This window comes from Arachis ipaensis, chromosome B8, assembly GCF_059453495.1.
Source record: "Arachis ipaensis isolate K30076 ecotype BB chromosome B8, ASM5945349v1, whole genome shotgun sequence".
NCBI classification, from domain to species: Eukaryota; Viridiplantae; Streptophyta; class Magnoliopsida; order Fabales; family Fabaceae; genus Arachis; species Arachis ipaensis.
In genome coordinates, this window is record NC_142443.1 from 44,940,706 (window position 1) to 45,012,794 (window position 72,089).

The 72,089-nt window shown below is 34.4% G+C and overlaps 3 protein-coding genes and 1 pseudogene across 6 annotated transcripts; all 4 read right to left on the reverse strand.

The window, feature by feature from the left end:
* Positions 1 to 13,271: 13,271 nt before the first annotated feature.
* GLY3 (glyoxalase II 3) lies at positions 13,272 to 17,406 on the reverse strand. 2 transcript variants are annotated; one of them, XM_088497376.1, is made up of 9 exons: positions 16,808 to 17,406; positions 16,431 to 16,559; positions 16,246 to 16,353; positions 15,237 to 15,371; positions 15,003 to 15,044; positions 14,807 to 14,866; positions 14,681 to 14,734; positions 13,875 to 13,899; positions 13,272 to 13,657 (listed from the first exon to the last, which is right to left on the reverse strand). In XM_088497376.1, exons 1-9 carry the CDS (start codon positions 17,060 to 17,062, stop codon positions 13,578 to 13,580), a joined length of 888 nt encoding a protein of 295 aa, XP_088353502.1. In that variant the 5' UTR covers positions 17,063 to 17,406; the 3' UTR covers positions 13,272 to 13,577. The 2 variants fall into 2 exon arrangements, 1 of the variants encoding a protein (XP_088353502.1); XR_015896766.1 differs by lacking the exons at positions 13,272 to 13,657; positions 13,875 to 13,899 and adding an exon at positions 14,300 to 14,402 and having other exon boundaries at positions 14,522 to 14,734; positions 16,808 to 17,337.
* Positions 17,407 to 25,004: 7,598 nt separating this feature from the next.
* LOC107613377 (uncharacterized) lies at positions 25,005 to 31,707 on the reverse strand. Of its 2 annotated transcripts, XR_001614018.3 has the most exons (3): positions 31,223 to 31,707; positions 26,273 to 28,718; positions 25,005 to 25,263 (listed from the first exon to the last, which is right to left on the reverse strand). XR_001614018.3 is itself a non-coding variant. In XM_016315345.3 (2 exons), exon 2 carries the CDS (start codon positions 28,387 to 28,389, stop codon positions 27,010 to 27,012), a length of 1,380 nt encoding a protein of 459 aa, XP_016170831.1. In that variant the 5' UTR covers positions 28,390 to 28,718; positions 31,223 to 31,707; the 3' UTR covers positions 25,683 to 27,009. The 2 variants fall into 2 exon arrangements, 1 of the variants encoding a protein (XP_016170831.1); XM_016315345.3 differs by lacking the exon at positions 25,005 to 25,263 and having other exon boundaries at positions 25,683 to 28,718.
* Positions 31,708 to 36,564: 4,857 nt separating this feature from the next.
* GSL04 (glucan synthase-like 4) lies at positions 36,565 to 52,925 on the reverse strand. 2 transcript variants are annotated; one of them, XM_088496734.1, is made up of 41 exons: positions 52,543 to 52,925; positions 50,953 to 51,053; positions 50,552 to 50,673; positions 50,355 to 50,442; positions 50,114 to 50,212; positions 49,881 to 50,000; positions 49,638 to 49,730; positions 49,443 to 49,534; positions 49,169 to 49,295; positions 48,876 to 49,013; positions 48,716 to 48,792; positions 48,492 to 48,636; positions 47,819 to 47,959; positions 47,616 to 47,733; positions 47,010 to 47,338; positions 46,711 to 46,763; positions 46,547 to 46,607; positions 46,373 to 46,454; positions 46,246 to 46,295; positions 45,949 to 46,035; positions 45,732 to 45,863; positions 45,556 to 45,647; positions 45,385 to 45,469; positions 45,130 to 45,290; positions 44,843 to 44,966; positions 44,651 to 44,742; positions 44,394 to 44,565; positions 44,107 to 44,258; positions 43,871 to 43,977; positions 43,684 to 43,791; positions 43,533 to 43,601; positions 43,243 to 43,411; positions 43,044 to 43,155; positions 42,844 to 42,963; positions 42,624 to 42,739; positions 42,226 to 42,309; positions 40,284 to 40,396; positions 39,967 to 40,196; positions 38,841 to 39,689; positions 37,751 to 37,936; positions 36,565 to 37,154 (listed from the first exon to the last, which is right to left on the reverse strand). In XM_088496734.1, exons 1-41 carry the CDS (start codon positions 52,814 to 52,816, stop codon positions 36,918 to 36,920), a joined length of 5,907 nt encoding a protein of 1,968 aa, XP_088352860.1. In that variant the 5' UTR covers positions 52,817 to 52,925; the 3' UTR covers positions 36,565 to 36,917. The 2 variants fall into 2 exon arrangements, with proteins under 2 accessions (XP_088352860.1, XP_088352861.1); XM_088496735.1 differs by having other exon boundaries at positions 49,443 to 49,530; positions 52,543 to 52,846.
* A 16,239-nt stretch (positions 52,926 to 69,164) lies between these two features.
* LOC148547887 (uncharacterized) overlaps positions 69,165 to 72,089 on the reverse strand; it is a 7,317-nt pseudogene continuing 4,392 nt past the window's right edge.

Sequence of the window (72,089 nt, forward strand, 5' to 3'; positions counted from 1 at the left end):
TCCCGAGAGTGTGAGGGAAGAACTACACCTGCAACCATCCAGAGAGGACCCTCATTCATACACTCGGAGGGTCAACACTGACTAGAGACTGGACCAGGTCCTTGTAGATATTTGCCTCCCCGGAGCACAGTAGAGGAGGGGTGCCAGAGGTCAGCCATACCAGTTGGGTAGGCATGACCTGAAGCTGGTTGCTAGAGGATGGTTGGAGTTTATTCAGCCCTCCATCATCCCCATAAGCAACCGGTCCAAGGTTACAGTGGAGCGAGCAGTGATGATCTATTGTATCCTGCTCGGCAATGAGGTAGAGGTACATCAGGTGATTCTTCAAGAGCTCTACCGTATAGTGGCAAAGGCCTCCACCTCTACTAGATTGGCCTTCCCTCACCTCATTTTTTGCATGTGTGAGGCAGCCCGAGTTCGTATTGATGGAGATACCCCTTTTGAGGTCGATAGACTGATCACTAAGAGAGGTATGGAGCACGCTAGGGAGCATGGGCATGCACCACTACAGGAGCCAGTTCTACCGCCTCAGCAAGAGCTTCCAAAAATGCCTCAGGGAGTTTACTTCCCTCTCCATGACTACTGGGACCAGTTGACCACATCCATAGTGGAGCTAACATCATTTGTTGATCAGCTGAGGATTGAGCATCAGGACCACTCAACCCTCCTCCTCCAGCTAGTAGAGGAGCAGAGGAGGCAAGGGCGCGAGATAGAGGAGTTGAAGCACCATAGAGGATTCTTAGGAGGGAGTAGCAGCTACCATGACTGAGGTGGTTGAGTTTCTTTATCGTGCTCTTTCCTTAGTTTCTATTTTTCAGTACTTTTATGTTGTTTCTTGTCATTTACTTGCTCAAGTCTTTGCATGATCCTTAGAGTCATTTATTTCTTCCTAGTTTAGTTGATTTTTTAGCTATTTTATGTTTATTTTAAGAGATGTGTCATGCATTACATACCCAGCTTGAAAAAAAATCAAAAAGAAAAAGAAAAGAAATAGTAAAATGCATGAGGTTTGAGTTCTATATTATAAGATTATTCTGATTACTTTGATGTGGTAGCATTATCTATGATTCTGAATGTATGAACTGAACAGTGCATAATTAATCTTCGAGTTAAGAATTTTGGTTCTTGAAATACAGGAAGTTAGAGAAGTATTATGGACACTCTAAAGTAAATGAGAAAATGGTCCTTGAAGCAAAATAAATAGCAAAAAGAAAAGGTCCAAGGCTCTGTGCATCAATGGTTAGGAGGGTCAAAATTGATCTAAAGCTCAAAAGAGTGGTTTTTCCTAACCATATTCTTGTGGTGGAATGTGTCAAGTAACCCTTGAGACAGGACACAAAGAGTTGTGACCAATTGCAAATACAGAATATGCCAAAGGCTCTGAGCACCACTGATTGAGAGAAATTAAAAGAAAAATTAGAACTTAAGGAGTTCCTCAGTTAAGTGCTTATGGTGTTCTTGTATCAAGTTAAGCTTGAAGACAAAACACTTAGAGTCACGGCTAGGCTCATGGTGCAAAGCACCAAAATAAAAAGATGAGAAAAGTTGTGCTCAAGGATCAATCAGAGCTTCAAGAGAAAGAGAGCCCATAATATCATCCGGGTTCTAGTTTTGAGAGACATCAATATTTCTGAGCTTCAAAAGATAGTAAGATGCCGAATCTATTCAGAATTATAGTAAAATTAGCCCCACTCAGTGATTGGACATGAGCTTAAATGAACACTCAAGTCTTAGGCATTTTCTCTTCTCAGTCCTATATTGTTTTAATGGCTTGAGAACAAGCAATAATTTAAATTTGGTGTTGTGATGCGTGAGCATCTTGTACCTTTTTTTCCTTAGTTTTCTAATTGTTTTTAGTTAGAATTTATTAAGTTTTATTATATTTTAGTGCAAAAATCCCTTTGGATACTACTTTGAGTTGTTTTAGTATTTTTATGATTTCAGGTGAAATTCGGAGCAATTTGACAGAGTTTGGAGCAAAAAGGAAAAGAGATGAAGCTGCCCCCTGGGTTCTTCATTTAGCGGCAGCAAGCTTCACAACCATGCATGTTCTATCCCCTTTTGGGCGCTAAACGCCCACCTGGCATTTAGTGCCAGTTAGCCCGAGTTGAAGCCCACACTATGGAGCCTCCCAAGTTGGATTTGGCCTTTATTAGTTATCTTATCTTTTATTTTTGTAATTTTTATTTACAAACAATAACTTTTAGTTTTAGGATTTATTATTTTATTTTATTTTATTTCCGGATCAAATTAGGTTAGATATAAAAAGGTAAAGATTCACCCTTTAGAAAAAAAAAACAGACATTCAGGCCTTTTCTCTTCTGCACTTTTTTTAGAACCCTAGTTTTTTCTGTAAGTTATGAGCTACTAAACCTTTTTTGTTAAGGTTAGGAGCTCTGTTTAACTCTATGGACTGAAATTATTACTCTTCTATTTTAATTAATGCATTGATTCAATTTCAAGGATTACTTTCATTCTTAATTTTATGAATCTGGGTGGAACGAGAGTATGACCCTTATTCTATATGTGTTTATGTGATCCTTGAGAGAGGTTTCTCACATGAACAATAACTAGAAAGTAAATTCCTCCTGAATTGCTAATTACTTGAGATAATCTGGATACATGACATATAACCCGTTTAGCTTTGGGTAATTAGGATTTTGTAGCCATAAACTAGATTTGCACTTAACCCTCTAATCAGAATCAAGTGACCAAGAGATTGGCGGTTGATGAAGGTTAAAGGAGGCTAAATCACTAAGGAATTAGGGTTTAGTCAATTACAGTTTGCCATGAAATGAATCTTGCATTATTAAAATAGTTGGTAAGAAACCTTAATCTGGAAAAGTAAGCATCTTTGATACCTTAACTGTTCTCTCTCACGGTTTTCACACCAAACTCAGTATTTGCTTTCTTTACTCTCATTCTATTATTTAATGCTTTTGAAAAACCCACACAATTACTTTTCTGTTCGCCTGACTAAGCCAACCAGTTGACCATTGTTGCTCAGTTCAGTTGTAGATATTTTGAAATTCTGCACCACGTACGCGTGACACATGGCATGTGACTAACTTAAAGAAAAGGAGGCTGGCGATTTCTGAGCTCATCCAAGCCCAAATCTAACTCATTCTAAAGTATTTGAGGCCAAATTCAAGAAGGAACAAGAAGAGAGCAATTAGGTTTAAAATAGAAGCATGTTGTAGGTTATATTCTAGAGAGAGAAGCTCTCTCTTTTCTCTAGAATTAGGGTAGATTAGATTAAACTCCTCTTAGGTTTAGATTTTAATTCTTCTCTTGATTTAGTTTTCTTTGCAATTTCTTGTTACTACATCCTTGCTTTGTTAGTTTCACTTGTTATTTCTTGGATTTGGTTACTTTTATGTTATTGAACTCTTGTTGAATTTTATTTCCTTTAATGCAATTGATGCCTTTTTATATTTCTTATTATTTAATTGTGTTGTATTGTTACTTTCTTGCATTTGGTACACTTAGATTTTATTATTATTGCAATTTTACCATGCTTTTCTTTTATGCCTTCCAAGTGTTTAATAAAATACTTGGTTGGATTTTAGAGTAGATTTTTATATTCTTGGCTTGAGATTGAGGACTTAGGTGCCTTGATGTCATTGATGTCCAGTGTGATTGGTAATTTAGGGTTGTTAGTTAGTTTTATGATCAGTTACGTCCACTTGACTTAACCCTCTTAGAGGAAAACTAAGTGGAATTTACTCTTTGTAATTACCATGTTGTGGTCAATGATACAAGATGGAAATCCTTGACTCTTGATCCTTGTCATGAGTAGACTTTTAGCATTTATATTTTCTAAGTTGTAGTTTTTCTTTCTTGTCATTTTACTTTCTTGCCTCTTTATCCACAAACCACCCCTATATACTCAAAACCAATAATATGCACACTTTCCTGCAATTCCTTGAGAGAAAACCCAAGGTTTAAATACTCTTGGTTTTTATTGGTTTGCATTGTGAAAAACAAAATTAAACTTTGATTGAGGGTTGATTGTTAGTTTGGATCTATACTTCGACGAGATTATTTTTGTGAAAATTCCTAACTGACGATTTTCCTACTCACTAAGCTTTCTGAATCCTAGCCTTGAAATTGCTAGAGATGTGCAACTAGTTCAAAAACACACCTCTAGTCATCTCTCTAACACCCAACTTAAGATCTGCAAACTTACTCAACAGCTCTTCTTCCTTAATCATCATCCAAGCAACGCTTAGAAATATTCTGCTCAAGGAATCTGCCACTACATTCGCTTTCCCTGGGTGATAATTCAGTTCAAACTCATAGCCCTTCAACAACTCCATCAATCTCTTGTGATCAAAGAGATACTTCAGACTTTTGTGATTGAAAAAGACTTAGAATTTCACCTCGTAAAAATAATACCTCCATACTTTCAGTGCAAACACAACTGCAGAAAGTTCCAGGTCGTTAGTGGAATAATTTACTTCATGCAGCCTCAACTGTCGTGAAGTATAGGCCACCATGTTTCGATGTTGCATCAGCATACACCCTACGCTCTTTAACGAAGCATCACGGTACACTTCAAACGATTTATGGAGTTCAGGCAATACGAGTACTAGCACTATAGTTAGCCTCTCCTTCAGAGTCTGAAAACTCTCCTCACATTCAAACGTCCATACAAATGGTGTATCTTTACGCATCAAGTTGGTCATCGGTAGGGCGATCTCCGAAAATCCCTTAATAAATCTTCGATAATACCCAGCCAAGCCGAAGAAACTTCTCACCTCCATCACAGTCGTTAGCTGACCCCACTCAGTCATCGCTTCCACTTTAGCCGGATCCACTGCTATGCCTTCTCGGCTTACCACATGCCCTAAGAACTCCACTTCTTCCTTCCAAAACTTGCACTTAGAAAGTTTTGCATAGAGCTTCCTCTCCCTTAGAATTTACAAAACTATTTGAAAGTTCTTTTCATGCTCCTCCGCAGTCTTAGAGTATATCAGAATGTCATCGATGAACACCACAACGAACTTGTCAAGGAAAGGTCGAAATACCCTATTCATATAATCCATGAACACAGAAAGTGAATTCGTCAGCCTAAAGGACATCACGGTGTATTCATAATGACCATAACGAATCTTGAAAAGTTGTCTTAGGAATATCGTCCTCTCTTATCTTTATCTGATGATAACCTAACCTCAAGTCAATCTTGGAGAAAACATCAGATCCTTGCAACTGATCTATCAAGTCATCGATTCTCGGCAAAGGATATTTATTCTTCACCATCACCTTATTCAACTGCCTATAATATACATAGAGTCGCATACTGCCATCTTTCTATTTCATTAACAAAAAAGGTGCTCTCCACGGAAAAATACTTGGTCAGATAAATCTCTTATCCATCAGTTCCTCCAACTGAACCTTAAGTTTTGCAAGCTCCAACGGTGACATTCTATATGGTGCAATTGAGATTGGTTCTGCTCCCGACACTAGTTCTATCGCGAATTCTACCTCTCAAAGAGGAAAAAATTCAAGTATATCCTTGGAAAATACCTTGAAAAATTCATTCATTATCAGAATCTGATCTAAGTGCTATTCATCTCCTAACGAGCTAGCGGCAAATAGCACATACCCCTAACACTCATTCCCACTACAAATCACCATTACCGAGTTCAAATAATAACCTCAGGCCCCCATATAACCCTTCAGAGAAAAACTAAATGGAACGCTCAAAATAATCTAGCAACACATAATGCTTTGACAACCAATCCAAACCCAAAATCAAATCAAGTCCAGTCAAAAGCAAACATATCAAGTCATGAACAAATTGTCTATTTTCTATCCGAAAAGGCACTTCTTAACAACATAACTTAGTTATCACAACCTTAGAGGCTAGTGTATGCACGTACAAATCATAAACTAATTTTGAAAATTTCAACTCTAATTCCTAAACTTTGTCAAACGAGATGAATGAATGTGATGCTCTAGTATCATACAAAGTAATTAAGGTTCAGTTACCAATTTCACAGTTACCTCAGATCAGAGTATCAGACCTAGCAGCATCATTTTCCATCATAGTGAAGACTCGGCCTTATTATTGAGCTCAACCGGCATCCTGAGTCTCCCTACATGGACAATTCTTGGAGATATGCTCCGGCAATCTACATCTATAACATTGACCTAACTCAGCCCTGCATGACTTATCTGGATGGTATCTCCCACATCTCTGGCACTTTAGGTCATCTGACTGAGTCCTCACCTGCTTCCCTTTACCATTACCCTGGCGGTGGTCATTCCTTCGGAAATCATTTCGGCCTTGTGTATATTGTGGCGCATAGCCACCTCTCTTGAAGCCTTGTCCCCTCAGCGTAAAACTCTTAACTTGATCTTTCTTATAAAACTCCCGGCAGTCCCCTTCGCCATAGCAGTCTTTCTTGAGAATTCTTCCACTATTCTACTCTTGTTCTCCAGCTCAAAAAAGATTCGGATCTCCATAGGCACCACGGCACTCATGATATTGTTCTGAAGACCACCCTTATACTTAATGCATTTTCACTCTTCATAGCCCCCCGGTGCTCCCTAACAGACCTCAAAAAATCAGCATAACTCCTCAAATTTATTTATATACTCAGCCACTATCATAGAACCTTGTTTTAGCTGCATCAGTTCCAACTCCTTCACCGCCCTTACCGAGTTCGAGAAGAACTTCCTGTAAAGCTCAGTCTTGAAAGCATCCCAGGTAATAATAGCATCACCATGCTGTAGCAAACACCGAGCTCCTTACCACCAGAACTGAGCCTCTCCTTCCTGCTGATAAGTGGCAAACTCCACATACTAACCCTCCGGCATGTGCTGAGCTTGTAGAGCTTTATCCATGGCATGGAACCAATTATCCGCCTCGGTAGGGTTGGTCGTACCTTTGAAGGCAGTAGAATTCACCTTCAAGAATGCGGCGAAGGTCATCGGCCCTTTATTTCCCCCATTCAGCCCATTGGCTCCTCCTCCATTCCCATTATCAGCCTGCTGTCCCAACATCTCAGTAGTAGCCTGCATGGTAGCAGCCATGTTCTCTAAAGTAGCCATAAAATCGGTTCGATTATTTGCTAGATCGATTCCCTCATTACCTCGTCTACGTATACGAGACGCCATTCAGGTCCTGTTCACACCAAACAATTGATATCAAGGTGATCAGTCTTAGTATCTCAAGTCTAGTGCTTTAACGTCCCATAAGCATGCCCATGAATAATTCTGCTATATTTATCAAGTGGATATCCTAAATAGTACATAAACAAAACTCAGAGCATGCTCAGAGGTATAATTAGTCCATTCCTTAGGCTCTACAGGAACGAACTACTCTGATACTATAATGTAACACCCTACCACATAAAGCTTTACGCTTAAGTTGTAAATCAATGGTGGCGAGGCATTACGAGACCTAAAAGAAAGATACATACATAATATTTGAAGAATAATATAACTAGGAGCCTGTGAAGGAAAGATAAACAAAATCGAGTGCCGACATTCATACACGAAATAATATATAGGAGCAATATATATATATATATATATATATATATATATATACACATAAGTTCCGGAATAAGATACATAATAATTACTAGTCTCGACCTGCAAAGTCAAGGCCGTCTAGAATATTACAAAACCAGAAGGTGAGAAATATAAGATCCTGTTTCTCCAAAATAAAAACCTCTAAGAGAAATATACAATAATATTTTTAAAAGTGGAGAAACGTTAAATCCAAAATAAGTATCAACAAAAGTCTTCTTCGCTTCGCCAAAGGAATCCTGTGCACTCAGTGAGGTGCATCACGTCCGATCTGAAAATAGAAAATCCACGACGAGTGAGAACTTGAAAGTTCTAGTAGGGTAATAGTGCTAGATAAAGACTATATAAAAAAACATGAACCCATTAGAGAATCCTTATCTCCAACTTAACCGAAGTTCAAGCCTAAGGCTCAACTAATCCATCCAGGGTTAGTTTACTAAAATCTCAGGTCTATAATTATCTTTGGTCTCAGTCGTTTCCAATGTCACAATTTCTCAGTTCAGTATTCAGTGCAACAGTATCAATCACAATTAATAATTAATGCAAGACAAACACAATCAAAAAGCAAGTACAACAAATATTACAATTAGTAGTTAAATAGAAGTATTCAGATAGGCAAGCTAAACTAATATGTACACTAAAACAATAGCAATTAGATGCATATGATGCATGTCTAGTCCTAAATAGACCATTAGCTCACGTGTTGGTTGGTTGCCCGTACTCGATAACATTCTTGAGATAGGCGTTACGTATCGCCGTCCCTATCTCAGAAAACATCCCTTCCATGAGCATTACGTATCACCGTCCTCATGGGGGATCATCCTTCCAGTCTCAAGTGAGCGTTATACATCGCCGTCCTCACTGATCTATACTCATAGTCTCAAATGGGCGTTACGTATCGCCACTGAGCTTTATGCACCATATCTCAAGTGAACGTTACATATCGTCATCCTCACGAGATTGGGCTCAATATCGCATCAGAATTCATAACCATCTTTAGTTATAATCACAACATAATCAATTCCATAAGTCCTCATATACAGTAACCCCATTAGTTTATCAGTTATTCAGTCTCATTATCTTGTGAGTGGGATTAACTATCGTCCTCACCATGACGGGACGAACTTTCATCCCTACGACATTCTCATCCGGTTAACCAAGGATTTATCTGGGAATAATTCAACTTAATCCATTACATTCTTTCCTAGTATATTCAAAGCTTCACAATTACATTTGACTCAATACGGAGGTTAAAAGAGGTTATAAAAAGGCTGGAAAGGCTAAACAGTTGAAAATTAGCATTTCGTAAAATTCTGCACAGTGTTGCGTACACACGCCTCATGCATACGCGCGGAACCTAACTCGGTTTGCACAAGACATCACATTCGTGCGCACACAATCCTCGTGCATAAGCACGAATCCAGGGTCATGCATATGCACCATGCGTGCGTACGCGCGGGACCTGCATCTGCCAAAAATACTGCAAATTCTGGATAATTCAATTTTCAACACCGATTTTCAAACATGTATGACTTTTGCTACAAAATTTATTTTTCTTCTGTTCTTCAACAGTTTTAAAGTTCTCTTCACCGGCTTTAATTCAATATATGTTTCACTCGATTTCAAGTTTCAAGTGCCAAGTTATGGCCCATCAAAGTTGGCCAAAAATAACTTTTTATACAAAATTCTGCATAACTTGATTTCATCATATCCTCAAATTTGCTTCTTTTAAAACCAACATAAACCAATTCCTAGGCATTCTCTACACTCAAACATCAATTCTAAATCACATCCTAACCATTCAAAACCTAAAACAGCCAATTCTCCTCAATTAACCATTTTTTATTTATATCAAATCTTTTCAAAAAACCATAATTCATTCACAATAACAACCACAATACAATTTAACATTTTTAATACCTCAATTGAGGCTTATAAATTACCAATAGACAATCAAACCATAATTTATATCCAAATTCAATTTTATATATATATATATAAAATTGAAAGCGGTTAAAATAACGTTACATAATATTTACCCGAAACTAAAATTTATACCTTCGTTGAAAGCGGTTTCCAAATCCTTTAAATCTTATCTCTGATCACACCAAAGCTTTAATCAACGAAATCAAGCCCCACTCGTTCCTCCTCCAATCAAGTAACGCACCCAAATCCGCACCAAGTCAATTCAAGCATTTAAGCTACTCCATTTAATCTAATTACATCAAATTTTGAATTGTTCACACTAGGTTTTCGCATATAATTAGAAAAATCAAAGAAAAAGAGTTCTCTTACTTTGTATCACATAACTTTGGGTTAGAACCCCACTAAAAGTTGAAATTAAGCTTCTCCTAAGGTATCAAAATCACAAACTTCAACACTCATAACCCAAAAATATGAAATTAACATGAAATGGAGAAATAGTATAGGATTCTTGGGATTGCTCACCGTAAAAGTTAGATAGAATCGAAGAGGATAATGAGGTGATCGCGTGGCCACAAATGCGTCATCAATTGGAGCTCCGTTTTGAGAAAAAATTGGATTTGTATGGTAAAGTGAATAGTAACTAGAGCTTGGTTCTCTTTCTCCCTTCTCTCTTCATGGTTCTCTCCTCCCTTTGGTGAATAAAAGTGATTTTTGGTGAAATGGGCGGTGAATCACATCCTTATCCCTTCAGTGAGGGGCAAATTTGTAATTTTTATTCTTTGACCCCACCTAGGGCCAAAAATCTTTAAGATAGGTTTTTCGGTTTTTATTTTAAATATTTTTATGGTTACTTTTACAGTTTTATTTTTCTCATACGCAGTACTAGGCAGACTTAAGTACGTATAGTTAATTATAACGTCGACATGCATTTTTTCGCAATTAATTATACTTTCACTCTCAAATTTATTTTCTAAGTTAAATTTTCACCGATAATTTTTCAAATTATAAATTTTAAATCTTTTAACCCCTTTTTGCTTACTTTTAATTTATTAATTAATTATTGGGTAAAGTACTAAATTGGTACCCTACATTTGAGATTTATCCAAGATTACGCTCAAATGTAGGGGTCTAATTTAGTACTTTATCCTTAATTATTTGTATTATTATTTATCCAGGTTTTACATTTCTCGTGATGTCTTCATTCGATTTTGCTCCAAACTAAGACAGGTTACTCATCGACCCTTAATTTGAAGTGGGATGTTGGGTGTAGTAGAAGAAGATAGGAGAGGAACTATGTTTGATATGGTTATTCAACCACCCTTAGTTTTATGTTAATTGTACGTTAATTAACTATGCATATTATCCAAAATATTTTTTTAATATAAAGATGAAGATGCTATTTTGATTGAATATTGATACTTGAAATGTATTATAGTATTGTGAAAGTGTAAAAAAGGTGTCTAACATGCATCCTGCGTGTTGCCAAAATGATGACACGTGTCCAATACGTATCCTATGGCTGTGTTTGGTTATTGTCTCAAAAAAATAGAGACATAGGCACAAAGACACAAAGAAACATGAACACAGATACACACAAATTTTTTAACATGTTTAGTGATAATAATCACAATACACAAGACACATCTAACTAATTCAAAAGTTAAATTTATCCTTAAATCAGAACAACCTCAACACCACCACTACTATCACCACCACTATCATCACCAATTTCTACCACCACCATTATCACTACTGATTTTTCAATCTTATTTTAAATAAATAAAATTAACAACTCTAATTCAAAAATCACTTAAATAATTCAAATTAAAAAAAAAGGCTAAAGCAGATCTAAGATGAGGGAGGGTGAGGGTTTGTTAACGCATTGGAGGAGAGAAAAATGATGGGGAAAATAACGGTAATGGCGAAGGGCGATGCAGAGGCAAACGACAGTGTTGGACGACCTTCTTCATGATCGCGGTTACTGCACATTTGCAAAGGCAACCTTCTTCTTGTTTGCGGTGGTGCCAAAAAGGAGAGAATGAGAAAAAGAGATCCAGAAAAAGAGAGAGGGATGCCAATCTTAGAGAGGATAAACACAAAGTGCTTTGGAAGAGTTGAGATGCAGTAGCAATGGAGGTTAAAAGAGGAGAAGAGAAAAAAGAACGTTAACTGAGTTGGGTAATTTTAGAATTTTGATCTGTGTCTCAAGCCAAATTTCTGTTCTCTTCATTTTGGCCAAACATAAAATATATGTTCTCTGTGGGTAGTTATGTGTAACCGTATCTCTTTTAAATTTGTCTTACAAAACAAACAGTACGCATGTATGCAATGTGTGTTGCCAAGATAATGATACGTGTCTAATACACATTCTACGTATTGCAACACACACCGTGCATATTGACTCTTTACATACAAAATCTACTCATATGTAATTACACTAAATAATTTTATTTTTAATAAAAATATTAATATTTTTTCATATAAAAAAATATATAATCACTTCAAACTTCAAAATACTAAATTAAAGATATTTATGAGATTCATTCAGGAATACAGCTAGCAGAGATAGGCTTTGTCTTGCACAATTCACACGATCCTGTTTGCTCTAAAATCGCAATTCCACGTGCTTGCAAGTTGCAGTTCTCGGTGTCATTTCACGAATTCATGATTACCTACAAATTGCTGTCTTATTTAAATTTATATAGCCCCGAGTGGCACATCATGATAACGACCCTTTTATCCTTCTTTGGATATGATATGATTAGGTAGGCAGCAAACACAGGATAGAAATTTCGATCAGCAAACATGTGCGTAAATTTTATCCCATTATAAAGTTCTTAAGTTTATTTGTCTCAATATGTAAAATTTAGCTCTACATCATATGCAATGGATAGACAAATCCTTAGTGTAAGAAATATTAGATGCATTATAATATTAACTGGAATTTGTAGGTAAATATATGGGTTAATTGTCAAAATGATTATAAAAAATTATGTGTACATTAATTTTTTTAAAAATACATTCTTTAAATTAATCTATGTAAAATACAATAGTAAATCAAATTTGTCATTCCATTAATTAAAAGATGACTATCACAAAATAATTTATATCATATGTCATTGTTAGCTAATAGAAATTTTCAGAAACCAATTTAAAACTTAAATTGACATGGTGTGATTTTTTAAGGATTATTTTTACTATTAATTCATAAAAACATTTTATATAAATATCTGATTATATGTTATTATATTTAACAAACGAAATTCTCACCTAGAGGCGTTGGAGAAGAATAGATATATGTCATCTTGACTTTGGAAATGGAGTATACTTTCAAGCTTCAAATAACTATCATAGTCATTGATATTTATATTTTCTATTTATATTATATAAAAATTTAAGTTATATGCATTATATTAGACATATAAGATATCTCTCCTTTTCTGTTTTGTTTTGTTTTGTTTTTGAAAAACAGGTAAATATAAAAGACATCTCTACTTTTGGAGAGTCAGATAGCACCTTGTTCTCAAAGTTGTTCATTCGATAGTGAATATTTAACAAAGCGTCCATTAAAAATTTATAATGTTGTTTCTATCTAGGTTTGTCCTAAGATCAGATAAACCCTGAATTTCCAAATAAATTATATGTTTCTTCACCCTAATCCAATTGGTTAGTTACTTAATTATGAAAATTCAGTACCAACAACCAAAAGAAAAAGAAAAAAGAAAAAAGCGAAGAGCTCTGTAGCTTAGTCTTCAACGTGTAACGTGCCTTAACATAGAAGATAATCAAATAGAAGAGAACAATAAGCATAATCACTGAAGTATATATTTATATTAGATTGAGTCCCACAATCATTATTTTACTATTAGTTTACATTCTTCATTTTCTGTTCAACTCAAATTCCAATTAACACTTCTTTTTCGTGGTAAATTACATTACTAACTGGTTGCTGGAGTGTGTTATTTGTACTCATTCTTGCTTCTTGCTCACACAGACACCCTCTACTATTGGATGAGACATAATATGGGACTCATTTGACATAATCATTTACTTAGCTTGATAAACGAGTCAAAATGAGTACACAAAAATATTTCTTACTTAAAAGAAGTTCACACCTTGGATTGAACTCCACAAACCAAATTAGCTGGGACAGCAACATCGATCATTTTTGGATATGAAAGGTTAAGATCTGTTGCACACAATCAAATATAACCATGTAAAAGTTAACTTTGATGTTTTATTTATAATAAGTAGAACCTTATAGTTTGAGGTGACCTAATTTTCAATTATATTTCTATCGTTTAAAAAATTTTTAATCATATGCTTATTTTGAAAAAGAATTAATCAAGACCTACTACAGCAATTTATTATTATGATAAGACTTTAAGAGTTTAGTTAGCACTTACTTGCCATGATGTTCTTGAAAGTTTCCTGGAAAAGAGGCATAAACAATGTCAATAGTAAGAAGTACTACATATCTTGGGGCTAACCAGCAGTATTATTATAAATGAAATTTCCAAGTTGATAACCTTTTTAGTTAGATATAAATCAAAATTCTGTCATCACAATATGAAAATTATATTTTTCTTGATCCTAGATCAAAACAAAAGGATTTGCTCATGTTTCATGATCAACAAAACAGCATCTCGTAGTAGATAGTTCAATGAATGGTAAGCAAACACGATAATATAAGACCATTACTCTCTTATCTACTAATCAGAGAAGAAGCAATTTAATGTTCTTTATATTATATTTGAAAAAATGTGAACTATATATTTTATAAACAACTTGTTCATGAATATAGACCATGTTTCAAAGAATCCTCGATTACATTTTCAAGAGCTCAGCTTCCCGGACAAAAGTTATTTATCACAGAATATTAGCTTTGCTGTAAATTGGATGTCAGTCAAAGCATTCAAATAGTAGATCCGACCCTCTAAAATGAGGAGGTTGGTAAAGTTAGAAAGTGAAGTTCCAATTACCCTTGAATCAGGGTATTGGGACTCACTGACCCGCACATGATTTAAATTTATAATCCAATGGTGATTCTTACTTTCCATATTCCATGCTTCGAGGATCTCTCTTTTGCTCAAATCACAATCACATGTAAATCTCTTATTAGAGTCTCTAAAAGAGTGTCTTCACACATTTCACAACTATATGTTCGGTTAGTGGATTGAGATTATAAAATATGAACATTTTCAAGCATTACCTCATCCTTTGTTAGCCGTGGATTGTACTGCATCTCCTCTCCAACAGTGCTTACCTGAAATCAGTAACTTGTAAGCAACTCTCTAATAATAGGTTTGGCAAGCAAAAACCTAAAAACTTTCCATACACTGAATCCTTTGTAGTCATGAGCTGGGTAGATAAATGTATCCTTGGGCAGTGTAAAAATCTGTTCCCAAAAAATATGCGAGTGAGTCATAATTATACCGAACTTTTGGAACAAGAAATATATTATCTCTCTTAGTTCTTGGTCTACTTGTCTGAGTTTATGCTTAACATAATGCATAATCATCTTAAAGTCATGCCTGTGAATATACTGATTTGTAAAGCTGCTCCGAACTCCCACCCTGCATAACAATTACAGAATCAGATACAATTGACTACATATAGTTCATTGCTTCAAGATAATATGGTAAGAATCACCAGCCCTGTATCAGTCTATAGGAAAATGCAAACTTATCCATTGTTCTTCGTTCATATAACTCTGAAGGCCTTTGAGAAGCAGAAACAAAAGGAAATGGAAATACAGTATTATATACCTGAAAGTCAGTCCTTCCACATCCACGTATTAATAGGGCATCTCCAGTGAATGCCATCCTAGGTTGAGGTTGATCAGAAGCATCTCCTGTAACATAGGTAACGCAACCCAAGGTATGACCAGGAGTAGCTCGAACCTACAGAGAGCAATGCCATAAAATGTATTACAGAGTAGCTCATACAATAAATCATAAGACAAGTACGATATCAACACCCTTGCAAAAGAAGAAAAATAAATCCACTTGACCAAAAAAATGAAAAGGAAAAGAATAGGCGACAGTCAACAAAAGAAAAGTGAGTTATGGCTTGACCTCTTTTTTTATCCCAAGTGTACAAGGAGGCAAAACTAGTAAGAGAATTCTTCATTTCATCCTTGATAAAAATAACATTGAGTCATTATGGATTGGCCTCCTTTGTTTCTCAACAAAGTTTTCAGCCTTAAATGCCATCTTTTCAAAGCGATCATAATTTAGTATATATGATTAAGCTGCAACTCATGTCTTTTAAAAAAAAGACCTGCAACTAATGTCTAATGACATATCTATCATTTATCTATACGCCTAACTAGTTCTTAAGTAGCCGTATTTTAACTGATGTTGTTTTAATAACTAGAGGCCGCATCTAATTCTATTTAACACTTCCAAATATTTTATGGATCCAATTTTCAAATTTATCAAAGACTACAAAAGCAATCTCAAACCTAATGAAATGTAATGTATTATTGATAATTCGTGTCATTAGGAAACCCGAGACACAAAACTCAATTTATAGCACTCTAAATACTGGGCATTGCAGAACAAAATAGCTGCAACATCAAACTAGCCCTGCAGCTGCAGCCTTACCCATAGTTACTGAAATCCTGGTCCAGGAACAAGTATGCAGCTCATTGCATCACATAACTTGCTACTTTTTATGATTAATTATAATTAAAAGTATTCCCTTAGAGATAATCCAGCAGAGAGTATGCAATACAAAGGTAGAAAAAGAGAATCAAGGTCACTATGGACTCACCTCCAAAAAAAGATCACCAAAATGGACTTTATCACCTGGTTCCACAAAAAGATCAGCCGTTGCACCACTTGCTTTCGAAATAATAGATTTTACACCCGGAACTTTGCTCTATTCAAAATAAGTACACAACAAAACACATATAAAACAAATTAAATGAACATAACAATAATTCAACAGCTGCCCACCTTGATAAGGCCAGTCCCAGTGACATGATCAGCATGTACATGAGTGTTCATGGCATACACAAGCTTCAATCCCAGCTCTTGAATAAGGGATAAGTCTCTATCCACTGTTCTATCTACAGGGTCTATCAACTAAATTTGTTTTAAAAAAAAAAAAGAATTCATCATTGATCAATTCAACATAACAGAATAAACCATTATGCAATCCCTCAAACACTTGGCACGCATATCGAAAGAGACCCCACTTTCAAAATCAAATTTTTATTCAGAATAAGGAGACCCCACTTTTTTCTTGAAAAGCTTGACCTTCATAGAATCTCTCAGACAATTCCAGCAGTAAAAAAAAGAAAGAAAAAGAAAACAAAAAGTTGGAAACTTACAAGCGCTGGTTTATCGGGGTGTGATGCATCAGCAAGAAGGTACGTGTATGTAGACGATTCCTTCTCGAAAAGCTGGCGAAACAAGAGCTTTGAGGAGGAAGAGGAAGAAGAAGAAGAGAAAGAAGTCATTTGTGATCGAAGTGCGAAGGTAGTTCTTTTGGGAATTGATGTTGAAAGAGAAAGAGAGGTAAGAGGAAAGGTTGAAGCTTTGGATGCAAATAGAGAAACTCTAACGATATGATGAAAACGAAGCATCTTTGGGTAACTTAAATAGTTGGCAAGTGTTGACGAATGACGAGGAGAGAGAGAGAGGAAACAATGGAGAATGAATATGATGATATTGTTGTTGGATGATGATAAATTGATAATGCTAAAGTAGTTGTTGGCGTTGTGAATGATAAAAATAAAATTAATAATTTAATAATAAGAAAATAATAAAGGAATTATTGGGGACGATGGATTCTAATTTCGATCAAATTGGGCATAGGAAAGGTCGCAAATGGGAGTGTAAGGAATTGGCGAAGGACGACGAAGGTTTGTCACTATTTAGTATTGCTTTTGTATTTTGTTTCTGGGTGGCAGATACAGTGGACCACTCCGTCTGTGCAAGCAATTTATGGTACTCTTTTTTTTTTTTGTTGCTCAATCCTTCAACCCCACAGGTCAAGAACTAATCTGTCGCAAATCGGAGTTCCAATTAGGGGTCTGCCGCTGCCAATGGGTTGCTGCATGCACAAGGCGGGATTTGAACCCCCGACACTTGCTTAAGCGGACGAGTGAGCTGACCACTTGACCAACCCAAATTGGTTATTTATGGTACTCTTTTAGGAACTCCTAGAATTAAAAAAAATAATGTTGTATTTATGAAATTTATTAATGCTGACAAAAGTATCTACTAAAAAAAAATTAATGTTATACCTATCAACGAGGAGTGTTAGAGAGCAAATTTTGTGATTTGTAACCATTAATTAGCTATTATTTGTGTTTTTAATGGTGTGAGATTTCATCCAATGGTGTGAAATTACTCATTTTTCTTTTACTAGTTTAAATACTGGTCAAATTTTAATAAAAATGTTAGACCCCTAAACTTTCTCCCCTCAACCATGGATTTCAAACGACAAAGGTATCTAAACTCTAATTTTGTATGACTTTTTAATAAAATTTTCAAATTATCCCACCATTTATCTTCAAATTCACTTCTATTTCCTCTCTCTTTTCTCATATTCCAAATTTTCATAACAATTATCATCCAAATATTCCTATCACCTCTGGAATTCTACCTTCTATTGTTTCTCCTGTTTCTGTAATCTACGCTTTCTACCATTATCGTTTTGTGAGAGTGACGAAAATTCTATGCTTAAACCTATCTTCTCTTTTAAACGTAAAATTCTATGTGGTAGAGTGTCACAACATATTTAAATTTTTGGTTTGCGTAATCTCGCGTTTATGCTCATTTGCAATTTTCGAGGAAGGTTTTCATAAAAATCGAGTTCCGTTAACCCGATTACAAGCTTGATATTATTAATAACAGTGTTAATGTAACTTCAAGTTGGTAACACTCAATGTTTCGGTATGAGCATGTCATACTGAAAATTAGGTTGTTACAGGAAGCAGTTTGAAAAAGAAGCTGTCTGGCAGCTCGCGCAAACGACATTTCCTCACATGAACAAAAATTTCGCATGCGCGAGCTTTTCTCACGTATGCGAGGTTGGATCACATGTCTTGATTATTGAAGCATGTGTATTTATGATTTGGGCTTCCCAAGACTCCCAACAGTTGCGAGATGATATTTTGAAGCCAAATTTTGGAGAAGGAAACTACACTACAATACATATATTTATTTTTTTTCTTTTTTTTTTAGGGTTTGGACCTTGAATTCTAAAGAGCTTTTCTATCTAGAATTTAATTTTTTTTATGAATTTATCTCTTATTTTTAGGTTTTAGTTTGTTTAATTATAGTTCTTTGTTTATAATTTCTTATTTTGCTACTCTAGTTTCTTAAAATTTATTGTTACTTCCTTTAGTTTGCTATTTTAGTCTATGAATCCTAGTTGAATTCTCAATTTTCTTTAATAAATTTGATATTTTATACTTTATTTTTACTTACTTGAGTTGTTATTAATTTCTTGCATTGGGTAGTTATAATTTTTACTATTCTTGCAATTTATGAAGTTTTATTTATATGCACACTAAGTGTTTGATGAAATGTCTCACTTAGTTATAGAGTAGATTTTACATTCTTAGCTTGAGTTAAGAAATTGGATGACAATGAGTCATTAATACCCAAGTTGATTGATAATTTAAAAATATTAATTAACTTTGTTTCCACTAACGCTAATCTTTTACTAATTCAATTAGTAAGTTAGTTAGAACTTGTGGATTAGGGTTTGTAAGAACCGCAACTAATCAATCGGTTAATTAAGTGATCATATTGCTCAAATTAGATTACGAAAAGTTAGAGTGAGAAATTGAGGATTTAAATGTGATTTTTGGACTCAGTGGGTTTTTCTGAGTTAGAAAATGTATTTTCTGCGAAAAACCGTAAAAAACCGCAAACCCGCAGTTGAATCGATTGAACCGGTTCAAGTCTACCCGGTACCGCACGAGAAAAAGTGAAAACCGTCAAAAACCTTAGAAAAATATTAGAAATGGAAAACCGGACGTTAATTTTAAAAGTTTGGCCCAAAGTTGAGCTAAACGGGCTAAAAACCTAACGGGTTAGACCGGGTCTAAGTTGGACACAAGCCCAACATATATAAATCCTCATTAATGAATCCAAACAGCCATAACACACTCAAACACACTTTCATGCTGAAAAGAAAAGAGGGAGAGGAGAAGAGATAGAACACTATTCACTTCAATCTTCTCAAGCTCATATCTTGAGCTGCAGAGCTCCGATCGCCGCATCGTTTGCGGCTACGCGTTCCTTGTGAAGAGCTCTACAAAACTCATATAAGAAACTAGTAAGGAAAGCTCAAAATTCTCTCAGTTCTTCTCAAAATTTTGGGTATTTAGGGCTTTTGATTAAGTAAGTATTTGTGATTTTGGATGTTTAAGTTCACTCTAATCCTTACTTAGCGTTGGATTTTGGCTATCAAAACTGTTGAAAAAGGTAAGAGGTATTAAACTCTTGTGAATTTTTATTTATGATAAACCCTAGGTTGATTTGTGATGATTTATATGTATATAGTTTGATTAATGTGAGTTTGGGAGCTATTGGAACTTGTTGGAGCTTATTGGTGATTGTTGGTGGCTTGGATTGTGTTGGAAAGCTTAGCTTGTGCTCAATTTTAGATTTTGGTACATATAGGGAATCGACCAAGGTATGGTTTCGGTTTCCTCTATGTAATATATAATATTTATGGACACTTAGGCTAGTGACCTATAGGATAGGGTTGGAAATTTATATGTTGTTGATGATTGTTTGGGTTGATGATGTATAATGAATTGATGCTGTTGTGATGATTGAATGATGAAGTTGAGATATGATGGATTTGGATGAATGAATATTGTTGATTATTAATATGAATCATGGTTGAGTTGATGATGAAAATTGATAGTAATATAATGTTGATTGGTGAATATGTGATATATGTGATATTGAGGTTGAGAATAATATGTGAAAGAAAATGTGGAAAGAATAGTGCAAAGTGTTATAAAGTGTACGTTTTGATGAGAAATGGAGTTTTGGAATGGTTCTATTTTGGCATCGGTTGGTTTGAGTTGTGAGAATAAGTAATTTGGTAAATTGTGAACTTGGTAAAGGTTGGTTTTTGGTGAATTTTATTCGATCATAACTTTTGCCTCAATTTTCAAAATTGATTGAAATTTCTTGAAATTAAAGCTTATTGAAAACCCTTCAATTTGATATAAAGTTTGTAAATTTTGGGTTTTTATAGAGGAAGTTATGATCATTCAAAGTTAGTGTTAAAAATATGAAATTCTGCAAAATTGCTGAATTTTGTGATTTCTGGTATGTGCGCACGCACCGCCTTGTGCGCATGCACAATGCTGCAAAAATTTTAACCTGTGCGCACGCACAGACCTGTGCGTACGCACACGCAAAGGCAGGCAGTCTGTTCACAGCGTTAGCACAGCTTGTACGCGTACATACCCAAGGAGGAATTGCAACCTATGCGTACGCACAGCCCTGTGCGCACGCACATGTTGGGAAGGGTAGTCTGTTGGAGGCGCTGGCACAGGTTGTTCGAGCGAACAGACATTGAAAATTTTGACACCTGTGCGTACGCACACCTCTATGCGTACGCACACTTTTGAAAACTCTTCTGGGCGTGCGCGCGCACACCCCTATGCGGTCGCACACGCCCTGTTTCTCAAATTTTACTTTGTTTTCAACTATTCTACCTTCCCAATAAGGTTGAAAGCTTCTCTAACACCATTTTAGGACTCTTGGGCTTAGTTTTAGACATTTAAAACATTGGGAAAGAATTTAAGGGTTTTAAATGATATTATTTGGAAAACTTAGAAAACGGAGGCCTAGGTTTCTGGCGTATTGAGGATGGTTTGATGTTATGTGATGAATGGTTGATGTATGAGATGAGAATTGAGGAATTGTTGAGTTCGGAATAAAAATGTGAATTGACAGTGGTTGAGATGAGTCGAGGACTCGAATGTGTGATGAGGAATCACTAATGTATTGAAAATGTTTTCTGAAAAACCACTGCACTATTATTTTATATTGAGATTATGAGACGCTATGCGCCCGGCAGGGACGGCGGTTGGATCCCACCTGTCGAGGTAGCGGTGGCGGCGTAAGGGCAGTGGTTCGTCCCGCTTGCGTTGAGATGTGAGATCTGTGGCAAGAGTATCCCGCTCGCATCCCTTCGGATCAATAGAGCGTGCAGACGCAAAATCCTGGACAGTGATCCGAGCACTATATCTCGGGGATTCCCATATGAGGATTCCGAAGGGCAACGTCTCCATGGAGATGTGTCGGGTTGGTAGTTAAACCGACAATGTGATATCACAGCCAGTAGGACAAGCATTCATCATGTGCATTTTCTATCTATTTGTTTGCTTTGCCGACTTGCAATTGTATGCCTAATTGAATAACATGTCTATTTGCTTACTTGAACTACTTGTATTATATGCTCCTACCTGTGTTTTACTCGCCTTTTATATTATTTGTGCTTTCTACTGGGATTGAGGAGGTTCGGAAAGCGGTAGCGATGGGATCGCATGGAAAATAGGTTGGTGAAGGCTGCGGGACAGCGGTGTTTGGTTAGAGTAGAAATCCCCTAAGAGAGATTACCCGGTTTATTTATGTTAAGGTTTATATAGTTATGCTTTATTGTTTTAGTATGCTTAAGCTAAATCTTGTGATGGATATGAAGTCTAGGATTGCCTTTGGTGTCCTTGGGTCTTATATCCTACATCATTGGGCACTGTTACCATACTGAGAACCTCCGGTTCTCATACCATATTTCTGTTGTGTTTTTCAGATGCAGGTCGCAACCCACCTTGGTGAGTTGCCGGGATGGTGACAGAAGCGGAGGATCCGGATACCTTTTAAGTCTTTTGATTTATTTTGCTATACATCTCTCACTTTTGTATTTTGTTTTGCCTAGAGGCATGTATTGAGAGAACAAAACCTGTATAAGCCATTTTAAACTTCAGTTTCCTTTTTGTCTGTATATTTGGCTAGCCGGCTTAAACTACGCGAGCCGTGGCTAGTTTCTTATGATATTACACTATTATACTATTATCTTTGTTTATATCACATCTGTTTCTTGTGCTTTAAGTTAGACACTTCGTTAGCACGTTTTGCTCTTTTAAATCCTGTCTTTGAGCTATAATCTTCATCGGACTTCTAGATTATATTAATCTTTTCTATATATTATATGTATGAGCTTAGAACTGTCGTAATCTCTGATTAACCTTTGCTTTACGACGCGAGGTAAAGCTTAGGCTAATTAGAGTGTTACAAGGTTAATTAAACCTAATTGATTCTTCTCAATTTGTAGGAGTTGATGAATTGGATTTGCTCTTTGTAATTATCATGTTGTTGTTAGTGTCAAGGATAGTGATCCTAGACCCTTAACCCTTGCTAAGATCTTTTAAAACTTGAATTTACTTTCTTCTCCTCTAGTTAATTGCCTTGATTCTATTTTAGTTTAAGTTCCTTGTCATTTAATTCTTAATTGTGTTTTTACCTTCTTGCTATTTATATTTTCATTAATTGCGAACAAACTCTCGATCTTTCATAACCAATAATAATGCACTCGATTATGATTTTAAAGGAGAATAACTCGGGATTAAACTCTCGGTTATTATTTTGAACTTTGTGACACTTTTTACTAAACTTTGAGAATGTTAAATTCTAATTTAGACTTACACTGAATCTTGAGTTTTAAACTTGCTAGTACTTAGCACTCGTCACTCACTAATTCTCTCTTTGCAACGTCATTTTTCTAGTGTAGGTGTGTCTAATTGTGTACTCTTTTATTTTGAAAAGTGAGGCAATAAGGATGAATTCAAATACAAAAGAAAAAAGATGAAGAGTTAAATGAAGGACATTTTGAAAATTTCACAATTTCGTGCCTTTAAAGCCACATTACACACAAATAAATGACATAAGAACCAGGAGTATATTTAAAAATAATAAAAAATATTAAAGATAAAATTAATACAAATTAAATATTAAAGATAATTTTTAAATTTTTGACAAATATTTGTGATAAAAAAATATATTTTATCTAAAAACATATTTGATTTAATTATTTACCTTTTTAAAAATATAGAAATATAACTATTTAATTAAAAAAATGCCACTACCATCAGTTAATAAATAATTAAACTATCAATATCAGCATAGGTTTAGAAGAAAGACTGAGACTGAAAGATTGAGATTGAAAGATAAAGATTAAGAGACTAAGAAACTGAATTAAATTTTTATATTATATTTGGTGTAAAATGTACTTAACTGAGTATTATATTTAATTTAAAATAAATATGAAAATTGATGAATAGATTGTAATTGAAAACTTAAATAGAGATATTTTAAAAAAAAATATTATTAAAATTTCAATCTTTGTCTCTAAAATTTCAATCCTCTATATCTATACTTTCTAGACATACTAAAAGGATTGAAATATTAAAATTAGAGATTGAAATTTTAGTTTTGACCTCTAATCATTAAACACAATATTGAGTCACAATTTCCTAATTTCAATCTCAGTTAACCAAATGCTACCATAGAGACTAGATAGTGAATTCAAAGCTGAAAGTTGTATTATGAAAAGAAATCTACTTATAATTGTAAGCCCACTAATTTGATTAGTATAATAGTTAAATGAAAAATTCTCCAGTGCGGATGATGAAAATAAGCATGTGATGTTGACGCTGCGTGTTAACTTGGGACTGTGACGTGTGTATATTGGCATGTGGCACATCAAAGAAATTTATCCAAATCTCAGAATAAAAAAAAAATTATTCAGGTCAAAAAATTTATCTAAATCTCAAAATCATAAAAATACAAGAATAATAGGTAGGGGTTGTAAAGGAACCTAAATCCGCCAGGCCGACTCGCGTAACCCGCCAAAAAAGACAGATCGGTCTGAAAAATTGGGACCGTCAAAGAGCAAAAGTCTACCTAACTCGCACCACTTAAATTGTGGGTTTTCACTGGGCGGGGCAGGCTTTCCCGCCGGGCTTAATTTTTTTGCCAAAATCCAACTTCCCCCAACCCAACTTATAAGAGTATGAAGATAAAAATTGAGTATTTTAGATTATGTTTATGTTGTTTTTGAGACAATATTTATAATTATGTTTTGAATTATGTTTATTTTGCTTTGGAGTGAATATTTATAATTATGTTTTAGATGAAAATTGTTTATAATTATATTTATTAGATATTTATAATTACAAAGACTTTAATTTTTGTAAATATAAAAAATATAATTTTTTATGCCTTTAAAAATTATAAATTTATTAATATGATTATAAAATTATATATATTATTTAATAGTTAATAGTTTAAAAAAAAAAGGAGCTTTGGCGGGCTTAGCCCGCCAGCCCACAATTAGACGGGACAGGATGAGATTCTAAGACCGCCTCACTAGGCAAGGCGAGACGGGCCAGCCCGCCAAAAGACGGACTTCTGCCAAGGTGGGGCGGAGGCGGGCTTCCCCACTTGCCACGCCTTAACAGGGTTTGAACTAAATAACACATGACAACGGACTAAACTAATTCATCCTATTGAGTTATTAACCAAGAGCTAATGAGATCAGGCCAACTTCAGTCTCAAAAGTTTAACCTATTAATAACCTACAATAAACTTTTTGGATCAACGCATATGGACATTGGTAAAAGATCTAATTTGTCTGGTTCTTTAAAAAATTATTCAAAGTCAAACTCAAGTAGTTATTGTTGCCACTGATGATATGATTTTTGCATATACCCGATCATCCTCTCTTCTCGAATTCTTGTTTCAATGCCTACCATCAAGAAAGAAGTTTTGATCAGGCAATGATTATCTCAACCAAATTCACTAATAAGAAGACTTAAAAAATCCTCCTCAAAGACAAGTTCATTATAATTAACTAGACATGTTATTAGAGAAGGAAAATTCACAGCAAAACAAGAGAACGAATACTACTCTCCAACAACAGGACTTCACAATAATTTTGACCAAATAGACTCTTCAATATTCTAAATGAAAACTACAAAATTGTGTTATGCAGATTGCTTAAAACTTATTGTTACAAAGTGCGTCTATTTTGCTTATCCAAATTTGAAAAATCAGGAGAAAAACAATAGCGTAAATTAAAACTCATATATTACATCAGTTAGGCTAATCTCAAGAAGAATATGAACATAGATTCAAATTTCATAATAAGTAAGAACATTTAAGGTATTGTTCCAAAAGTCAGTTATTCTTATTCATTAAGAAAGGAAAACAATAATAGTAATTTGAAAATATTAATTAATTGCATCATGTAATCTGAAGTGCTAGAATTTATAAATAACTAAAGCCAAAATAGCTTTAAAACGGAGACTATGCTCGGCCCATGGATCGAGATCGACAGAGGTACTACTACTACTACCAAGTTCGATCCCCCACTCCGCCCGCGTGCTCTCACTGCCAGGGGAAGATGTATGTCTTCGGGTGGGATCGAGGGTAGTTCATTTTATTGTCTCTGTTCTTGTTCTTAGCTTGGACAAGTGTTGCTGGTTTTGTAATCATGTGCGGGGTTGTTTAAAGAATATATGAAGTTTTGTCTCTAATGGGTAAATACTAAATACAAAAATAAATTGGGATAATTCTGTAAATATTTAAGGCAGCTCCATCAAATGTAACTCTCATAAAAATATGCATCAAATACTTTTTTCTCGTAAGTATATCACATGGATATATATGATTCTTGTAATCTTTTCATTATTGACACTAGTTCCACAAACATTGGTGATAAATGAGGGAGGAAAAGAAAAAGAATAACTACTGACCTCTACTAAGTAGTTAAGTTTATAAAGTTGGTCCATCTCCTCTGGCTCTTTCTTATGCATCATTTCTGACTTCCCTGAACTTCAAAACATGTATTCGATCAACCTGAATCCCTGGCATTCCAAATGCTGGTCCGTTCTTCCATTCCTGAGGAATTGAAATTGCCGTGAGATGTAACATCCAAATTCCAAAGAGCCCATAAATTGTTTTCCATAACAAAAACAATTTCCAATTTCCATGAAGCTTCCATGTTAAGGCATTTTTAGAACTGTCCATTATTACAAGTTCTAGCTCCTGCAAACACCAATGTCACATGAGCAGAATCTGCCTATTTCAGCCACTCCAGTAGTCCAGTGTCCATGAGAACACCTTCACTGATGCAAGTAGGCCCATCAATCAAATTACGCTAGTTAAGAAAACAAGAACATCTGCCTTGGGCCACATTGTCCTCTGCAGCACCTTGTGGCCTTTCCAAAGTGCTCACTCCTCATGTTGCATGCTGGGGCACCCTTACTGAGGACAGCCTGTCCTAAGACGTCCAAATGTCTCCCTCCCATGATTCTGAAATTGCCTTTGCTAAGCTGAAGGCCACCAATCTGACTAAATTTTGTTCTGCATTATAATGAGTTCATGCATCTTTACAATTAAATCATAAGCGTGTCTGCACTCCACAGATAGACTTTAAACCCATTTTCAACTGAAAATGAAGCTGATCCAACATGGGGGACAAAAACCTGCATTAAGATGCTCTTGGATTGGCTCGTATCTTCCTAATTAAGTAGTTCTCCAAACCAATACCAGCATCCACTATTCTAGTATGACCTGTTATTTCAATCTTGAGAACTTGCTCCAAAACATCTCTGCTCCTCACACCATCGTCCACTTCACATAATAAAGGTATTATAATCGCCCAGGTATCTATATGAGGAGCTTCCCCATGCTCAAGCGATTTGGTCAGAACTCCACAAGCTTCCTCAATCTTACCAACATTGCAGAAACCCTTTACTAGGCCATGAATAACAGCAAAATGCGGAGAAAAACCTTTAGACAGCATCTCCTTCATGTAGTTATTTGCCTCATCAAGCATTCCTTTGTCACATAACCCACCAACCAAAGTTCGATATGACACAACATTAGGCAAGCACCCATTGTTCTGCATATCAGCAATAACTTTACAGGCATCATGGGCGCGCCTTTCCCTGCAGAACCCCGATATAACAGTATTATAATGAACTATGTCAGGATTGCACCCTTTGATCTTCATCCTACAAAGAAGCTTGTAAGCTTCTCTAAGCTTCTTCTTCCTACACAAACTGTTCAACAAAGTGGTGTAAGTCAAAGAGTCAGGAACAAACCCTTTGTTCAACATATCCTCCAACAAATCCACAGCTCCATTCACTTGACTCTTCCTACACATCGCCTGCATCAGAATCCGGTAAGACTCAATATCAGGAACAATATCTCTCTTAAACATTTTGTTGAACAGGTGGTAAGCAATGCTAATATCTCCATTCAAACAAAAAGCCCGCATGAGAATATTGTAGGACTGAGTATTGGGTGACACACCGTGCCTATGAGCATCCCTGAAGAGATCGAATGCAGGTCGAACAAAGTTGCGGTGGGATACAAGAATCTCAAGAATGCGGTTGAGGTGTTTGGGCAAAGGCTTGAAACCGTATTGAAGCATAGTGTAGAAGGTTTTGAGAACCTTATCGGGTAAATCAGCTTCGCCATAGACTCTGATCAAGTAGGAGAACAGGGTAGGAGTGATTGGGTAGGATTCGGATTTGAGGCGACGAACAAGGTCATCGACAAGGGAGAATTGCCTGGTGCGGCCCAATTTGAGGATAAGAATGAGGTAGGTAGAGTAAGAATGGCTAAAGTTGGGATGGCGAGAGGCGCATTCGAAGATTTCTTTGGCGAGAAGAGGGTCCGATTGGGAAGCTATGAGCTTCTGGACTCTAGATGGAGACCCAATCAGGGAATTGGAGCGAGAAGAATAGAAAGATTGTTGGTTTAGGTTTTGTGAGAAATTGAAGGAGATGATGTGATGGGAAGACAGGGGGATTAGGGTTTCGGTGGAGCGGAGAAATGATCTGAGCAGACTCGGTGAGGTCATGGTGGTGGCTCAAGAAGGTGAGCAGGCGAGGGCAAATCAATGCTAATTGTGGGTGTCGTATATTAGTGCTTAGTGTCCTTTGTTTCTATTGAGGAGATATGGACACTGTGGGTGTTCGCAGCGCGGTTTGGTTTGGTTTGGTTTTTAGGGGGAAAAAACATCCGATCCAATTGTAAAAAAATTTATTGGTCTGGTTTGGTTTGATTTTTTTGAGGCCAACCAAACTGAATTGAAATTGATTGATTTGATTCGATTTTTCGATGTTTCACCATGACCTTCATCAACTCCACCTTCTGTTTCACCAATGCTGTCACTTTACTATTATCAAACTGCAGAAATATCACAAAAAAATAAAATAAGAATAGAGAACACTAAACGAAAATTAGAACTGCACAAATTAAAATTAGAACACTAAAATTAAAACAACATAATTTGAAACCTCAAATCACAAATTAAAATTAAATAATTGAAAAACAGCAACCAAAAAAGTTAAGTTAAATGAGAGAACGTTGATAGTGTTTCTTCGACCCTGTTTAATAGAAGACTTTAACATTCAACAAAACATGATTTGCTTTGATTAGTGTCACTAACAAATAACAACGTACTAACACAATCACAATTAGAAACATAATTATCAAAACCAAACCAACAATCGATCCCGTTAGAGTACTTGGTTAATGGATTACTGATTCTACCGTTAGATAACTGGTTAAGCCGGTCATAATTAAATAATTATATATGATTTTTTTTTCTCATAATAAGTTATTTTTATTTTATTGCTTTTAACATTGAATACCACTGAACTACTTTAGATGTCTACCTTATCAACAAAGTATATAAACTAAAGAGTGCATATAAATGTTAACAAGATTTTTAAATCAATATTTTAGAGCCAGACAAAAAATACAAGAGATCTGCTTCCACATCCCCATCTTTGGCACAAAACGCTGCTTCATCATCTGCCTTACAGCCCAATCGACCTCCCCAATGACACCCCTCTCACACATACCCTTCACAAGAACTTTATAAGACACGAAACTAGGGCCAAACCCCATCAACACCATTCTCTCCATGATCTCTTTGGCTTCCTCAAATCTCTCATTATCAAGCAACCCATACGCCACTTCTTGATAAGACCCTCCATTGGGATCACATCCTTTTTCCATCATCAATCTCTCCAACACCTTTGCCTCGTCGACCCTCCCTTGCTTCCTCAACCCCGAAATCAGCACATTAAAAACCACGATGTCAGCACCAACCCCACAATTTTCCATTCTCTCCAACAACCCAAAAGCACCATCCAAATCCCCTTTTTCGCACAATCCATGCATCAAAGTAGCAAAAGTCCTCACATTGGGCTCACACCCTAGTTGGGAAAATTCATCAAATACCTTGAAGCCATCCTCCAATTCGCCACAACCACACAACCCCTTGATCAAGAATCAAAATTAGACGTTCATATATAATTCTTTTTAGGTTTTGTTAGATGGTAATTAACTTTTCTTTAATCAAGAATCAAAGAACCCAGTCAATAAAACAAAACAGAAGAAATGTTAAAAGAAGAAAAAAATAAAAGCAAAACAGGAAACCGATTTTTATTCCAGCAAGTAATACTTACCTTTTTTTTTTCTCCACTCTTAAAATTTAACATTCACTATATGATGGAAAAATCCAATTTCTTAACGAAATCATTTTACTCCATAAAAAAATCATCATTTAGGGTGAAAATGCAAACATCTTTTTATAATATGACTTTTACGCAAGGTTCTAAAAACCAAACTGATCATCATACTGCTCGAGCTACTGATTCATCAGTTTAGAGGTTTAATCGGTTCAACCGTAGTTCAACTGAAATGACTAAATTATAATAAAATAACATATCAAATTATATATAAATATATAAATATAAATATATTCTGATATAAATCTTAAATATATACAAATTAAAAGTATAATTCCAATTAAAATCTACTAATCACATTTAAATACAACACATGAGTCAAATATAAAAAAACAAATATCAAAGGTCAAAATTTATATACGTATAAAAGTTATAATATTATATGAAATTTAATATAGGCACAAGAAACAAAAAAATCATTGAATTAACCAAATCAATAATAAATATTCGTTCAACTCCTTATCTAGTTAATTGAGTTAATTCAATTCATCTATTTCTTCATTAAAAACAAAGATGACAAATTTATTTCTTCTCAAACAAAAGATTGATCATAATGAACAAATAGAAACTCCAAACAACTTTTAACAAAATTTTCAGCCTAATTTTAATAAAGATTAACAAGATTTTCAGCTGATCACAATTTTAACAAAATTTCAGCACAATTTTAACAATGATTAAAAATCTTTTTCCAAAAATTAACAAAAAAAATCCCAGCAGTGAACTAATAATTCAATGATTCAATCAACGGCAAAAATACAGATTATAGAGTACAGAACAGCACTGGAGCATAGCTAATCATTCAATGATTCAAGTTATGGAAGGAAAAGCTCTACGATGGTTCAATCATCGCTAACAACCAGATATGCTTTCAATCTTGCCAGAATCAAGCAACAATTCAGCAATCATCAACCACAATTTCAGATCTAAAATCAGTAACAACAGAAATTATATGATTGCAAATTAGTAATTACAATGAAGCAGCAACACAAATTCGGCAACAGAACCAACTGCAACAACTAAAAAACTTCATGCCAACAATAACTTCAGAATCACAACAACAATAAGTTCAGAATCCAATTTTAGAACACAAACTCAGCTCAGAATCTTAAAAATTAACTAGAAAGTAAAGATGAAACTGAAGAAGTGGCTTACCGGTGAGACGCCGAGGGAGGAACAGCGGTGACAGAGTGAGCTCGGAGGAACACGGCGCTGACACTGACCTCGTCGAGATAGAGAGAGAGCTTGAAGAGAGAGACGCCGGGAACAGAGCTCGTTACGGCGAGGAGACGACGGCCGAGCTCCACCGCGAGGAGAAGAGGGTGAGTGTTCGGAGACGGCACCCTCTATCAGTCACAATTCCGGCGGCGACGGCGATCTCTGGCCGAGGAGAGGAGTTCGGCGATGGTAGGAGCTGCTGCCTGCTGCTTGGTGGCTCTCTGATGAGTGTTGATGATGAGTTGATGAATCGCGGGACTGGGGTGGCCTTTTAGGGTTAACTGGTTCAGAGAGGGTAAGTGAGTGAGTGGAGGCTAGGGTTGCCGTTTGAGTCTTTGGAGTTTGGAGGCTAGGGTTGCTTTTTGATTCAGGAAGGGGGCTGGAAGGAGGAGTGACGTCAGTGAGGTCGTGAAGATGCTGCAGTTTTGTTAAGAGTTTCTTTGAAGTGTGAAACAAAACGGCGCGGTTTGGAGAAATTTTTGAAAACCGAACGAGTTTCGGTTTGATTTGACTGACCGGTTTTTATCAAGTTCAAGTTGAATTTTATATTTGCTTAAAAAAATTTTATTTTTCTGTAAGGTTCTAAAAACCGAATCGGTCATTGAATCGTTTTAGTTATTGGTTTATTGGTTTATAAGTTTAATCGGTTTGACCATAGTTGAACCGAAAAAAATTGTTTTATAATAAAATAATAAATAAAATATAAATAAATACATGAAAATATAATTATAGTCTAATGTAAACTTTAAAACAAAGGTGCTTTATTATTAACTTCCATCTATTTGACTCAAATTATCTCCTTTTTTTACTAACTTTGAACAGGATTCATGTTTCTTGAGTCACAAGGTGCCTTTAGAGTATATTAATTTACTAAGAATGGTGTTTGCAGCTACAATGCATAGGTTTCTTTTACCTTTCCACCCTCTTTTGAACCAGTGCCATTTGGTACGTTTGGTGTCATCACTGCAAAAGCTTGAGAAGGATATTAGAGTTGAAGTGGAAGCCAAAAACTATGTTAAAATCCCTGACCTTCTCATTCCCTTAGAGTCCTGCCATAGTTCAAACAATAATCCTTTTTCTTTCTTTTCTTCATTTTCCCAGAACATGCAAATGCAAGTCATTGATAAAATGTTGCAATCTTTTATACCTCTTAGACCTCGCTCTAAGCCTAAGATAGCCCTTTCTTTCTTGCTAACTTATACCCTCCAAAGTTCTCATCCACTCCCAATTGCACTTGCTATCCTACAACGGACTCTGCATTCTGGCTGCTTTCCAGTTCCTCAGACACATGTTCTCCTCACTTCTGCTTGGTTGGATCACCGGTGTCTCTCTCATTCTGTAGCTAATGTTTTGCTTGAGATGCAATCAATTAGATATCATCCTGACTATCGTTAGATGCGGGAGGAAGAGAAGGTTCATTCGAAGCAGAATTATTTTCAGCATTATCATTCCTAGGTAGTTCTTGGTTGATACTTTCATCCATACCTAAACATTACTAGCAATCCAATCCAATAATCTCAACTCTCAAGTTCACAACAAACAACAAAATCCAGTTCAGTAAACAAAGCAAAATCAGTTCAGTAATCAGTAAACAACAATTATTAACCAAAATTCACAGTTCAGTTTTAGCAGGATCAGTTGAATCAGTTCACAGTTTCACACTACACAGTTCAAAGAAAAATAAAATAGGGAGACAGAGTTCACAGTTTTAGAGTTCATCATGTCACATTGCAGTGACTTCAGTTCACACTTCACAGAGCTTCACAAAATCAAACAACTACTCAATCAAACTCATCAGGGAGACAGAGACATGCTAAACTGAAAAAAGAAATTAAAAAAATTACCTGAAACTCTGGAAGCTCGAAGGCACCTTCAAGGCTTCAACATAATATGTAATAGGAAGAGTCGGAGACAGCAACGCCAAGTGACCAAGCAGTGGTGGAGCACCTTCAAAGGAACAACGGCTGTTGCGCGATGGAGGTGGCTGTTCGAAGGAACGACTGCTGCGCGACAGAGGTGGCTTGGCGAAGGAACGACGGCTGCTACGCGATTAGGTGGCTGATACACCACTATTTCGTGGTATATTTTATGCTTGATTGAGTGAATTTTATCCACTAAACTCACACTTATTCATATAATTCGCATGTTTTACATTTTCCTTCCTAATTTTGTGCTATGATTGAAAACATGTTTCTTTGGCCTTAAATTTGCTATGTTTAATCCCCTCTTATTACCATTCGATGCCGTGATATGTGTGTTAAGTGTTTTCAGAGTTTATAGGGCAGGAATGACTTAGAGGATGGAAAGGAAACATGTAAAAGATGCAAAAGTGGAAGGAATACAAGAAACTGAAGGAATTGCTAAGCTGTCCAGCCTGACCTCTTCGTACTTAACTGACCATAACTTGAGCTACAGAGATCCAAATGAGAAGGTTCTAGTTGCATTGGAAAACTAACATCCGGGGCTTCGAAAATGATATATAATTTGCCATAGTTTCTCTGAAGATAAGCGACACGCACGCGTGCATCTGCGAAATTTCAGCGTATCAGAATTCGCCCCCAACGATTTCTGGGCTGTTTTTGACCCAGTTCTCGGCCCATAAAATATAGATTAGAGGCTGCAGAGTAGAGGAATGGGGGGACACTTCTCATTATACACAATTTAGGTTTTAGATGTAGTTTCTAGAGAGAGAGGCTCTCTCCTCTCTCTTAGGTTTTAGGATTTTAGGATTAGCTTTTCTTAATTTCAAGCTAAGTTTCTATCATAGTTTAATTAGTTTCTCTTCTACTCTTATTTGCTCTAGTCCTTTAGTTTACTTATTCCTCTTGTTGATTACTTTATGTTGCCAATTTAGTTTATGAATCCTTCATGTTAGATTGAATTTCTTATTTAATGCAATTTGAGGTATTTCAGATTTATGATTGTTTTCTTCAATTTATGTTATTGATGCTTTCAATTGGTTATTTAGATTTATTATTCCTTGTTAATTTTCTATGTTTTTATGTTGTACCCTCCAAGTGTTTGATAAAATGCTTGGGAGGGTTTTAAATTAGCTTTTTATTACCTTTTGGCTTTGGTTGATTAATTAGAGACTCTTGAGTAATCAAACTCCTTTGTCGATTGATAATTGGAATTTGCTGGTTGATTTGGATCCCTCTAAAGCTAGTCCTTCCTTAGGAGTTGACTAGGACTTGAGGAATCAAATTGATTCATCCACTTGACTTTTCTTCATAGTTAGAGGTTAACTAAGTGGTAGCAACTGACAATCCTCATCATAACTGATAAGGATAACTAGGATAGGACTTCTGATTCTCATACCTTGCCAAGAGTTTTCTTAATTATTAGTTTATTTTCTTACCATTTACTTTCCTTGTTCCTTAATTCAAAAACCGAAAAATATACTTTTCCATAACCAATAATAACTACACCTCCCTGCAATTCCTTGAGAGACGACCCGAGGTTTAAATATTTCGGTTATTATTTTTATTAGATTTGCTTTAGTGACAAACAATTTTTGTATGAAAGGATTATTGTTAGTTTAGAAACTATACTTGCAACAGGAAATTATTGTGAATTCTTTACCATCAATAATTCGTTCATCAGTGGCTGTTCGAATGAACGACGGCGATGGCACGACGCGGTGGCTGGACGAAGGTGAGGGACGATCGTGTGAGAGTCAGAGAGGTGTTCCCAGTTCTCACTCTCAGTTCTCAGTTTCTGAAGCTCGAAGAGAAAGGGGAGGATCGAATTAGAGATTTAGGGTTCCAGAGGCTGAAATGGCAACGTTTTGCTGCCCAGCCAAAAAACCGGCCAGGTCACGATTTGGTTTGACCGATCGGTTACCAGCCGGTTCACCGGTTCAATTTCGATTTTCAAATTTTGCAGTTTTGCTGTTTTAACCGAATCGTTTTTTGTGCGGTTCATGGTTCAACCGGTTCGACCGACTGATCCGAACCGATTTTCAGAACCTTGTTTTTCTGCGGGTAGGGTTTGGTAGGGTAGGGTAGGGTTTAGAATTTTAGGGTGCGAGTAGAGTTAGAGTTGAGAGATTCTCAACCCGCGGATAGAGTAGGGTAGAGTTTTAAGAAAATTTTCAACCCGCAGGTAGGGTTAGGGTAGAATCCAAACCCTACCCTACCCTACCCATTGCCAGCCCTAGGTTCAATGGTTCAACAATAATTTTTAAATTTGGTGGTTATAATTTCTATTATGAAATAAATAATTAACGAAGATATAATAAATATAAAATAAATAGAAGATTCTAGTATTAATATTTACTAATATAATTATTTAACTATAATAAAAGTAATTTATATTGCCACTTAAAAATCCACGGAGAAAAATAAGAAAGGGAAAGAGTTTTATATTAAAGGGAAAGAAAGGAGAATATTTGCTATTGTTGTATTTGCCTGAGGATTTGTCCTCTATTTATACATGCAAAAATTCAAATATTCAAACTTCATTAATTCTCAATTTGTATCGAGAAGTTAACTTTTGAAAAGTTTGCCATCCATATTAATAGACATCCATTGTTATCATAACAATTTCTAATTAAACTGCAAATTTTGTCAGTTTACAGTTCAACCAATTCGACCGAACAATTTAACCAGCTTTTAAAATTTTGCTTTTATGTCATAATATTTTTACCGTAAGTAATATACTATAAATAAAGGATATAATTTTCAGTTATAATACTCTAGTAATATTTTTTAATTAAAAATTCTTGAAGCTAGTAATTTTTAGTAATTGTGACTAGCACGAATATTAAATTATTTTTAATAAATAAATTTTATTAATTTATGTATGTAAATTTTAGTAAATATGAATACAAATTGTATTGATTTATGTGTACAAATTTTGATAAATATAAATACAAATCATGTACTTCTTGTATACAAATTTCTGTAAATTGTGAGGATAAATTATTATTGGCCAAAGACTAATCCAAAATGATAATATTTGTTTGTTATATAACAATATTGTTCTTTATTTCTTTACTGTTCACGGTCTTTGTAAGTACACTCCAATAAAGACTTAAACCCGAAATAAGGAGATCTGTCAAGACTTACCTTATATTCCAATCTTACAAATTCAAGTTTCACGACCAAGAGAGTTAATCAGAATCTTACATCTGAAACAATATTTGTGTGTCCATGTTGTGGCACATTACCTCATTCTTTACTAAAAATCATTTTCCAAAAAGAAATGGAATTTTACCAAAAACCTGACTTTCAATTACAAAATCAACTAAAAAGAAAAAACGTTCTATGGTAAAATAATTTCATAAAAGAGGTAATAGATTATTTTTTTGATGTTATTAGAAATGACAATGGAGTCAGTTGGAGGCCTACTCAATGCTGCTTCGTACATTCATATCCCATTGTATACCTGTCAATAAAATTCTTAATTCTGTATTCTAACTCTACCTACATGAAACCTGTCCAGTCTATTACAAGATGAGAATCAAACAACTCTTTCTACATTTATGAATTTAATTTGTCTAATTGTATCACATGAATATGCAGCTGTACATACTATAATAACCGATATCTAATTCCTATATATATCCTATAGAATCTTATGATATGACTTGTCTGTACAAAAATCAAGTACAAAGAATCAAGAATGAGGATCAAGGTCTATGCTTCTTCTTTTTCACAGCAAGAATTGGTTGTATTTGCAAGTGCCTTTTGAATGCCTCATTGAAGAGGATACGAGCATGGAAGGCTTTGATGATTGGTAGCCAAGCAAGAATGGCAATAGGTCCAAATAGAACAATCCCCATTCCATAATCAAATTCTCTAGCAAGTGCACGGGTGAAATGCCACACCCCAGTGTGCTCTATCTTTGGCCTCGCAGCTTGTGCAATCTGTAATAGAAAGAAGTGTCATATCACTTAGATTAATGATGTATTTGGAAAAGCCGAAAAAATTAAACTTATTTTAATAGTAAGTACTTATATGTATAATTGCTCTTTTTTATAGTTAATCATGAAAAGTGATTTTAAATTTATTTTATTTTATTTTATTTTATTTTATTTTATTTTATTTTTGAGATCTTCCAAGTTTTTATGTACTAATGCTACTTTTACAACTCTCCCAAACAACTCTTCCAACTACTAATGGCATGGCTCACATGAGGTAATAAGTTCTCAGAAGAATTGTTAGTTTAGATTGTAGAAATAATAAAACTGATTTTTATATGGTAAATCACTAAATAATATATGAAATTTGAAGTTACAAAAAGCTTTAATGAAATGAATGTCCAAGTTTTAGTTTAAGCTTCTTTCTTCTGTCTTCCCCTCTCACCAAAACAAAAACAGCTTAAATTATGGGGAAAAGGGCTTTTACCAGCTTTTATTATGGAAGAAAGCGTCTATTTTATCAAGTTTTCAAAGTTTTTAATCTATGGAAGAAAATGTATCCAAGTGCAAACAATCAAAATTTTGCTCAAACAAAAAGTTACCTGTATCAAGCCCCATGCAGTTGGCATGAATGCCAGACAGCATACAAAAATGTCCATCAATGAAAGTTCACATATAACCGAAAGAATGATGATGATGGCAATAACTGCCACAAACAGGAATGCCTTGAAAATTCTAAATCCAAGCTGATAATTAGCACTAAATAGTTGCCTTCCTATGTTCACGGCCTGCATGGATGTTTAAAATCAAATTATGGAGTTAATAACAAGCAATGGCACACTAGCCACTACTATATAGAAGAAACATTATTTCGCTTATAAGCTTGAATAGCTACTACATAGTTCACAAACCATCAAAATTAAATCTAAAGTCTTTTTAGTGATTTATTCTGGTTACTGATGCTTGCACCTCCATAGACTAATTAAACCACCACCTGATATAAGAAATTAAGACTCTACTATCTTTTCCAAATCTGGTTCTGTACTATTGTTGAATAAATTCTATGAAAGCTACGAAGCATGGATACTAACATAGATAGGGGGGATGACATGACGCCGGATATGGGAAACACTAATTTCAATTTTTTTGAGATATGGACATATATATAATATAAATTATGTTTCAGATAAATTGTAATAATATTTTAATATTTTATTGATATTTAAGTACAAACTAATTTTTAAGGCCTTTTTAATTATATAAAACATTTAAGATAGTTTTTGGTATTAATAAATAAAAATATATATTATCTTAAAACTCATTTTAAGAATATAGGCTAAGAATAAAGTTGAGCACTACATGTAATGGTATTAGTGTGTCCAAAACCTCTTTATATATTTTTATTAGAACCCTTGAAGTATTGAACAATAGTGTGCCGGACCAGTATTAAATAGATTTGAATCCTCTAAATTTTGAATTTCACTTTAAAGGGTAAAGTGTAATATCTCACCATTTATTTCATAGGTGGGACCAAGAGAAAATATGAGAGAGAAATTATTCAAAGGTGAGAGATTATACTTTTTTTATCTAAAGTGAAAATTCAAAATTTAGAAGATCCAAATTCGTGTTAAATGTATCTGACACGACACAACAACTCAACAAAGTCTACGTGCTTAGTAAGAAAGAAATTACCTTCACCAAGAGGAAAACTGCAACAATCACAATCCAAGAAAGGACATAAACAAGAAAGTTCTTGCTGTGCTGGGAGATGTCCAGGTGATAGACCAGACCGTACTGATAGATGAAGAATCGAAGCGAAAGCAATATCTCTGCCAATCTTGAAAAGAGACCAGATCGACGAAGATGCGCTTGCTCATCATCCCACCAAGAATGCCAGCTCTTATCCTGCTGAATTCCTATACCACCCTGTTGCCTGATCCATTTGTTCCACTCTTTCCAATCATCTACTGTCTTGGTCCAACTGAATCCAGCAGGATTGAAAAGAAAAGGTGCACACAACCAGGTTAGCGACATGAACCAAATGGCGTATGTTATCAGCACGTATGCCACGTTGCTCTGGTATGATCTCCTGAACATGTTATAAACAATCAACAGCAGCATCAGTTCAAACCCCTTCACAAAATGGCTTCTTGAATATAGTCTATAATTCTCAGTGAAGCTTGCATGGAAGACAACAACTTTGCGTCCGGTCGGCCTATACTTTGCGCCACCGTGCAGGATCGTCCGGCCATAGTAATGTGTTTTTGTTCCAAGGGAGAATGTGAAGAAAACAGCAGCCAGTTGCAGTTGCATGAGGACAAAATCTTTGACGGCTGTAAGGAATCCTTTCTCGAGGCCAATTTCCATCACCATCGGCAAGCCTGTGAGAAGGCCAAGCTGTATGAATGATTGTGAGGCAAGAGCTGTTTCCAAGGACTGTACATTCTTGATTCTGGCCTCAATTATAAGTGCTCTTTCCAACCCACTAAGCACCAGATATAGCTGCCCGTAGAGAAATACATATATTCCTATCACAGACATCTGTGAAGCAGTCCAATTACAAGTTGTATCAGTCAAATCTGATAGTACCAGTAATGTATGTACACATGTATCATTCAAGGAAAACTATTATGATCATAAGCTTTTGCATTGGGTTGACTATTGTAAAAAGTTTTTGCTTTTCAGCCCTATTTGATAATAGATACAAATTTTCTAATATGCTTTGACAAATTGATCAACTGTATACGTCCATTAAATAACAGAATGCTGCAACTAAAAGAGAGAAAAAGAGAACACTGTGATGGTTCAATTATATTACCAAGCTGCTGAAGTAAAATCCAATGGTGGTGAAATAAAAAGATAGCATTCGGAAGAAATCGAATTGACGGCCAAGGCGAAATATGTCGCGGCTTATAGTTTGCTCACTATTTCCATTTGCCACCTTGGCTTCAAATTTTGAGATCTGGTTTAGGCCTACATCACGACCTTTGCCAACTTGCAAGTATTCATGGTAGGAAATACATCCTCTTCTTAGAATAGAATTAAATCCTGCATGAATAAAAACATGAGCACTTTTTCTCTTGTATCATAAAGAATATATGGTCAGAGTTTGATGTCAAAGTCATCAATTCCTACCAGCAAAAACATCCTCACTCAAGTTAATTGTTTTGGATGCTTTGCTTACACCTCCTCTGGTGATGTGAAAGACCCTGTCAAATACATCTGGATGTCCATAGTGAAACCGCACCCTGAACGGAAGCATACATAAAAAATGGTAAGCATTTGTTGGAGTTTGGAAAGATAGCACTAGAGGAATAGGTAATGAAGATAATATACTTGAATGAAAAATGTCACTGCTTGTTTATGCAATAGGTAAAAGTCAAGCATATGAAAAATGCCACTTTAGCATTACATTAGGCTTTGCAAATAAACTTGGAAAACTCAATTGATCACATTTGCTTTCTTTACCAGTAAATGGTTAAAAAAAGAAAGTATTTATTAGAGTAAAAGACAAATAGGTCCATGACCTTTTAAAACGCGGACATTTTCGTCCCTCAAGATTGGAAAATACATTTCGATCCCTCACGTTTTAAAACGGCGGACAATTATACCCCTCCGTCCGTTTTGGGCCAAAAACGGCAACGGAGCCAACTGACATGAAGGGGTAGAGAATGACGTGTCCGTTACACTTGCTGAAGTGGATTGGAACGAATTTTTAGTAGACAAATTCGTCCCTTAAGTGCAAAACAATTATTCTTCCCTTATTGCTGAAATTAGCACAGAAATAATTATTCACAAGTTAAATGTGAACATACAATTTAGGATCTAATCCCAATTCTGAATCCTCTTTCTTCAACCTCATAATAAAATATTACTCTTATTAATTCACCCACTCACATAACAAAAGAAAAGTCTATACAATAATCAATGCAAGCCACCAAGAACTGAATAAGTGGGTTGAATCATTGCAAAAAGCGCCTTTGACCATCCAAGAGGAAAACAGAACAGATCATGCCACTCAACTCTAAAGGATGAAGGAACAAATTCAAGGTACAAACTCAGAATTTCTAAGAACAACCAAGTTGAACATTCATAAATACTAAAACACATAAGAATGGATCCATGTATTCATTTCAAATTTATATTTAAGAGTTCAAATTAAAAATAGAGCACAAAATCATTTTATCAAAACAAAATCAAGCAACTAAGAATCATAAAAGTTACATTACATAAGCAATAGAAGAAAGTATAAAAAAAAAATCAAGAATAGAAAATCACACAATAATCACCATGAACAAGCGAGAGAGAATAAGTAAATACATCTTTCAACTAATGGTGCAATTTAGTAGTAAAGGACCAAAACACACGACAGAAAGAACCTACTTGTTATTGGGGCATTTCATCAAGCATGTTAAACGCAGTCATGTAAAGAAAAAATACATTGACAAAACGCATCAATTTATCATCCCCGTGAACACTACGATAAGATCAAGAGAAACCATAACCAAAAAGAAAACACCTACGACAAGTTAAGAGGAAGAAAGAAGCGAACCAGAGAGGCACAGAGAGAGATAGAGAGGAAAAGCGAGCGGCGATTGAGATGGCGTAGCGACGACAGAGACTATGGCGACTGAGGGGCTTAGCATGAGCCACACCTCCCAAAGTGTTTCAAGGTCTTGTGCATGAAGAACCCCCCTCACTCGTTATGGACGATCGCACAAGCAGCGGGCATGGCTTCCACCTTGCATTTTGATTAAATAGGGCTCACTCATGCTTACGGCGTCGTTTTGCACTTAAGGGACGAATTTGTCCACTAAAAATTCGTCTCAATCTACTTCAGCAAATGTAACGTACACGTCATTCTCTACCCCTCCATGTCAGCTGGCTCCGTTGCCGTTTTTGGCCCAAAATGGACGGAGGGATATAATTGTCGGCTATTTTAAAACGTGGGGATCGAAATGTATTTTTCAATCTTGAGGGATGAAAATGTCCACAATTTAAAAGGTCAAGGACCTATTTGTCTTTTACTCTATTTATTATTTCCGAACATGTCCATAGTGAAGTTTTGCATGGTTACCTGAGAGGATTGGCAAGAAGCCTTTGACCAATAGTGACAAAGCTGGTTTCTTGATACGACATGAACCATGCCAGAGAAGACACACTGAAGTTATAAAAGTCATTGAAAGTGAGGAAAGAAAACAGTGAGTAATGGGGACAAGCAAGAAAAGAAATAGTTAATGTGAATTTAAAATAGAACAGGGAAACAATCGAAGAAACGGAGGTAGTATTGTCTTGAGGAAATGTTTTTTATCATCTTGACATATTTCATTTACAGTTTCCATGATAGGAATCAAGATATGGTATATGATACTTTCTTGAACAGCTTAAAACCATATTCATGTATTGAAGAAATAATCTTGCTGGTTTCCAGTTTGTCATCACAATCAAGTCATTTTAATTTATGGTAGGGCTGACCTTCCTGTGAAAATATGTTCCCTTAAACCAAGTATGGTAGGAGGACGCCGCCCTTGGCACTTAAGAAATTCTTGGAGAAGGTTTCTCATTTTTAGAGCTTCTTCCAAGTAATTATCCTGTAAAATTAGATACTCGTAAGAACATAATAGAGGTGAATAAACGTGAATATAAGAATTTAATTTACTAAAAGAAAAAAAAAAAAGAAGAAAAATAAGCCCACTTGGTTCATATCAATTGTCTGGAGGGCTTCGCCACGAGTAAATACTATTGAACTATTCTGATTTTCAGGCTTTCCTTCCCCAATATCTGGTGGACCTGGAAGCTTTATCTGATATATTGTCTACAAAAGAAAAGCAAGAGCTTCTTGAAGAAATTAATAGATTCATTTGGACAAGTCTTCTCGTGTTGCAATAGAAATACCTGTTCAAAACCATTGACCACTTTAACCAGTTTAGATGAGTACACTTTGTGAGGTTTCCGTTGTATTATTTCCTCCTTTTCCTCAACATACGCGACACGGAGAGACGGATATCTACAGGTAACACACTTGCAAAAGTTATTTTATACTTGTTCCATTTCAAGGTATAAGAAAATTTTCTATTCCCTAGTAAAGCCTTACCGTATCATCAAGTCAATTATGTCTCTATAATGTGGATCATTTTTAGCCTTTTGTGATGCAAATGACTGACAGGAAACAACATACGTGTATTTCATGTCTGCAAGTGCTTCAAGATGAGCAAATAGTGCACGGTTACTTTTTTCAGTAGTCTCATAACCCTCCAGAATATCTGCATTCACGAAATCAGTTGCATGATGAAATTCGTTTGCTTGAACATTATTTGCTACTTTTTATTGCACCATAGCCAAGTACCAATAGATAATGAATGATACTTATACTTAATTACAGACCTTCATCTTCAGCCATGTCAAGAAATGCTTGTAGCTTTAAGGCTTCTCTGTAGTACATCATCCCTCTAACTGTAGTAAACAAGATTGAAATGAACATAGAATGCCTTAAAATTTTGTATTGACATGCATTTTTTAGAATAAAAAACTGAACCTGTTCTGCATAGTGTCTGGCCCCTGAAGGAAGCCCACTGTCTAAGATCATCTTCTAAATTCTTCTGATTTTCACAATCCATACGTTGCATAAAGTTTTTCCACTCATCTATTGAAATTGTTGTGGCAAAGTATGAGATAAGTTCAGAGAGAATGTCTAAGATGCTTATTCTTATTCATATAGCTACCTGGAAATATCTTTTGCAAGTAAAAGATGATGGAGTCCTCCTCTTTATCTGAACCAAGCTCCTTTAGGGAAAAGTTGACGTCCTCAACATAATATGGAGTAATAACACTACCATTACCAACCGTGACATATATCAGACATAGCTTTGTGATGAACTACATCGTTGGTTACTTCAACTTAAAGGTGAATTATCTTAAAACAAATGGAACACTGAATTCAAGTGTTATATTAACTTACCTGAATGGTAGCGTATTTCGCACTTTTGGAGCATCAGGCATATCTGTAAATAAAGAAGTAGCAAAGAATGATATGCGCCTACGAGCATCTATGTTAGCAGGCATGTCCATTGCTGTATCCTTCACCGTAAGTAACAAATGAAAGCGCTTGATCTGCCATGAACATCAGGGTTCTATCAGTGTAACAAGAGCAGAGTCCACATATAATAAGATGCTATTTCAGTACGTGGCTGCACTCATTTATGAACATTGTAACTATCCTTGATGATATAGGTAATAAAATATCACCTTTTCAATCACAGGGTCATTTTCTGGCAAGGGAAAATGGATAGAATTCTCATTGGCAAATAATAGTGTTTCAATATCACTATTCACTCCCTCAAATAGTTGGTCAATATCTCTGGTTAGATACACATACTCGCCCTCATTTATTTGTGGAATGTGTATCATATCCAATATTCTGAACAAATTTAGAAAGTAAATTAGAAACTAAAGCACAGGCACAACAATGTTGTAAAGATCAACAAATTCTTAAGCAACATTACCTTGAGTCAACCATCATATCATTTGTTATCAGTTCAAACATATCTTGTAAAGCTTTCACAACTTTGTACTGATGGTCTTTATCTCCGTCCATCTTATCAAATTCCATACAGAAGTTATTAGAACTTAGTTATTGATCATGTGCATTCATTAACATAAATTTCTTGGCATGATTAGGTCAAGAAATCAATTACCAGAAGTTCCGCTAGCTCAATGACCTTAGCTTGCAGAGCTGGTAGAACTTTCAAGTTGAATTTCTTGAGAAGACATGATTCTTGGATACTTTTTTCAATTTCACCAAGTATATCACATATAATCCTAAATAAACATAAATAACAACTGCATCAACAATCATATCATTTTTTTTGTTAGAACTTAGATGTAGAGAAAAACAAGGAAATCCACAAAGTGCTAAGATAAGATTGCATATAACAGTGCTTGAAGTTGGGAGCTTGTCTCAAAAAGATAGTCCATATTTTACCTTTTCTCCAGATTTCCCACAACAAGAATCTCAAGAACATACTTCAATGACTCGTAGCACTCTCGTACAGCATAAAACATGTACTTGTCTTTTGTAATTTTTTTAGCAAGAATCTCGTCCTTTCCCTCAAAATCTTTAGCAATGGTCAAAGCTGTAGAAAACTAGTATATGTTGCAAGAAAAATTTTCAGTGAAAAATGATGTAAAGTTGATATTTGCTGCATCAGTATCATAACATTTAAGTTAGGAGCATTACCTTATTTGCTAACAGGAAAACAGGCCAACGAACCTTACGTGAAAATAATTCTGAAGACATTGGCATCAACATCAAATCCATCTCTCTGTTGAAATAATTAAGGTCAGGTGTTGAAAAGAACAGAAAAAAGAAAAAGATTTCCATCCATGAAGGTTACAGCATTGACTTCACCTGTTACTGATCAAGTCTTCAAGCCGAAGATGATTTATTATTTGATTCCATACTACGACAAATTTGGCAATGGCACCTTTTTCATCAGGCATCTGTGACACCAATTAGTGATCAGCACATGAGAACACATATATTTATTAGAAAAGTATTATCTCACTATTACTAATTTAAACCACCTTTTGAAATATGTTGCTAAGGAAGCCTTTTCTTTTCTTTTTACCGCGTTTAGAGGATGGTGGAATCAGACAGACATTAAATGCAGAAGGCAAGGAATCAAATCTACTTCTCAGCATTCCCAGTGTCCTTATCTATTTTCAGTAAGAGAGGTAAGATAATCATTTCATTTCTGTTGGAAAAGAACGAAAGAAACAAATAGAAAATATAGCTTCTTACTTCACCAAGGTGATTTAGAATGCCATAAAGTCCACCAAATATTGTACAGAATACAGAATACCAAATTTGAATGTCCATAAAATATACCTGTAGTAAACATAGAACAGAATGAACATATATCAGTATCTTTCTTTTTTTTAATTAAAGAACACATGGAGAAAGATATGCCAATTTGCAAACAAATATTCATACTTCATTTAGTAAAGAATTTCTATTTTGAGTTTTATAGAACCTGAGTGTTGAGATAAAATATAATTACACCTAATCACATAAGAGTTCTGTTCCAATTAGACTCACAATTACTACAGGGGTCCAGACGGCAACAATTGCACCGGCATTACTTTTGACTGCGGCACAAGAAAATATTGTTAGTAACTTATCTGCAAATTGCAATCCTTTAAGATGTGACAAAGAAATTTCGTACCTCTTGGAAAAAGTTCATGCCAGTCATACTTTCTAACACCAATTTTCATAATTTGTCTAGTTGGTGCTATGAGTGGCTTTATCTGCACATATTAATATTACATTGGTTATTGAAGTTAGTTGTCTAATTAATGAAACCCAATCAACATAATGATAAACGTTTTGTATTGTTTACCTCAAAACTGTAGCTGAATATAAATTTGCTACATAGCACCAGTATCCAAAACAATGTATACCTACATGGGAAGAAATCATAATATTTATAAAGATTGTGATGGATGTAATTAAAAGATTAATTAATTGGAATCAATAAGAAGCTATCAAGGATATAGGATATACTTCAGAACCGAAACTTGGTCTTCTTGCATCCCCCGCCCGACGTAGACTCTAGGCTGTATGATAAATAAATGTGACACTCAGATTCAAACATTTAAAACCATCAATGAATATTACATGTAAATATAAATCAATGTCTCAAACATTTATGGAAAATGAAAAACATCAAACAGATCCAATCCCACAGGATAAAACAGAAAGCATAGTTATATCACTAAGATTATGCCTTGGAATTGGCATAGAACAATAATAGCACATGTTCAAGTAATCAACAAGTTAAAGCAATAGTCTAATCTTGATACCTGAGTCCACCAAGATAAAACTTTGCATATCTTGTGATTAGAGACCTCCATATACTTGGAGAAGGCAGGGACGAGATATAACACAACATTAACTGCATTACTTGTTAAGTATATGGCTGCCGCAACCATATAGGATGTAAAGCACCATTCCTCAACCAAGCTTCCATACTTAGTAGAATAACAAGTATATTTTCTTCTTGAATTAGCATAGCAAACAGGAAGAACAATAGTCCATATAAGAGCAAAGATCAGCTTCATCAAGAGTTTCACTTTTTGAGAATATTCCATTGTATATCTGGCTTTCCATGTAAAGGTGATGTCTAAAATTGCTGTTGAAAAGGAAAAATTATTCTATTATGACTATATAAGAGAGGATGGGGAAGGGGCATACTGTCATAATGTCTAGCTAAATCAGCTCGTAGCTATATTCCTTGAAAATTTGTCAACTTAAAATTAAGTCACTGTAACATTGGTTATTTTTGGTCAAAACCACGTGTCAGGATACCAGAGGCAATCCAATTTGAGAAACTCTAACATTGGTTATTAGCCAACTAAATTAACTTCTTTTGGTACATCCAACTAAACTAACATCAATAAGCAACATACCTTGAATAAGTTTAAGAAATGCAGAAGTAATGAAGATGCTGATTATGTCTTCAAATACTATGGCATCAAATAACTGAAGGGGGGATCCCAAGTCATGGCAAGCAATGATTATGATGGTCTGCAACAAGTACATAACTGAATTTTAGACTATCCATTACAAGAAGCAGATATTTTTAAATCATCGAAATTATACTGGAGCAAACCTGAAGGGATAGAATTAAGAAACTCCACATTCTATCAAAGCTTCTAAAAATTTGCCAAAATGAACGAATTTCTACAAAATTCGTCTTTCCTGGCCATTGCGGTTCATGGATTTCCTCTGCTGGGGGTTCCTCTGTTGCATCCTGAACAAGCAAAAGAAAAAAAAATGGGCAACAAGATGGTAATCATTTGCAGGTAGTAGAACTAATCCATCATTTCCTACTGACAACTGAAACACATAATAAAAATAACACTTTCTTTCACGAATATGTCAAATGTGACTGTTACATATTAAATCAATCAATAACCATAGAGAATCCATGCATGTTTCCATAGAGAAATGACCGCTATACACATGTCAAAAACAACGATGACTTTCATCAAGAGGAAATTTATAGATTTCTACCATAAAGGTTCAAGACTAAACCTAGCAGTTAGTTGCCTCTAGATAGTATCATGCAAAACAGTTTATGAAGCAAATTTAACTTCATCATAAACCAGAAGAGGAAAATCATCTTGAGATGTCATCTAATAAGCAGGCTGAGTTAAATTGATGAATAAAATAAGTAAAAACTTAATTTGAAATTTATTTAGCTTTATTAATATGTTTCTTACATCACAAATACAACTTCTTAGTACAAAGCTCACAAAATAAAGTAATAAATTCAGTAGTACCTCTGCTTCCTCATCTTTCTTTTCTTTCGATTTATCAGGTGATAGAACAATAGCATTGTTGGCAGTGGATTTACTTTCCGGTCCAACGACGAAAAAATCATGGTCCAGACGCATTGGCCAACCAATTCCAAAACAATCAGGAGACCTGCATATATAGAACAGTGCAATGAGAACATGAAAACATGAAAAGAAAGCCACATGAAAACAAATGGAAAATAGCTTACCAGAAGTACTCATTCAAATCATCATAGTTTCTCCAAACCGAATGCTCTGCTGTACCGCCTTTGCTTTTCTCTACTTCCTTTGGTTTTAAAATAAAATTAGTTATATTTGAAGAAGAAAACCCTTAAAATAAGAGGAAAAAAAAATCACATTAGATAGTACCTCACTAATAACTTTGTATATGGGGGTGACAACATTGTTAAGGAAAGACTCAGGTTCTCCTCCATAAGCGGGCATGACCTTTTCCCATGTTGTTAAGCTAATAGCACCAGTTAGAATCCCATGCAATTCATATGCCATCTTCAAAAAAAAAAAAAAATTAAAAAACTATTATTTACTAACTTTAGGAGAGCTGTGATGTAACTAGAAGAAGTTCTAACAGGAAAACACAAGAAGTTTAATATTTCTTCTTTTACTTGGAGAAAGGAAACTGAATTTAATCAGGTTCAATATACATTGTGAAAGATGTAGCAGAGACACTCCGGCATGAAACGTAGATTGGCTGCTTCTCCCCATATGAGAAGATAAAGCCCTATGTATAGAATTTTATATTGCTGTGCTTCTTGTTTAACGAAAGGTAACCTGCAATACAAGTTAAACACACTGTCATAGTACAAAAAGATTTTTAAAACTAGGTGCATTATAGTTTCAATGTATTAAACAAAGCAGTATCAGAAAAATGGAAAAGATATTGAATAAACTGATGTAAGAGAGTTGGATAAGTCATACAGGATATTGTTTTTTCTTCCCAAAAACTTGCACCAGTTTGTATAATTCTTGAAAAACTTCTTCATCAATTCATCAACAGTTCCTTCTCCTAACTTTCATAACAAAAAAAAAAAAAACAAAATTACATATTTTACATTTTCAAATGTGATTAAGTAAAGGCAAAGGATGCATATTCAAATTCAATGGCAAATGCACCTTTAAAACCGATGTCTGGTTGTGTGTTTGCCGAGTATGCATGTTGGCTAGGAGAAGAATCAGATGCTCCCTTTGGTTGGCTACATTGCCTTCCTGAAGTTAGACAAATTATTACTTTCATCATTTCTAGAAAATTAATATTACCAGAGTTTGTTTTCGATAAAATATTACCAGACTTTAGTCTATAGTTGTACAAAATAACTAAACTGAATGTTTGATTCCAATTTAACTAGGATAGCTGACCTGGAATCCAAAACAATGCTGAAGAAAATCAAACAAATCTACAAAGCCTCCATTTTTCTTGAAATCTTGTGCAGGGGGTAAACCTCGAACATTGCGCATAACTGCGATTGCAGCCTTAATCTGTATCAATGTATTAGTACAGTCTATCGTAAAAATTGAATTGAGTCTTATATGACTTGAGACACAAAATCAATAACAGGAAAAAATATGAAATCTTTATAGATGTATCAGACCTCACTCTGCTGCATAATTGCATGTTGAATGCCTCCTTGATCAAGGGGTAAAATATTGAATTCAGATTTCTTGGGGATTGCATTTCCATCGGTAAATGCCTATTTTGGATATAATCAGAAGATTTATAAGAAATCTTTGGTAAATTGATAATTTTCTTATTTTTAATTTTTATGAAAAAGTTGTTACAAAAATAGAAGTTGAATATTTATATATGGAAAAGGAAGGAATAAAAAGGATCACCCGAGGACCAGCTGCATTCGAAACTGTTTTTAACACCTCAAAAAGAACAGAAGCAATGTTTCGTGCATTAATCAATTTTTCCCTGTGACTGTTAACATAGAACATACAAGAGTTGGTCTAGTTAGGCCATTAAAGTTTCTTTAAATTCATGTAAAAATGAAAAGGTGGTGAATTAACATGCCTAAATATAAGTATACCTTTGTTCCAGATCAAATGCTTTGTCATGTCTCATAAAATAATCCCTATAGGCATGGTAAACACGCTTAAGCTCACGAGTGTCACTCTTTTCCTTCCTTTTTCTTATTGTCACATGCTCATCCTGCATGCCACAATTCACAATAACAAAGCAAATTATCAGCATTCAAATCTGAAGCGAACCAATGTATTAAGCAACAATTGCTGTGTTAATCCAGTTGCTGTTTCTGAACATGCAAAACTGAACAGACTAATAAACAGTGTTATTTTTCTAAAGTAGGATTTTTTCAAAAGGAAATTAAATATATGATTCTCATGTTTATTTAAGTCACACTTTCAGCTGTTTAATTTAAATCACAAATAGATAATTGAACAACAAAAGCTTCCACATTCTTGTTTTCACCTGCTCAAGTCGTTGAAGAAGTGCAGTTTTGAATTGTCTAACGCCTCTTCCACTGGAGCTTTTGTCCAAGTTGTGCGAAATTTCAAAAGCATGAAAGCGACCTGAAAATCAAAATAACTTCTACAATGTGAAAAGCATGTGATATTAATTAGCAAAGAATCCAATTGCTGACATATTTAAATATTTGTAATTATCATTAGTTGGCTAATCACTCGTTCTATAAATCCATATACACCATAGTAATTTGTTTCAACAAGTAAAAAGCCAAACCTAAAGATTGAGAGTAAGGGGAAGGATTAGAAACTTAAAAGTTACTAACATCTCAAAATTGGAACCTACTAAAACCTATTTCCCTAGTTTGCATATAACTCATGCAATTTTACTTGCCCTTTCTTTATTTCAAGCACTTAATATGCAATTTTGAACACTACTCCTTTCATTGTAAACTATAACCACTTAAAAACATGAAAAAAGAGTGTTGTTGTGTACCATAGACTCTTCAACATCTCCGCTTTATAACCTTACGCTTTATTCTCTACTTTAACCACACATTTTTTTTATGCAATTGATGAGTGAAAAATAATAGACTGCAGGCACTTTTTTCTTAGCTCTTAAGAATTTCTAATTATTGCTTCCATAATATGGCCAAATTGGAATTTTGATAAGTATCGAAGCTCATGAACGAAGGAACCAAAAAAAAGAGAGTCCTCCCCCCGACTCTTTGAAGCCTTAGTCAATTCAAATTGAATTAGCCAAGTTTCTCATAATATGAACCAGCGAAAATGTTCGGGGAACATAGTTTTGTAACCAAAATGAGTCATAACTTGCTTTTTCTGTTCTTTTTTAATGCATTTGTTTTTGTATTTTGTATTTTTTTAATAATTATTAAAATAAATCCAATAATTTTAGATATAATAAATATATAATTATAGATATTATATATATTAAATTATAAATATTAAATTTTTTATAAGATATAAATATTAAATTAATTAAGATAATTTAGCATTACTCATGACCCAAGAGGTTTAGTTAGAAAAAAAAAATCCTTACACCATATCTGCAATAATGTCCTTTTGTCTGGTAATCCTTCATCAACATCAAGAAGAAAAAAAATTAAAGTGTAATATTTGAGAACAAAAAATACTTTTAGTTTAATATAAAGGTATCTGATGTTAATTATATTAGATGTATATTAAAATTAGTTATTAATGTAAAATATATATTAAAATACATATTGATGAGTTAAATTACATATATATTTTTACGTAAATGGTAAATATAAAATAACTAATTTTTAGTATATATATAGTATTTTAATTTTGACATAGCTTACTGAGTTACTGTTATTGTTCACATATCGCATATTGCGCATGGCTTCTCGTACAAGAACGTTCATGTAACAATATTGTAGCGAAAGAAGCTAAGTAGACTTATTTAATATTTATACAGGAGTAAGATAAGCAAATTTATTGAGTCATCAAATCTGGTACGAATGGCAAAAATTAAAACAAGAAGTCACGAGAATTTACTATTCTGGCTCTCATATAAACTCAAGCTGAAAAGTAAAAAAAAAAATAAAAGACTCACAAAGATAAGCAACGCGAGGCTCTTCCTTTCCAATGATGTTAGCAACACGAAGAAACCTCTGAATCTCGGAGGCGAAAACCGACGGCAACCTCTCGCTGTCAAAGGGGCCCGGAACATACTCACCACTTCCTCCATTGGTAATGGCCAGGGGTTGAAAGAACGGTTCCGCGGTGGCGGTTGATGTGGATGCAGCTGATGACGTCTCTCCATGCTCGTAATTACTACGAATGCCAATGTGATCATCAATAGGATCAGCAGGCACAATCTCTGCCATTGCTCTGAGCTCACAAACCTCGGAAACCTCAAAGAGAAAGAGTGTGACACGTTTGCAGGGTATATATCATGGATCTTCTTCATTCTTTTGTTTTTGATGTTGCGTTTGCTTAGTGAGGTAAGCAAAGCTTTCTTGCACTTTGGAGTGGGTAGTGTGTGTGCTTTTTTGCTTTTGCTTTTTGGAGGCTTTGATTTTGATTTGGTTTTGCTTTCTTTTTTGTTTGTGGAAAGAAAGAAAGAAAGAAGGGAGTGTCGTCTCTGACTCTGAAAGCTAAAGTGAGTGATAGTGTGTGTTGTGAAAGTGCATAATCTCATCTGGTATACTTTTAAGAATTTAATTTTAATATATTATTAGCGTAATTAGACGACTGTAAAATATTTTATTCTATCGATATATTAAAATTAAACTCTATTTTTAATATTATTATTTTGGTGCATGATGGTGTTTACGTTCGTGTGAGACCTTTTTTGTTGTTTTATTTTTTTAATGCATGTGAAAGATGGAAGGAGGTCCAATATTCTTAACATTCTTTAGTTAATAATCCCCACTCACTAAATGCTTTTTTGTTCTGCAATTAGCCAATTATTGATACCTTTGTTTTGTTGGTTACTGTGTTTTCCCTTTTCAACTTTTATGCATTGTTTTGATGGATTTTGATCCAGAATTTTTTCAGCACTTAATCATGCATGTAAGCGGAAGCAAACTTTGGTTAGGATCTTCGTTGTGTGGATTCTTATTTCTTAGATGTTGAATCAATTTTAAAATTGTGCATAACATTTTCGCTGCAAATTATTTTCTTTTTATGATAAGTTTATGACAGATCAGATGTTTAGTTAGAAAATAATGTGTTTTAACTGTTTTACAAATGTACGGTGTAATGTAAAAAGTAAAAATCGTTCAGCAATTTTACTTTAGCTAATTTTTTATTAATAAAAAGACACAAATCGCACGAAGAGATTTTACTTTTTTAATTTTTTAAAAAGACTATTGCCCTAGCAATTTTACTATTTTGCAAATCATCCCCAAAACTTTTGATTTTATAATTCACCTCTCGTATTCTGATTAAACTCAAAAAAGCCATTTTTTTTAAGGAAAAGTATAAAGAATCAAGTGTGTAATTAATCAAAAATTGAACAACTTAATTAATTTAAAATTTTTTAAATTTAAAATTTAAATAATTAAAAACTGATTAATTAAATCTAATTAAAAATTATAAAAGAATGGAGAGTACTGTTATTGAACTCGAGAATGGAGAGCGTTTCAAAGTAACAAAAACTTTCAAAAGGTCCAATCTTTTAGTCAGACGAGGATATCAATTCTAATCTTGTATATACTCTCAGGGTGAAAGCCTTGCTCGTGGTATGCCACAAAAGACATTTTACCCACTCATTAGTGGTTTAGATGTAAAATTGGCTAATGCAATTGACGGACACGCGTAAGAATCCAATAACCTACTTCTTGAATTTAGTTTTTCCAATTCCGAAGATATAATAAACTATTTCTTCTTGTGGTTGTGGTGCAGTATTCTGTGCAAGATAGGAACAATTGATCCAGAGAAGGCAAAGGAGAAAATACTTGTTTGTAGTAGAGGCGAGACCGCGAGAGTGGAGAAGAGCCTTGTGGCTATGGAGGGTGGTGCAGTTGGAATGATTCTTTGCAACGATAAGTTCAGTGGTGTAGTTTTGCGGAAAGTACAATTTGGTTCAGCTTTAAGAGTTGTTTAAAGAAGAAGGAGTGGTGGAGCACGGACTGTTTTGAACAATTACAAAAATATATAAAAAAAAACATCCATTTAATATAAAAAAACATGATAATGCTTAACAAAAGAAATGTCCAGCTATAGGATTTAAAAAAACATATAATTTTTAAAAAAATAGAAATATCCACATTTGCAATATAAAAAATTTGAAAAATACATTAAAAGTCATTTATTTAGTATGAAAAAGAAACATCATAATGCTTAGCAGAAGAAATATCCATGTATATCAACTTATCTTTGTTAAGACGGGTTTCGAGATCCAATCCATTAGAAAGTTGGCAGAAATTCAGCTGAACCCTAGTTGGTTCCCTAGCGGAGTTCTTTTTTTAATTTAAGAAAAAAAATTTTGGATAAATAAAATTAGTGTCCTTTAAGGTTCCAAAATTCTGCTCTGATAGGATTTCAGAACAACGCCCACTATGAGTCTCTTCATTTTCTTCCTTCTGGTCTTTCTTCCTTTAACCTTCTTTTCACCATCTTCTAATTCCTCTTAGTCTTTTCATTCATCTTCTCCAATCACTCACTTTCTTTTTTTTTTTTTTTCAATTCTCATACAATCTTCAAATCTCACTTTGTTCTTCAAATGTCCTCTGCAACATGAAATTTTCTCACTTTCCTTTTTTCGGTCTTCTTTGTTTTAATTTCCTTTTTACCACTGTTTAATTCATCTTGATCTTTGAATTTCCTTTCTCCAATCACTTTGTTTTTTTTCTTTCAATTCTCATACAACTTTCAATTTTCTCTTTACTCCTCAAATTTTCTTAGCATCAAGAGTAATGAATCCGGGAATAAAAATTCCCATATAGATGACAGCGATAACGAAGATAACTTGATCTTCTTGGTTGAGGAAGATGTTACTGAAGGAATCCGAGCTTGCACAAAGAGCCTATCTGGAAGGTTCTTCTCAGATCGGGTATTTTCAATTGATACTATGGATCGGAAGGAGCTCTCTATGCAATATGGAATAAACCAGAAGGATTCAGAATAGTAAAAAAGAATTTAGGAACCAGTTTCAACTTTTCTTTGACAATGACTCTGATATGACTCGAATTGAGAGAGGTTCTTCTCGATTTTTCAAAAGTTTTGTTCTTCACGTCCGTAGATAGAAGCAGACAGTGAATAAGGAAGATAATTACATCTCTTCCCTTCCTATATGGGCACAATTTTGGAGCTTACTTGAACAATACAAAATAATCAAAGTTGGCTGAAAATTAGGTGGAAAGCTTGGACAAATTAAAGACGTTGCTCTATTTGAAGTCAGAGGCAAAGATCCATGCATAGTTAAGGCTAAAGTGAAAATGAACGGTGATAAAAGGGCGAGAGATACCCTAAAATTAGTTGATCCTAACAAAAAAATATACTGGAAATTGGAGTTTGCTATGAACGAATAGGTGTGTTATGTACATGTTATGCAAAATTGGGGCACGAAGCTAAGAACTATCAATCTTTTGTTGATGATTATGAGAAAAACAATGTCAAGAAAGATAGAGTTAGTGAATGACTTAAGGCAGATCAAATTGGAAGATGATTAACTGAAAAGAGAGACCCCTTCAATTCTAATCACCCACTGGATGATTCTGTTCTAGTTTAACCAAAGAAAAAATGTCCACCTTTCTGGCTTTTTGATATCTTGTTAAAATTAAGTATGCAAGACTACCAGAAAAATTAGAACAGAGATAACAATGCTGTCAATTTAGGTTCTAGAACTGAAAAGGAGGATCAGGATGAACCCAATGACAATGATAACACTACTGCTATTAATTCTTCTTATAATGTTTTATTGGAGTTATCCTATCCCTTGAATAATGACCAATAAGATAATAGTGCCATGACTAAGTCTAGAGAAGAGAGTAAAAAACCAAGCCTGAAACAACTTGCCAGAAAGTCAATGATAAGTTTCAAATGAAAGAGTGGAGGTAAAGATCTCAATCATATCTCTAAGAAAATTTATCTCAATGATATTGTATCTGATGATATGACGGTAGAGGGTGCCAGCCTTCAAGTAGCACTCAGAAGAATATGAAGCTACTCTCGTAGAATTATTAAAGTTTCAGGGATCCCTGACAATCCACAATCTTAAAGAAATTTATAAATCCTACTCTCCCGAAGTTGGTTTTCTCTGCGAAACAAAAAATCAATCTCGACAAGTTGAGGTGAAACTAGGATCCTGTGGATTCAAAGAATGGTTTATTGTGGATCTGGATGGCTTATCTGGGGGTTTGGTAATGGCATGGAGAGATAGTTACACCATCCAGATTTTACAGCATGGTAGATTCTTCATTGCAGCATTAATTTTGGCAGATGGTTCTAGTGATCCCTGCGGTATTTTAGATGTTTACCTAAGTTCAAATTATCAACATAGAATGTTGCAGTTTATTCAGGTTCACAGGCGATGCCCCAAAGTCAATCACCTCCTCTTTGTTGATGTTTCCATCTTATCCTGTAAGGCTAACTCTAAGATGTGTTCAAACATTCTACATTTGTTGATTTCTTATGAAAGCATCAGTGGTCAGAAGGTGAATCTTAATAAATCTGCTATATTTTTTAGCCACAATGCTTCTTCTACTACTCGTACACAATTGGCTAACTCTCTGAATATCAATCACATTAGAGCTTAAGACAAATATCTGGGCTTGCCTTTTATAATCTCTAGATCTAGAAAGGTTTCGTTCAGAAAGAGAAGGTGCGAAAAGAGAATCCAAGGATGGAAACCAAGTCTCTTATCTTTAGGAGGTCGACAGCTATTGCTTAAGGCTGTAGGTGAAGCTATTCCTATCTATACATTGTCTTGTTTTAGATTTCCTGATGGTTTAATTTCAGAAAATCACTCTCTACTCAGTTTTGATGGGGGCAAAAAGGCACTGAAAGACGGATGGCTTGAATTAGCTGGGACACTATAACTCGCCCAAGAAGAGAAGGAGGTATTGGATTTAAAGACCTTAGAATTCAGAATTTGGCGTACTTAGACAAACAGCATTGGCGACTGATAACACAACCAACTTCTCTATTATCCAAAATTCTGAAAGGAAGGTACTTTAGAAATGGTAAAGCTATAACTACAGAAACTAGAGTCTTACCTTCTTGGGGATAAAGGAGCATATTGAAGGCCGAAAGATAGTTGAAAAAGGTCTTAACTGCGCGGTGGGCACTGGAGAGAATATCCAAACTTTTGAAGATCCGTGGCTACCTCTTTTGTATCCTCTAATAATCTCAACAATGCCAAACAGTCAGATTATTTCCATTCTTGTTCCACGAGTGACAGACGTAATTACTAAAAACAGGATTTGGAATCAGAGCCTTATTTGGGAATTATTTCCCTAAAACGTTTATGACAGGATTCTTGCAGTTAAAATTCATGGGGCCGTGACAAATTGCAATGGGATTTGAACAATTCCAAACACTATAATATTACTTCAAGTTACAAAATTTGCTACTTATTTCACCACTTGCCTCTTGAATTCTGTCCTAATCATATGCAACAGAAGAAGTCATGGACTGAACTATGGAAGCTGAACTTGCCCCGCAAAGTTAAGATCTTTATTTGGAAAGCTCTATATGACCGTCTTCCGGTCCTTGCTCAGATCCACCACCGCTACCCATCTATATTGCCAACATGTCCCTGCTGTCAAGAAGCAACAGAAACAATCACTCACTGTTTGCTCTACTGCTTTACAAGTAAAGTAGTATGGTCTTAAAATTCTCTTAGAGACTGTCTTTCCTCGCAGAGCTTTGATAATTTCTGGACATAGTGGATTGTAGCAATGGAGATGATTAACTCATTGAAGAATATTGGCCGAAACCCTCAATTACTTGCCATCATTTGCTGGCATTGCTAGAAAATACGCAACTAGTTAGTCTTTGAAGGCTGCACTTCGATCACTCACCTTATTATTCTCTTTCTTCTAACTTATACTTAGTCTGACTATACACCGTTGGATGTATACCATCGGTGTACTTTTTGAAATTTTCTTTTTTTGCTATCTTATCCTGTTTTGGACACCCTTATATTCCATTTTTCACTGATTAATGAAATATAACTTACTACTTTTAAAAAAATTTCAATTTTTTCCACGTTTGTTTTATTATTTATTTTATAATAAATGTTGGTTTTCTTCTCAAATCTTAGAACTCTGTTTTCTTTTTATTTGAGACGGAAATCTTAGAACTCTTGAATAGGTGAATAGTCTTTTTTTGAACAAGAGAGCTCAACACAATAAGTGGAGTAAGAACAACAACAAGCAAATAGAAAAGTTAAAAAAGAAAAAAATTGCAAAGAAACTCGTCAACTATTTTTTGTTCTCCTCCTTCTTATAGTGTATTCCTGATTTTGTACTCCTAATTTTGTACTCGTGAAAATATCTTCAACCACTCCAATCTTATTAAAACTCTGTCAATCCAATTGTAAGATCGCTAAGCGAAAGTCCACCAGTTGCATATCTTCTTTTATCAATTCTTACTAAAACTCTGTTAATCTGACAGCATCCATTCTCCCCTCCACCTGCACAATCTCGTTGAAGTCTCCCATAAAGGCTGACATAAGTCTGCAATATAACTCAATTTCTCCTACACAACAAATTTCTCTTCTCTTGTATGAACTCCATACACCACAGAAAGCATAATTGAAATTATTTTTAGTAAGACCCCTTCAACACACAACCAAAACTCCCCTTTATGACAACGACTCATTTTAAACATTATTTCTCTTTAATTGGAATATATGTTTTTGTTTTTTTTTCCTCATATAGTTCTTCCATTCATTATTTAATTCTCTCGCTCCTACTCAAAGTCCAGTTGGTATCAATCTGATGCATATTCAAAGAATTTGAAATGTTCAAATAGAAAGGAAATAGAATCGGGAGGGATTTCTTAGGCGCACCAAGTCTGCAATAATGTTTGATTTTATTCCTCTCATGAGGATCATAGTCGCAATTAATATAATCTTTTAGTAGCTACCTTTTTTTTTTCTTTCTAATAATGTTCCATATAAAAAGGTATCGAAATATATGCATCACTAAGAAGTAAGAACTTTATCATGTTTAATATTAGTTAGCACATAAGTTCAATTTGTTTACTTTCTAGTATCTCATTACTTTGTGTAAAATATCATAATGGTATATATGTATAAATAGAGATAATAAATTTTAAAAAAGTTGCTAATATGATAATGGTATGAATTAACTGATTTATGATGAATTTATATCATTCGTTACACATAAATAGGTGGATAGTCACATAAAAATATATTTATTTAAAAATAACATTTAAATTATTAAATTATTTAACTTATTTAATTAAATATGTTTAATATTTTCATATAAAAATATTTTCATAAAAACATTTACTTTACAAATTAATAAAATATCATAAAAAGCAAACCGGAAATTTCATATCACTTGAATAACCTCTAAATTGAAATGACTTTGTACAGAATTAAGGTTGTGCGTGGTAAACACGGGTCCTTGTCTCGTTGGTTTCTTTAAACCTCGTAGTCCAGAGCGGCAACTACAAATACAATATAGGCACAAATATAATTATAAACATATAAGGTAAGGTCTGCTTTCTTATAGATTAAGAAATGTATGATAGTTCATATAATTTATTATAAAAAAAAGTGCAATAATAAACTACAAAGATTTGATATGTAACCTAGGTGACTAAAATATTCACCAAAAAATAAAACAATGATTCAAAACAACTTTTTATATTTGGGGAAGAAAACAAGACGTGAAACTTAGAGCTTTCACAACTTAACCAAGTAAGCAATTAAAAATTGAAGGAACAAAAAGAAAGTGGAATTTGTGAATATTATAACATTATATGTGTATAGTTCATTGAAAAAGAAAGCCAAATTAAACCCTTTGTAAATATATACTAAAGGATAAATATGGAGAATAAAAAAAAATATTCAATAACCAGCTAAGTTAACATAAATTTTGCTTTTGTAGTTTTAAAATTTAAATGTGCAAATTTATTGCTTAATTTTTATATCTTGTGTTGTAACGACTTAATTCTCAGTATATCATGATCATATTGAAAATCGAGTGTTACCAACTTGCTCATCCAAAATGTTAACTATTTATTATTAAGTCTGTAATCGTATTAGCGCACTATCAAATTTTTGGAAAAATTTTTACTTTATAAAAAGATTTGCGAGAGCAACTAATTAAACATACACAAGCTATAACAAAGAATTAAGTAAAACATACATATAAAAGTACTGTCATATATACCATAAGTTAGCGTACAACTCTTCATATCTTGTTACTATATACATAATCAACACTCCGGCCCCTGATTCATATAGGAAGCCCCTAAACTGGCGCCCGAAACTAGCCTATCCAGTATTTACAGCTCCTAATCTCTCAGTGGATCTATCCAAAAGTAAGAGAATAAACCAAAATTCCTACGCCAAACTGAAGGCGCCACCCAAAACACGCTATCAAATCTTACTGTCTCTGATCAATCATTGCAACCAAAAGACGAGATCTCTATCACCTTCATATCCTTCTCTGGATCCTCGTACATATTGGGGTGATCTTGACTAGGGTTCATGTTTCCATCTGGAGGGGAAGAATAGGGGTAAGAACTGGGAAGTTCTTAGTAGGGTCGGGGTGGTTAGTTAAGTCCGTTTTAATACTATACCCAATCAGCAGCAACAATCGAAACAGGCAACAAACATAATAACTAAAGAACAAAAAGAGAAACAAACACAACACATACACAATCATAGAAAACAAAATTCATAGAAGATATGTGCAACCAATTATGATGCATGTCTATCCCTAGTGCAGGTAATGAGCTCATCTGTCGGTTACGACCTGCTCTTGACGTAACTCAGCAACCTTTGTCTGAGTTTGGTTTCCAGTGCCAAAACCTCTGTAAGTAACCTCTGTCTTATAGGTGCGACTCTCTTGAGCCGATGTATGCAAACATAACCTCTGTAAGCAACCTCAGTCTTACAAGTGAGGCTCTCTCTAGCCAATGTATGTATCAATAACCTCTTGTTGAGTTAAGAAATTAACTAAATTAATTTGATGATGATAAATATTATTTTTGGGTTATTCACCCAATTAGTTTTCTAATTGAATTTGTTTAAGTGGTGCAAGCCAAAGAAAAACAAAGCAGCAGCCCAATTGGATGAAAATAAAAACGAGGTTGGTGGGCTACAAAACAACAACAGCCTAAAGGAATCAAAACAATGAAATCAGATGGCCCAAAGAAATCAAACGGGCTTAATGAATTATAACCAACCCAAGCTTGATTTCATCTCTCAAGCAAATCCCTCTAAATTGCTTTCACCAAAAGCAACGTTCACCTTTTTTCTATTCGGTCAGAACTCAGAGAAAGAGAGAGAGAGAGAGCGCTTAGTCTCTAAGCTGTTCACCAAAGAAGAAAGAAAGAGAAGGATTAAGCAAGAAAGGCCTAAGTCTAATCACCCTTTTCAAACCAAATCAAGTTAAGGCAGAAGTTAAAGGTAACTTATTTCCTCTTGCATGCATCGTGCTTTCTTTTCCTCTTCCCCAACTCTCTGTCAGTCCAAATTGGGATACATGGGAAAGATGACCTCTGATCAACAGTGCTGTGAATCTATGGTCAAATGTGTGTCTTGGAGATCAAGTAGTATTTCAATGGTTCAGATCTGGTTTACCATTAGAAGATTGTTTCTCTGTGCTTCCCTGAGGCTTTCGGTCAAGCAAGAGAAAGTCAGACTCAAACTTCTAATTTGGGGATTAACGGAGAAAAGTGAGATGGTGAGTTGGTGAAGCACACAGCTCGAGGGTTGACCTAGGAGAGAGCAACTCAGCAACATACAAGGAGATACAAAAGAAGATTTCTCATCTTTCTAAAGACAAGGAGAGATAACCAGTGTTTTGAGGTTTATGTTTTGAGAAGAGTTCTCTAAAGAAGTTCATCAACTTGGACAGTGCTTCCTAGTCAAAAGAGCATTCCACCAGAATGAGAAACTAAATCAAAGGCTAGCAAATCTGGTTCATCATAGAGCAAAGAGGCTGTTGAAGCATTAATCTCCTTCATGTTTTACAGATTGTAATTTCTTTTCAATGTTTATCTTTTTGTAATTTCTTGAGGTAAAAGGCAGAATGAGAGAGCTCAAGTAAAAGTTTAAGAGTGAAAAGATGCAGAGTGATACACTTGAGTGAAAAGCCTAGAGTGATTTCAGATTTCTTTAGGTTGATTATGTGTCTTGTATCTTGTACCTGTGAGGTACCCCTTTTTTAGTTGGGTAAGCACTAAGAGTGAAGAGTTAGGTATTGGCATAACCAAGTCAAGTTAGGTTAGAACTTGAGAGAGAAAGGATTGTGTCAATCCTGTGGAATTGGTGTATGTAATACTTTAACTATAGTGGAAATTCAACCACAGTTGTGGTGGAGACTGGATGTAGGTTACATTGCACAAGGCAACTGAACCAGGATACATGATGGTGTTAGCTACTCTCTTCCCTTTTCTATTCTGTTTTCTGATATTCATGAGACAAAACGAAATTATCTCATAAATTTTTCGCTGCTGAGTTCAAACAGAATCAGAATTGAAAGTTTGTTTTAAAGGGTTATTTCAGTAACTTAAAAGAAGGTCATAGATTTAACCCCCCATTCTCTAAACTTTCTACAACATTCACCTCTATAAGCAGCCTTTGTCTTACAGGTGCGACCATCCCCTGGATTGACTGATGTATCTCTGGAAAGTAAATTTCGGTGGAGTCACCACCATATCTCTACTCATTTTCAGGCAGTACACAATCATCTCAACTCGTCCTCAATGCCAAACAATATCTCTACTTATCTCCTTTTCTTTTCATTCTTTCTTTCTTTTCTTTTCTGTGCTCTGCCCTCCTATGGCAGGGATTCTTTTATCTTTGCTCTCTGCTCTCCTGTGGCAGAGGTTTCTTTAATATTTTTCTTTCCTTTTTCTTTTCTTTCTTCTTCTTTTCTTTCCTATTATTCCATAATATAAATTATTTTCGCATTTTTCCCTCGCCTCTCCCTAAGTGTCTTATGAAAAAGAATTATAAAATTCTTTAATTAAGTCTACGTTCTTTAAAGCTTTTAAAATTACTCTGCTTGCATGCTTTCTCATTAATATTATACATTATAATATTCTTACAAAATAATATCTTTAATAAATATTAATTATAATAATAATTTATTTTAATATAAATGAGTAATTTTAAAGAAGTATTTAAAATAATATTTATAATCTTCTTTTAAAACTTAGTTTATAAAACCTTATTTTTAAATTTTTATTAATTACTTTCTAAATCACGAACTTTTTAATATTCTATTTTCAACCTCAATTATAAAATTATATTTGAACCCTCACTTATTTTCATATTTATAAAAATAACTTGAACTTTTATAAAATATCCATCTTACCCCTGAACTTTACTTATTACCCAAAATATCCGAAAACTTATACAATTGCAAATTATACCTCGATTTTTATGTTACCCTTCAAAAATAAAATGTAATTACTAATCTTTCTTTTATACCAAAACTGAAACTCTTACCCTTTCCTTTCAAAAGATTACTTGTATTTTAATCCGTTTTCGAGTTTTTCGGTTACCAATTTTTCATAGCTTTTAGTTTAATCCCTCGACCATCAAACCTTATCAATTTTAATCTATAATTCTCATTCACAACAACCCCAAAATCATCAAAATAATCACAGCTGGGCTGTTCTGCACGGTTGAATCGCAATTCACAAACAACGACAATAATTTCACAAAATTTTAACGTAAACTTAATCAAACTCAAACAGTAATCAATCAAATCAACATTCACTTATCAAATTCATATTTAATTATTGTAAAGTTACCAAATCCTACCTTCGTATGAATTCAAAATCAACGAAAATTTTGGAGAAGTTTTTTGATCGAACTATTGAAGAAGAAAAAATGTCAGAAATCGTCTGTATCTCTTAAAATTTCAATTAACTGAACTCAAGGAGAAGAAGAATTACGTCGCTGTCAATTTTTACCAAATAAAAATGACATCAGCACATAAAAAAAATAGATACAAACACTTTTATCGAATTAAATTTTTTATTGAAGTTACGTATAAGAGTCAGAAGATTCACGGTAGCTTGCTTATAAGAGCACTCTCGGTCTCTCTCTTTTCTTTCAAGCTCAACTCGGTGGTGAAATGAAAAGAAAAAGGAAGATGATTAAGGCTGATGTTAATGAATGAAAGTTTTGTGGTGGTTAAGGCATTATTATGTGTGATGAGTATATATATACATATATAATTAAGCCACGTTTCATTTCTTTCATTTCTTTCTTTGTTCCTTAAAGGCTTTGGCCAATTTCTTTGGTTTTTTGGCTTCCAATGAATTAAATGAAGTGAAACATGAGGCATTACAATAATAAAAGGGGCATGTGTCACGAGTGATTTAAATTATAAATATTTTAAATAAATAATTATAAAAATTAGATATATTATTATATAAGTAATAATATATTTAGAGTTAAATATAAATTATTAATATAAATAACATTAGTAATTTAAAGATAAAAGATATTTGATAAAGTATTAATAATTCTAAATTCATCAAAAAATATTGATAATTATTTATATCGACAAAAATCAAATTTGATAATAATATTAATATATATTATTATCTAGGCTCCATTATAGTTAGAGTAAATAAAATAAATAAATAATATAACAATAAAATTATATTATAAAATTGACTTGTCAAAATAAAATTAATCATTTTAAAATATTATTTTAAAAAAATTATGTTAATATAAAAATTAGAGTTGTTACATGTGTCCTGTCAAAATTGATGCACGTGAACTTCACAAATTTAAACACATAATTTATTACACTAAACTTTATGAGACCTCTTATTTAAACGTGCTAAATATTAATAAAAATAAACAAAAATATTTAATAACTAAAAAATATTAACTAAAAATAATTAAAATTTATTTTATTTAATATTTATTAAATATTATAATAATTAATAAATATTAAATAAAATAAGTTTTATTTTTTTTAAAATAAGAATATATATATATATATATATATAAAAGTATAGAAAAAATTTAGAAACTAAAATATTTTAGCTATAAATAATCAAAATTTTTTAAAATTAATTTTATTTATATAATTTATTTACATTTTAATTTTTTATCTCACTCTCTTGTCACTTTACTTATTATATTTTTAATGCCTCTTACATATTAATTATAATAACATATCCTTAAATATCAACCAAATTATATATTAATATTTTTTTTTTATAATTTGATATTTATATTTAGGATTGTAATAAAGACTAATAATAAAGAACTGTAATAATAATATTCTTTAAATAACGTTAATTATAATTGATACATATAAGACAGTTTTATATAACCACTAATGTATTAATTTGTCTCATTATCGTTGGAGACAATCGAAATAAAGTAAAGATATTCATCTACGTTGAGAGACAAAAATCATGATTTTGGTGCAACTTGAATTACAAATAAGAAGTGTAATGCATCAATTCGTGGAGAAATAGTGAAATGGATTTTGGAACGGAGGGGTTACATGGGTCTGATAAATTTGTGTATGCTAATTAATCTTTTTTATTGAAGCTTTTTGAGTTTGATTTCAGATTCACTCGATAAAATTATTTACAGTGAATCAATTTTTAAGAATATAAAAAATCAAATTACTTCACATGCCCCCATAATAAATCATGGTTTTAAATTTTTTTATTTTTTTAAAAAAACATTCTACATTTAAATTATTGTAAAATTTTTTAAATAATGGTGTTTTGTCGATTTTTAGCAAATTGATGGTAGTTCGATATCTAGTAGTCTGAGAGTGAAATCTACTCCTCTTTGCAGATACCAATTTTCTAGAAGTGCATCAAAGTGTTTTTGATTAGATGGGATTTAGAAATAAAGACGAATTAAATTATGTAATTTAAGATAAAAGATGACAAAATAAAGTTTTGCAGAAAAGAAAGTATTAACTGGAAATGAAGAAAATGCGTTGAAATTAAACAAGACAATAAAATGCCTTCAACTGAGTCAAAAGGCTTAAACATAGAAAGTAAAGGTACTGAAGTGTAAATTGAACATGGAAATTAAAGATTGCTTAAAAGATAAATTAACTTGAAAATAGAATTTGCAGAAAATGTAAATGAAAGATTAAAAACATGGAAGGAACCCTACAAAAATTGGACTCGAATGCAGACTCAGAAATTCTCTGGGGATGTGAGTGTGCTTGAGTGTATTTCTGAAACGAAGTTCCAACCCTAATTTCCTAAGACTTCCTAGTATTTATAATCTACCTTTGGTAACTGACAATTAATTACAATTAATTACATGTTCGAAAAACTTGGCCAATTCGTTCAATGTCTCCAAGACAATAGTATAATTAGTACAGGTGGCCCTCTCTGGCTCCTCCAGCTATGGCTCAATGCCATTCTCAATAAATTTATGACGAAACCTGGAGGTGGGGTCACTGATAAGCAACACATCGAAGGTTTTCGACTAGCTGACTACAAACCCAACTTCCCAGACACACAAACGGATGAGGACCGATTCTGGGCTGTCTTTTCTCTTGTCCATTCCTGTAAAGATTTTGACAATGAGAATCTAGATTTTGCCCCCTTTTATGCCGAAATCATGGTTCTGCATAGCTCGATCGCCTACTTTTCCCACATGACACAGAGGAAAATGAACAGGCTAATCGAAATTGGGCAAATCTATTAGCTGTTCAGGTAATTCCGATAGGATTACCCAAACACAAGAAGGAAAAACTCAAGGTGACATTATATGCCCTTCACTTTACAGCCAGACAGCTAGGATTCTCACAGGCCATCCCGATCCCTTTTCCTCGGAATAACAAGGCACTTTGCCATGTTACTCTGACTTCTCAACGTGACCTCGATTTCCTCCTTGCCACAAATCAACAACACAAAGATCACTTTAATTTATTTGTTTATGACCGCAACACATGTATCACTAAATCATGTCTCGAATGGTGGATTACCTACTATTCTAAGTACAATCATACTCTAGAAGCAATCCAACAATTTGCCATTCGAACAGACCTTGCTGCAGAAGGTTCTCCCAAAAAGTCACAAAAAAGAAAAGCTGATACCACAGCCTCTTCCCATCAACCACAACACAAAAATCAAAGAACTCCTACCAGAACTTCCAGAAAGGTAACCATCATCCATTTACTATCCCACACATAATCATATATTTTGAACTAATACATATTAATTTTTTATTTTCATTTCTTTATTAGTTACGGTTACAACTATCAAGTGAGAGTTCTGATGGGAACGAGCAAAACATTCGGAAAATTTTTGCTGCTTCTCCCCAATTAGAAGACACAGCTGATTCAGATCCTGGTCCTCAGCTGGTACGGAAATCCAGACTTCTTCCGATAACACAATCATCTCTATATACATTTCATTCAAATTGAAACAAATTTTGAATTTATAAATGTGTACTTTTTATACCGGCCTACCACTGTTGTCCATTCAATTTCACCTTTTGTGGCTCCTGATCAACCAATTTTGTAACAACATCATGACCCAGAGCACTCCACATCACATGACTCAATTCAATTCACAGGGCCTACTCAGCCAATCCCGGCTGTTTTTCCGCCTCCTCCTCATACAACACAGATAGTTGATCTGACGGCAAATTCCTTGCAGCATTCTCCAGTAGACACCCATATACTTGAGTCGATTTCACCAAACAATCAAACTGCACTTTCTGCAGAAAACTAGGTGGCTCCAGACTCTGACTCTGCCTCTAGAATCGTTGACACCACCAATTCAGATTCTCCCCGATCTAGGGTCTTAGAGACTCCTCCTAAATCGCCTAGTCCTCTTTAACAGGCCAATTTTCAAACTCCCCCTAGACAAGTATCTGAAACATTGGATGCCTCCACTACTCCCACAAGTGCTACATTGACTAGTCTGATCTCTGTTCTGGACCAAGTTATTCAAGAGGATGAAGTACCTGTACCAGTACCAACACTTCCAAGGCCTGCTACATCGAGGCCTTCATTCAAATTAAGTGCTGACACCCGAGAACAGCTTCGATCACTTATAAAGCTTTTGGATCATCCATCTGTCACATGGGTTAATGATGCAATTCTCAACCAACTTTTGTCTGAGCTTTTAAATTTTTCCTTTGAGCTCCCAACTTCCTTACTTCATTCTAATTCGATTCAAGAATTCAAACAACTACTCAATAAGAGCGTAGCTTTTCAATTTCAAATCCAAGAAACAGAAACAAAAGAAGCGAAGCTCAAATCTAGTATAGAGAGCTGTATTGCAGCCTCTCGACCAGTTCAAGTCTCCAGTGAAGCATTCGATTTGAGGATTGATCATGCTATTTCTATCCAAGCTTTTTATGACAAAGAAGAAACAAAACTTGAAGCAAAATTGGCTCAAATTAATGAAAACTTGCCAGAATACATCAAAGAAGAGCTATCATAGCCAAGCCTCTGGCTTCTGCTCAACAAGAACAACATCTCATCCAGGAGCTTGTTTCGATTGAGACTAAACAGGAGGAATATGAAGAACAACTCAAAAACATCCAATTTGACAAATTCAAACTAGCTGAAGTGCTTTTAACTTTGGCCAACAGGAGGGCAAAGCTACTGACGATCGGATTTCTATCGGTAAAGAAATTCACAAATATAATCGCGTTGTAAGTATAGTTTCTAAACCAACAGAGAATCCTTTCGTACAAAAGTTTTGGTTGTCACAAGTAACAAAACCCTTAAAAATTGATAACCGAAGTATTTAAACCTCGGGTCGTCTTCTCAAGGAATTGCAGGGAGGTATGACTTATTATTGGTTATGGAAAAGGTGAAATTTGGGTTTTTAAAATAAGGAACAGGTAATTTAAATGACGAGAAAAATAAATTAATAATTATAAAAACTCTTGGCAAGGTATGAGAATTTGGAAGTCCTATCCTAGTTATCCTTATCGATGGTGATGAGAATTGAATTTTAATCCCACTTAGTTGATCTTTACTAAAGCAAAGGAAAGTCAAGTAGACTAATTAGTTTGATCTTCAGGTCCTAGCCAATTCCTAAGAAGGGATTAGAGTTATTGGAATTCAATTCAATTAGCAAAAATAACAATTATCAATTACGATGAGTTTGATAACTCAAGAGTCTCCAATTAATCAATTAAAGCCAAGAATATAAAAAGCTAAATAAGAATCATAAATCTGAAATACCTCAATTAATATTAAATAAAGAAAATCATAACATGAATGGTTCATAAGTCAATTTGGCAACATAAGTAATTAACAAATAAAAGTGTTAGAGTATCTGAAAGTAAAAGAGAAATATAAAGTAAAAGGAATATTGAACCTGTGACTGAAGATGAAATGAACTAAACTAATAGAAATCCTAAAATTCTAAATCCTAAGAGAGAGGAGAGAACCTCTCTCTCTAAAACCTACATCTAATCCTAAAATTCTGAATTATGAATGTATCATCAGTTGTTTGATTCCTCCATTCTCTAGCTTATATTCTGTGTTTCTGGATTCAGAATTGGACCGAAAAAGAGTCCAAAAATCGCTGGGGGCGTTTTCTGCAGATTCTGGTGTGTGGCGTCTGTCACGCGTTCGCGTCATCTGGAGTTTTGCTCTTCCACGTGGTCGCGTCAGGCACGCGGCCGCATCATTTGCGTTCTTCTCAAGGCAGGCGTCCGCGTCAGTCACGCGTTCGCGTCGATGCCTTTTCGCACTAGGCACGCGACCACGTTGTCCATGTGTTCGCGTCGCTGCCTTTTCTTTAAAACTCCATTTTTATGCTTTCCTTCCATTTTTGCTTGTTTCCTTTTCATCCTCTAAGCCATTCCTGCCCTATGAGACCTGAAAATACTTAACACACAAATCACGGCATCGAATGGTAATAAAGGATAATTAAAATTAATATTTTCAAAGCATAGGAAACATGTTTTTCACATATATCACATAATAAGGAGGGGAAAGTAAAACCATGCAATTTACATGAATAAGTGGGTGAAGGATTGAATAAATCACTTAAATTGAGCACAAAATATATCATAAAATATGGGTTTATCAACCTCCCCACACTGAAACAATAGCATGTCCTCATGCTAAATCCAAGAGAAAGGGTAAAGTTAGAATGGTGGAATCTCATGCAATGCATTCTATTCTAAATGCAAGCTACCTACATGAATCATGCAACCTTAGTTATTATTCACCTATATATATAAACCTTACATGTGGTTAATTTGTTTCATATTTTCAAGGAATCATATATACATAGCCAAACCCTAGATAATGTTAAAGCACTTTTATAATTGAGATGGGTAAAAGTATTTCACAAACTTGCAAGACAATTAACAATTAAGCAGAGATATATGGTGATGAGCTATTGAACCCTCACTGGATTTTGTGTTTACTCTCTAGTCACTCAGTGTTTATTGGGTTAACCACTCTATTCTTTTTCTATCCTTGCTTTCTAAAACTTTGTTCTTCATCTAACCAATCAACAAATATTGAATATAGACATACAAAAATCATGAGGTCTTTTCCCAGGTTGTAATGGGGCTAAGGTAAGGGTAATGGTGTATATATAAGGCTAAGTGAGCTAACAAAATGAATCCTTGATTAGTCTAAGATTTCACCTAACATATACATACTTTATATAATTCAAAATGCTTTACCTAGCTACCCAAATTTTTTCCACTTTTGTGTTACATGCTCATGTATTAAATTTACTTTTGAATTCTGTCCCATGTGCATTGATTCTTTTTATTTTGCATTGGGAAAATTTTTGTATCCCCTTATCTAATTACTTAATTTTTTTTTATTTTTTTAATGTACATGGTAACTTAATTAATTTGATTTCACATGAGCATGCTTCCCAAAAATCCTTATTATTTCATTGAATTAATTCTTTTCTATCAACCCATGTTCCCATGTTTCCCCACACTTAGTGGATACATAATCTCTATCTTAAGCTAACCAAGGATTTAACTTGGGATTTTTAATTTGTTTTTCTGCTTAAGGCTAGTAATGTGGTTGTAGAACAAGAGGGGATTAAAAAGCTCAAGGGGGCTAACAAGGGTGATGTAAAAGGTAGGCTAATTTGGGATAAGTGAGGAAAAATTCAAATGATGGCCTCAATCATCTCTTGGTATGTATCTATATTCTATATTGGACATATAGATTAAAACAAAGTAAAGAACACCAGAATAAAAAAGAAGGGTGAAACACACAGGAATGAAATTTATGGTTAAATGCAACCATACAATTAAGCTCAAAAACTCACAGGTTGTGTGTTCTTTGGCTCAAAAATCATATATCAGTTATGTATGTCATGCAAGTAGTAATTAAGAATTCCCATTATGCTCAATGTGAATCTTAGGGTGGCCCTTAAAATCTTAGTGTTTTTTCTTGAAAAATGTTGTATAAATTAACTAACATGTAATGCTATATATATACAAGGTGTGTGGATTGTTTTGATTCTGTTAAAGTCTCTAGTTTA

Bases quoted from the DNA above. Each gene is read 5' to 3' on its own strand.
- GLY3 (XM_088497376.1), bottom strand. From the start codon at position 17,062: ATGCTTCGTTTTCATCATATCGTTAGAGTTTCTCTATTTGCATCCAAA. The intron at 13,900-14,680 runs GTAATGCTTGAA...CCTCTTTTCCAG, and splicing joins CACGGCTAACAAAGGATGAG to GAAACTTTCAAGAACATCAT. The intron at 13,658-13,874 runs GTAAGTGCTAAC...TGTGTGCAACAG, and splicing joins TTTCAAGAACATCATGGCAA to ATCTTAACCTTTCATATCCA.
- LOC107613377 (XM_016315345.3), bottom strand. From the start codon at position 28,389: ATGACCTCACCGAGTCTGCTCAGATCATTTCTCCGCTCCACCGAAACC.
- GSL04 (XM_088496734.1), bottom strand. From the start codon at position 52,816: ATGGCAGAGATTGTGCCTGCTGATCCTATTGATGATCACATTGGCATT. The intron at 46,036-46,245 runs GTGAGTCTAATT...TGTTTACTACAG, and splicing joins TCTGGACCCCTGTAGTAATT to GTATATTTTATGGACATTCA. The intron at 45,864-45,948 runs GTAAGAAGCTAT...TACTGAAAATAG, and splicing joins TTCTAAATCACCTTGGTGAA to ATAAGGACACTGGGAATGCT.